This window comes from Zingiber officinale, chromosome 7B (assembly GCF_018446385.1).
Source record: "Zingiber officinale cultivar Zhangliang chromosome 7B, Zo_v1.1, whole genome shotgun sequence".
NCBI lineage: Eukaryota > Viridiplantae > Streptophyta > Magnoliopsida > Zingiberales > Zingiberaceae > Zingiber > Zingiber officinale.
This window is the reverse complement of record NC_055999.1, coordinates 61,296,760-61,368,848: the sequence shown is the minus strand read 5'-3', so window position 1 is coordinate 61,368,848 and position 72,089 is coordinate 61,296,760. Positions and strand designations below refer to the sequence as shown.

The following is a 72,089-nucleotide window of genomic DNA, read 5'->3' as shown; positions in this document are numbered from 1 at the left end:
ACAAAAACGAACTTTATCAATGTACTAGTCCACCTCCGCCTGAAACACTAACTGAAACCGAAACTGGTAGCTCTGAAACTGATTCTGAAGTCCCTGAAAATGCTATTTTTGCATTCCATACTTTTTTTGCTTTTCTGTCCTGGGGATGCTTGAAAGTTTCTTTGTTGCTGACCATTGCTACACATCCATATCGTTGTTGTAGGACTTTTAAAATTCTCAGTCGTGATGGCCCTATTCAGTATATGATTTTCTTCCGGAGTTTCAAATGCTACTGTAGCATGCCCATTTTTTTCCTTTTGCCTGGTGAATCTATTCTCCTTTGTTGTTGATCGTCACCTTGTGCCTTAGCTCCATATTTCCTTCGTTCATCACCTCTGTGTACCTTGAGTGATTTATCTCCTCTCATTGTGTTGTCCGTTCTGTTGGAACAACTTGTCAGATAGTGACCTAGTTGCCGACAGGATTTACACAACTTCAGTATTGATTCAAATCTGATTCTCAGGTCTCTCTTGACCGTCAATAAGGGTTTATACCAATAGTTGTTGCCAATTACTTCGTGATATCAATCTCTACTAAAACTCTCTCAACGTTAACCCTTTCTCTTGCTTTGGTATATCTATCTGTGGACCAAGGTGTACCAACCTGGGAGGTAATTAACTTTACTTAGCCCTGACCAAGGTGGATCTCAGAGTTAAACTGATTCTTCACCCAACTCCCCTGTTACTACAGTGGGAACAGGGTAGCAACAGAGGTAAAATGACGAGCGGAATTCCTCCTCGTTGAAGTGACTCTAAGGCACCTCCTTCTAGCTACAATCTACTACAGACTGGAGGATTCTTCTGTGCTAATTTGGCCGTGTAATGTTCCATGCACTGTGATTGGCATGGAAATTGTTTCCATTCCAGTTTGCCTTTGCAGATCTACTAGCAAGGTTTGTAACTTTGTTTCTAAGTTACGGTTGCGTCCACCCAAGTCAGAGCTTCATTCCCTTTGGTGTCTTTCTCCGGCGTGTTCTTCTCAGCCCTCACTGTCAACTTGGCACTGATTGCAGGTGAATTCTGTCACCTTCTCCAGTGAGAAGGTGGAGCTATACTCCCTGAACTGCCTTCGGCTAGATCAGTCCAGTAGCTCTTTGGGAATTGGGACCGAGATGAACGCTGGTAGGCCAGAAACACCTCTGACGAAACTCTATCACAGCTGATCAAGTTGCACTATTCCGACACTCCAAACCCTAACACTTAGTCCCGACTCCCGAGTTTCTATGACCGCGTGAGAGCACGATCAAACTGACTAAGCATCTTCAATCATTTGGGAACACGCATGGGCTTGTAGGGAACCGAGTGTCTTCAATTGCATGAGTACACGTTTGAACTCGATGTAGGGGCCGAAGTGATATAACAGTGTATATTGTGCAATGCAAGATGGTCGTTTGTTGATGAAGGAAAAGAGATATACAAAGTAAAGTAAATACTTGCGTAAAAATAGAAAATGATGGGTACTCAGGGGCCCTTGACACGATAAGGTTATTGAAGCGCAGCCGACCATGGTTGGCCAACTTCTTTGTTGGCTAAATCCTCCAAATAGAATGCCCTTGAGCTTAACTTATGAGTGACTCTATAGGGTCCTCTCTATTGAAGTTCTAACTTCCCCATATCGTCGACTAACTTGATTCTCTTCCATACAAAGTCATTGATTTGAAAGGTACAAGGAATGACCCACTTATTGTAAGTTTGATACTTTCATTATTGGTAGTTTTCGAGTCATGCTGTTGCCTTTTCCTGAGTTTCAGTGATTGTCAGAATCGTATGCTAGTACTCGATAGATTCCACACTAATCTCAATAGGGATGAGCGCCTCTCCTCCATAGATTAGATGGAAATGAGTCATCCTCGTACTTTCTTGAGAAGTAGTTCTTTAAGTCCAAAGGATATTTGACAACTCTTCCACCCAGCTACCACCGACATGATCAAGCTTGGTCTTGAGGCTTTGGATGATCTCTCAATTGGTTACCTTTGCTTGCCATTTACTTTCAGGTTAAGAAATAGGGGTGAAGGCCTACTGAATATCATAGCATGCACACCACTCCCTGAGCTTGTGCCCTTGGAATTGTCGGCTATTGTCTGACACTAATTTATGAGGGAGGCTATACTGACAGATGATATTCTTCTATTGGAATTTTAGTATGGCTTCTTCCGTTATCCAAGCTAAGGGCTTAGCTTCCACCCACTTAGAGAAATAGTCAACCACCACCAAGAGGAATATTTTTTACTAGGTCCCATTAGGAAGGGGGCAACTATGTTCATCTCCCAATGATCAAAGAGGAAGAACGTACTGAAAGCCTTTAATAATTTAGCATCAGGAGATGTTTTGATGTTTTTAACAATTAACATAGGTGCGAACTAGCTAAGTTGTGTCTGCTTGTAAAGTTTGTCAGAAGTTGTAGGATTGTAAAGGCGCACGCGGGGGTTGAATAACATTCTTCGCTTTTTCAAAAATCAAGAATACATACCAGAAAAGAATAGAGAAAATACAAGCGCTAACACAAGTAGTTTTACTTGGTTCGGAGCCTTCGATGACTCATACACCAAGGCCCGGACTTGCTGAGCACCTTCATTGGGCAATCACTATAATCATGAATGATGAATACAAATATTAGGTACAATTGCAGGAAATAAAAGTATACTGACAATACAAAAATGGAATATTCGAGCTTCACTTGTCTGAGCAGCTTTTCGGTATCCAGGAAACCTTTTCGAAGTAGTGCACGAGTACGAAAGTCATAGAAATGGGTGATCTAAAGTTGTTGGTCGAAGCTGCTTATATAGGCTATTTCGGGCGCCTGGAGCTCCTCTCCGGGTACCTGGAGTGTGCTGACGTGGTTGCACCTCATTGAAAGTTTATCCGCAAACTTTATCCACCTCCGGATGCCCGAATTGCTAACGTGAGTTGGTCAACCAGTGAGGTCCACCTCAAGCCATCGTTCGGGGCGCCTGGACACGCTCTAGGTGCCCAGAGCCCTATTTCCAGCTTTATTTTCCTGCATCAAAGTGTTAGTAAAAATACCCTGCAACACAAAGTTAGAATAATATAGTATAAATAGAATGATTATTAATTAGATCCTGTCTTCCCGAGACCAAGATCTAGTCATGGTCTCATCTTAGACTTCCAACATGGCTCTAAGCTAGATCGGCGCTTATAGCCCCTAACTAGGACTCGCCCTCATTGGAACGGTCTCCTCTAGTGCTTACCTCACTTACCATTGCAGACCTACTTGACTCTTCGACCCACCAAATCTTTCTACCAGATGCCTCATCTACACTCCAACTAGGTCTAGCATCCCTTGACCTACATGGACTTCGTGCCAGTTATCTGGTCCTCTAGACCTAACTGGGCTTCAACCTGGTGTCAGGTCTCTATCTTTCAGTGCTACATACTTGGTAAAAAGGTTAGACAAATAACACATTAACTTTAACCTATTTGTCATACATTAAAACCTGATTATTAGTGTAATATGTACCAACAATTTTCTCCTTTTTGATGTAATGATAACGTAGGTTAAAGTTAGAAAAAAATATGCAAATAAGCATTAAATATGTAATGCAAATTAAGTTTATATTTCTCAATTTGAGTAAAATGAGTAGATTTTTCTAACCTAACCCACTATCCTCTTCCTTTGGCATACATAAAAAAATGATGCAACACATTAAACACAAGTAAATGCAATCATTTGCATAATAGAACAATTAATATATTTTAAGAATATAGAATGCAAGTAGTTGTTCTATTTATCAATTGTTTAAAATATATTTTTCAAACAAAAAATGTCCAAGTAGAATTTTTACAAAACAATTTTCAAAATATTTTTGAATAAGTTTTCAAATTTCAACTATTCCAAACAAGTTTCTCAAAAATAAGTTAAATTTTTTAAGTTGATTTTGCAAACCAAGTTTCTTAAACAACTCTTCAAATAATTTTTTTAAGTATAGTTTGAAATAAATTTTTAAGTAAATTTTCAAGTAATGTTTTGAAACAAGTTTTTGAAAACAAACACCATGTGTTAAACACTTTTGGAAACATATTTTCAACCTATTTTTGAAAATAGATAAATTTTTTCAAATGAGTTTTGAACACTTTTCGAAACAAAATTTTTGAAAACAATACTTTTCAAACAAAATTTGTCAAAAAAATTTGCAAGTATTTTTTAAAAAACATTTTTCAAAAAAAGTAATTTTTTTAGAACAATAATTTTCAAAAGGAAAAAGTCTTCAAATATTGTCAAAGTAATTTTCAAGAATATTTTGAAAAAAAATCAAAGTAATTTTAATTAGTTTTTACAAAGGATCCTCCCCTTAAGTTGACACTCCCCTTTAACACTTCTAGTTTAATTAATAAGTAGGTTAATATTTAATGTTTGGTTACAGTTTGAATTAAGGTTGTAACCAAGTTAAGTTAAATCTTTAGTTAAATTAAGATTTTAATTAAGTTAAATTAAAGTTTTAAGGTTAAGCTTAAGGTTAAGTTTTAATTAACTTTAAATATAAAGTCAAGTTTAATTTAAAGTGAGTTAGAGTAAAGTAAAACTTTTAACTAAGTTAAATTAATTTAAAATAATGATTTTCAAAAGGGAAAAGTCTATCAAAGTATTTTTTAAAAAATTCTTCAAAGCAATTTTAATTATTTTTTACAAAGGATCCCTCTTAAGTTGACACTCCCCTTAACCTGACACTATTGGTTTAATTAATAAGTAGGTTAATATTTAATGTTTGGTTAAAGTTTGAATTAAGGTTGTAGCCAAGTTAAGTTAAATCTTTAGTTAAATTAAAGTTTTAATTAAATTTAATTTAAAGTGAGTTAGAGTAAAGTAAAAGTTTTAATTAGGTTAAATTAAATTAAGGTATTAATTAAATTAAGTTTTCAATTAAGGTTATCCTAAATTATCAATTAAGGTTAGACTATTAATTAAAGTTAATTTTATGTTAAATTTTAATTAAATTGAGTTGAATTTAGTTTAATATTTTAATTAAATTGAGTTTTTAGTTAAGTTAGATTAAGTTAAATCTTTAGTTAAATTAAAGCTTTAATTAAATTTAATTTAAAGTGAGTTAGAGTAAAGTAAAAATTTTAATTAGGTTAAATTAAATTAAGGTATTAATTAAATTAAGTTTTCAATTAAGGTTATCCTAAATTATCAATTAAGGTTAGACTATTAATTAAAGTTAATTTTATGTTAAATTTTAATTAAATTGAGTTGAGTTTAGTTTAATATTTTAATTAAATTGAGTTTTTAGTTAAGTTAGATTAATGTTTTGAGTTTAATTCAATTAAGTTTAAGTTTAAGTTAATTAAATTTTAAGTTTAATTATTATTTTTAATTTTAATTATTAATTATTAAACTAATTTAATTTTAATTTAATTAATTTAACTGAACATTAATTAATTTTATTTAATTAATGTAAGTTTAATTTTAGTTTAATCAATTTAGGATTTCATTAAGATTTTTACAGTTTCTAGTTAAATTTTTTTAATTTTAAATTTAATTTAAGTTTAAGTTTAAGTTTTTATTTTAAGTTAGATTTCATTAATGTTTTAATTTAAATATAAGTTCTAATTAAGCTTTTAAGTTTTATCTAAGTATTTAAATTTTAACTAATTTTTTAATATAATAATTTTTTAAAAATATTTTTTTAAAAAAATAATTTAAAAATATTTTTTGAAAAATAATTTAAAAATATTTTTTAAAAAATAATTTTAAAAATAAATTTAAAATATTTTTTAAATATTTTTTAAAATGATTTTTAAAGATTTTTAAAAGATTTTTGAAAGAACTTTACAAAGAATGTTTTAAAAGAATTTTTTAAAATAAATTTAAAAATAATTTTTAAAAGAATTTTAAAAAGAATTTTTTAAATAATTTTTAAAAGAATTTTAAAAAGAATTTTTTAAAAAATAATTTATAAAATAATTTTTAAAAGGATTTTAAAAGATTTTTTTAAAATAATTTTTTTAAAATAATTTTTTTAAAAAATATTTTAATGTAATGCGTTAATTAGCTTTACATTTGATTCAATTTTAATTTTAAATTTTGATTTAATTTTGAATGTTTAATTAAATTAATTTTAAAGTTTTATTTAATTAATATTTAAAGTGTAATTAAATTAATGTTTAATTAATATTTATAATTGAATTAGTATTGATTTAATTAGAGAATTAAGTTAGTCCCAATTTATGTTTTGACCAAGGCTTTCCTATAATTTTGTGAGATGATTAGTTTCAAAATTTTATTTTGAAGATAGTTTGACCTTTGAGTTAGATTTAAGTTTAACTATTAGTCAATTAAATATACATTTCAAAAATTAGCTTCCACGTTGTGGCGAGGCACAGGAGCCTTCTTGGATATCGAAGCAACGACCAATTCTAGACAAAGCCTTTTTAAGAAATTGAACATTTAATTTTTCTATGGATAAATCTTGGTCTAACTAGTATAGGATGAGGCGAGGTAGCTTTAGTTAGTTCCACTTAGTTAAGTAGACCAAGTAGGGTACGTCTTACCCTACTTGACTTCCTAGACTAAGCTTCTCTAACGTATTATCATCTCACCCCACTCTAGTACAAGGTGACAAAAGTCAAGTTATCTTTATGATCTAGACCTAATTATTGGGGCGGGTAAACTATTATTTTGGAAGTGCCAACTAGTTTAATGTTTCCTCCTGAATTATTAGATTTGGGTTTAAGTTTTAGGTTTATGTCAATTTATTTTATAACTGTAGTAGAATTGAGAATAGTTTCAGTTTAAATTTGATTTGTTATAATTAAGTTTATAGTTTATGTTCGAGTTTGATTTATTAGTTTTAAATTTAGAGTTTAGATTTGGATTTGAGTTATTAGGTTTATTTCATTTTGTTTTGAGGTAGTGGATTCTATGTTTAGGTATATAATATTGGTTGGGTCCTACTTGCTTGGTTAGACAAGCTTTTGAAATCTAAGATTTGGTTTGTTTCTTATTTTGGGTTACCAGTGATATAAATATATTATTTGTTGAGTTGAACTTATATCCAAGTTCGAATTTATTATACACAGCTCGTTGTGATCCAAATATCATATTTAGATATTTGGATCTTGTTATAATATTTTTTATAAAAGTTCTTTTAGTTCAACAACTTCACTTTTCAATTTGGAATTTTCCTCCTTAAGTTTTACAACTTGAGTTGGGGTTTCAAGTTGACTTGGTTCAAGGTTTGATTTAAGTTGTTTACTTAGCTCCTCATTTTATTTACTAAGTATGTTTACTTGATTTTCAACAATAGTTAATTTTCTATCTAGACATGCAATAATTTTAAAAAAATTTAGTGCCGAGAGTAGTATGTACCTCAGTGGAACCTTCGAAAATGAGTATAGACTCGTGACTCGACTCATATTCTGACTCTTTTTCTTGTTCCGATTCACTTTCTGATTCTAGCCTGGTTGCCATCAATGCAAGATAGTTGTGTTGCTTTGATTCGTCGTTGTCCAATTCTCCCGAAGATGACTCGCCCCAAGTCATTTTGAGTGCCTTCTTTTTCTTGAGGTTCTTGGTTTTATCTTCCTTAATGCTTAGACACTCGTGCTTGTAGTGCCTCTTTTTGTTGCATCTGAAGCAAGTGATGCTTGACTTGCTGATGTTGGGCTTGATCATCTTTGAAGGTCCTTTATGCTGAAGTCCTTCTACTTCTTGGTAAACATTCTCCTTACCATGTTCACCGGTTGCTTTTCTGCATCTGAGTCTAAGTCAGATTCAGATTTTTTCCTTTTGCTTGGTATTGTTCTTTGTCTATTTTATAGAACATGTAAGAAAGCTACACCTTTCTCAGTCCTTTGGGTGTTAGTATGTTCATGCAATTCTAGTTCACAAAATCATTTATCTAATTTAAGTTTATTTAAATTCCTTGAAACTTTATAGACATCTACTATAGATGCCCATAGTGCATTTTGGGGAAACGAATTTAGAGCATACCTTATAACGTCTCAATTTTGAAGTTCGTGGCTTATAAGGTGTAGACCTTTGAGGATGTCTTTGATCCTCGCATGGAATTGCATCGTCGTTTCTCCATCCTACAATTAAATATTGAATAATGAATTTAATAAAAGATCTCTTTTTGTTACCTTCGCATCACTGGTGCTCTCGTACAATTCGATTAGCTTGTCCCAGATCTCCTTTGAATTTTTAAATAGGTCGATCTGGTTGAGTTCCTCCTTGGTCAATCTACACTGGATGGTGTTTAGTGCTTTGGAGTCAATCTAGCCTTTCTTCTTCATGTTCGGGTTCCAATTCTTTGGATCAATAGGTACTTTGGTTGCTTTGTCAATCGGTGCTTGGTACCCGCATCAGATCGAAAACCACTGGTCGATGCCCATCTTTAGGTACACTTCCATTTGCTTCTTCCAATATGGGAAGTCATCCTTATTAAAGAGAGGGGGCGAGTAAAATAATACACCAATTTTGAGAAAAGTCTTGAGTGGTGTTGCACCAATTTTGAGGAAAAAATAATAAAATAATAATAATAAATATATATGGCGGATCTATCAAGCCGGTCATCTTTGCTTCCTCGGCGGTTAGTCCGACGGAGAGCGGCCTTGCTCTGATACCACTTGTTGGAGATCGGTAGCCGGCTTGAAGGGGGGTTGGATAGACGGCGCCCCCAAATACTCGCTTCTTTCTACAACGTTAGTGCGCAAGCGGAAATGCAAACAAAACAAGTAGAAAGCTAAATACTAAAGGAAAGAATTCAAACCAAGCTACACGATCATTTACGTGGTTCGGAGATAAAGCTCCTACTCCACGGCGTGTCCGTAAGGTGGACGATCCCGATCCTTCGGTGGATTACTCCCCGGAAAACTTCCGGCTAGCTCAAACCTCCTTGTGGGTGGAGAAACCTCACCACAACCCTCACAAGAGCTCTTTTGACGCTAGGGCACAAGTAGACTACTAATAGAGATTAGCCACCTCTATTTCGTCAACTCAAACCAAGCTCCCAAGCTTTGGTTTTATAGGCCACGGTTGAAAACCCCCATTTACTAGTCGATGCCCTCTGTGGAAATTCGGCCGTTACATCCCAACGGCTCGATTCCACACATTCTGCTCGATGCCGATCGCCCGATCGGCCGATCGCTAAAACATGCGATCGGCGCTGATAACGCTACAAGATCGCTACAAGAAACCCTAAAACTAGGATTTTACTCCGAGTACAATCTCGTGCACTCGTACCTTCACCCTTATGACTCACTTGATTCTTCCTTTGCAGCTTTGACCTTTTGCCTTCAAGCCTACTTCCTTTGGCTCTCGTCCCTCGGATGCATTCAAGCCCGCGGCTCGTCCCCAATGCCATCCTTCGCGTATGCCTCGAAGTCGCTTCCCTTGGCTCTTGTCCTCGCTGTCTTGTCCACGGTCCCTCGGATGCTCCATCCTTCACCGGACCCGAAGCCATCAACCTGAGTCACATGTGTATCCTGCAAACCTGCACAACTCAAATACACATATCAAATACAAGGGTGAACCTAACTTAAACCCTTTGCCCAAACACCAAAACACATGGTCCCGTGGACCATCGGGATTGCTCCAACAATCTCCCCCTTTTTGGTGTTTGGCAATACGTTTAAGTTAGGGAAAACAAATAGCAAATAAACATGCTAATACAATGGACTTACGATGCCAAGGCTACACACTTGGACTTACTCCGCCGAATGGACTTACGTTGCCAAGGCTACACACTTGGCAACCACCGAATGGACTTACGTTGCCAAGGCTACACACTTGGCAACCGCCGAAACAATGCACAGGGCTTTTTAAGAACCTATCCCAAGGCTCCCCCTACACCTAAGCTCCCATTGAGCTAGGATTTTCCACATAAGGCCATTGAGCTAGGATTTTTACAACGGGCTTTTTAAGAACCTATCCCAAGGCTCCCCCTACACAAAGGTACTTTCAGGTTTTCCTAACTAAACCTTACTTCTCCCCCTTTGCCTAACATCCAAAAAGTTCTCCAACAATATTCCAATTATTGAAAACTTGTCATCCAAATGACCCTAAACTCATGTATGTATCACCCATGGATCCCATACATCTATATGAGCTGACCCGGTCAAAATCTAGTGCTGAAAACACTTTCAGACTGGTATCAGTCGACTGCAAGAAGTACCAGTCGACTGCCCCCATGAAAACGAGCTTACAGAGACATTCTGTGCTCGTGAACAGTGTTACCAGTCGACTGGTAACTGTACCAGTCGACTGGTACACTATTCATGAAAAAATCAGCCTTTTCTGGCCAACTACGCCAGAAATTCCACAGACCTCCAAAAATCCCCAAATTTTGTGGAGAGGTCTATTATATCAATATCTACTTGGGAAAAATATATATAAAAATATATCTATCACCAATCCCAAGATTGACACAAAACACAAAACTAGCTAAAAAGTTCAATTGAACCTTGACCTAAAGTCCTAGTTTTGGCTTCCTCTTGATGTATTTGCCCATACCAACCCACAATGCATCCCTAGCATTGGTTTATATGGCATCTATACTTCCAAAACCAATTATCATGCAATATGACCCCAATTGTCATATTTCTTGCATGAAATATAAACCATGTGTGCCAATTTCATAGGTTTGAGACTCAAGTCCGTCTCTAAACCACTTGGCACACTCCATGGCTCCTCTAGACCCCCAAGTAGAACCCACCTGAGATCCATTGGCCATGGGTCCCAAATTGACTCTTTGAGCTCCCCCTAGAGCTCTTAGCCTTAGCCACCTCCCTAGGTGACTCTTCCACAATGGCTAGGCCACATCGATCCACCCCCGGTGACACTTGGCCTACAAACGTAACTTTCTTAACCTTGGACACCTTGTCCTTGGTTAATTTCTTCTTACCATTAAATGACTTTTCCTTGCCATTTATTGACTTCTCCTTGCTATAGTCATATGCAACCCTAGCATAAGACTTTCCCTTAGCTTTGGAGACATTAGATCGGTATCCCAAACCCGATCTATCATTGTTGGGTCTTTGGCTACCCAACACCATACCTAAACCCTTAGATCCAACATTGAATCTTTCTAGGGTTTTCTCCAACTTATCAAGCTTTACCTTCAAAGCTTGATTTTCCCTTTCTAGGTTCCTAAACCTAGAATCAACATGTCCACCATGGACATTCCAAGACCTACCCATTTTTCTAGGCATATGTCTCCCCTTCTTGTGATTAATGCCTTGGGTCTCCTTAGGTCTACCATTTCTAGATTTTTCATGAATGGGTCTCCTAGGGTTTTGATCTACATTAACCCTATTCCTATCATGATATTTAAATCCAAAATTTTGCATGGGTAAATAATAACAATTATTCCTAGCATGCATGGAGGAATTTAAATTTGATTTCGAATTTAAATTTGGGTTTACCTTACCCTTTACCTTTGGAGCTCCCCCTTGACATGAGCCCCTCTTCTTCTTCTCCCACTTCTTTAGATGCTCCAACTTCTTGAACTCTCCCTTCCTTGAGCATCTTGTGTGGTAGTGTCCAAGTTCTCCACATGTGAAGCATCTAATGTGCTTCTTCTCCTTCTTCTTCCTACAACTCAAATTAGATTCTAAAGGAATTGAATTGAGTTTAGGAGATACCTTCTTCTTACTCATTGGACACCTACTCTTGTAGTGTCCCTTCTCATTACATCCGAAGCAAATTATGTTGTTCTTTGACTTCACTTCGATGGAGGTGCTTGCTATGTTTACTTCCAAGACTTCATCTTCTTCACTTGTCTTGGAATTTTCTTCAATTCTTGAGGATGTAGATGATACCTCATCTTCCTTCTCCTCCTCGGATATTGAGTGTGACTCAACTTCCGTTTGCTCCACCTCCTCTTCTTGAGCTACTAAACCCAACTCCTTGGGCTCCACATCCGATTGGTCCTTCTTCTCCTCTTGGACCACTTCATCACTTTCTTCGGATTTTTCTTCTTCTTCTTGTGTAGGCAAAAATTCCTCCCATGGAAATTTCTTCACTTTACTCCACAATTCATAGGTGTTCTCATATTTACCTACACCACTTATCACATTAGGAGGCAATAAATCAATTAAAATTGCTATTACCTTTGAGTTTGCCTCCGATCGTGAGGTTTGCTCCTCCGTCCAATATCGTGTTCGGAGCTTCTTCCCTTTCTTGTCTTTAGGGACTTCAAATGGCTCTTCCACCACCATCATTGTGTCCCAATCCGTCTCGAAGAAGTTCTTCATCTTCACCATCCAAAAGGTGATATCCCATAAGCTTCCTCCTTCAAACTTTGGCGGATCTATCAAGCCGGTCATCTTTGCTTCCTCGGCGGTTAGTCCGACGGAGAGCGGCCTTGCTCTGATACCACTTGTTGGAGATCGGTGGCCGGCTTGAAGGGGGGTTGGATAGACGGCGCCCCCAAATACTCGCTTCTTTCTACAACGTTAGTGCGCAAGCGGAAATGCAAACAAAACAAGTAGAAAGCTAAATACTAAAGGAAAGAATTCAAACCAAGCTACACGATCATTTACGTGGTTCGGAGATAAAGCTCCTACTCCACGGCGTGTCCGTAAGGTGGACGATCCCGATCCTTCGGTGGATTACTCCCCGGAAAACTTCCGGCTAGCTCAAACCTCCTTGTGGGTGGAGAAACCTCACCACAACCCTCACAAGAGCTCTTTTGACGCTAGGGCACAAGTAGACTACTAATAGAGATTAACCACCTCTATTTCGTCAACTCAAACCAAGCTCCCAAGCTTTGGTTTTATAGGCCACGGGTTGGAAAACCCCGCCTACCAGTCGACTGCCCTCTGTGGAAATTCGAAATCCACACTCGACTAACGAACAGAACCATTCTGATCGCACCGATCGACTGCGCGATCGACTGCACCAATCGACTGCTAAAACATGCAGTCGACTACTACAGTAGCGCTACAGTACTGCTACAGTATCGCTACGATAAAACCCTAAAACTAGGATTTTACTCCGAGTACAATCTCTCGTGCACTCGTACCCTCACCCTTATGACTCACTTGATTCTTCCTTTGCAGCTTTGACCTTTTGCCTTCAAGCCTACTTCCTTTGGCTCTCGTCCCTCGGATGCATTCAAGCCCGCGGCTCGTCCCCAATGCCATCCTTCGCGTATGCCTCGAAGTCGCTTCCCTTGGCTCTTGTCCTCGCTGTCTTGTCCACGGTCCCTCGGATGCTCCATCCTTCACCGGACCCGAAGCCATCAACCTGAGTCACATGTGTATCCTGCAAACCTGCACAACTCAAATACACATATCAAATACAAGGGTGAACCTAACTTAAACCCTTTACCCAAACACCAAAACACATGGTCCCGTGGACCATCGGGATTGCTCCAACACAATATAACATAAATAGAATAATTATTAATTATATCCTATCTTTCCAAAACTAGGATCTAGTCATGGTCTCAACTTAGACTTCCAAAATGACTCTAAGCTAGACTGGCGCCTATAACCCCTAACTGAGATTTGTCCTCATTAGAACTCTCTCATCCAGTGCTTGCCTCACTTACCAATGCAAACCTACTTGACTCTTTGACACACTAGGTCTTCCTTCTAGATGCCCCATCTAGACTTCAACTAGTTGTGAGCGAATGACATGAGCCACTTTTTTAATAAAATAAGAGAATGCAGAGGAAAATAGAAAGAGAAAACCACATGCTAACACAAGTGTTTTATTGGTTTAGAGCCTTCGACGACTCTACTCTACGACCTGCTATCATTGAGTGTTTTCATTAGACAATCACTATAAGCTCCAATAATTATATAGATTTTAATTACAAAGCAAAAAGTAAAATATACCGACAACAAGAAGAGTAATAGCTTGAGCGTTGGTTGTCGGAGCAACTTTTCGGTGTCATAGAGATCTTCTTGGAACAACATGTGAGTAAGAAAGTTGGAGCAAGTGTTGTATTTAAGCTGCTGGTCGAAGCTACTTTTATAGGCTTTTCCAAGCACCTGGACCACCCCTGGGCCCCTGGACTGAGGCCTATCTGATCTATTTTTTTTTGATAAAAGGTAAATATGTATATGAATGAAAGGGGCATACAACAACCTATGGCACATGACATTCACCCGTCATGTCTAGACAAATGCTAGATCAGAGCAAACCATCCATAGAGCCACCTAATGATATAGTGCCACACATGAGGATTGGCACTTAACATATAGTGTAAAATACAATGTCCAAATAATAATTAAATAATAAGGTTATTTGACAAATAATCTTATTGGAATTTTTAAAATTTTTTTGAGATTTAATCGGAGCTCGTATGACGTATTTTGAGGGGATACATTTATAGGTTTGAGAAAAAGCCTGTTTGAGATACCCAGAGGTGAGAGTTGATTGAGAAATTGATCTAGGGTTTAATTGAAAAATCCTTAAGTTATAAAAAAAAAAGTTGTCCCGTGCCCTAGCTCCCACACCGCCGACCCCTTTCTTCTCGCGAGTTCCCGCACCCCGTCGACCTCTCCTCCTCACGCGAGCACCTCGCGACGCTGCCTCCTCCCCCTTCGCCGAACCCTTTTCTCCCCAAATCCACCGCTGACTGCCTTCTTCCCTCTCCCTCTCGGCGCTCCCTCACGCGAGCACCCGAAACGCCGCACCACCGCGTGATACCACCTTCTTCCCCATCACTTTCCCCTCCTTTGCCCAGCACCGGCAATGCCACCTAATGCCACGCTGCCAGCGGACACTGCCGACACCGTGTCGCTCGACGGACGCCAAGCCACAGGGTCATCGATTCCAATAGCTTCGCCATTGACGGGAGGGGAGGAGCTATCACCTCCTCTGGCGTTTCATGTGTGCAATCGTCGGTGATTCGGCATCTAGGGCACTACAGTGATTGCTTAGGTGTGATTTGTGTGGAAATATTGTGGATTCTTGGATTCTGTCTCCTTGGTTTCCGATGTAAGGTTTTCTACGATCAGGACTAAGGTGAGGCATCCAAACCATGTGCTGATGGAACCTCGTTGAGAAGATCGCTGACCTTCTTTGGTGCATCTGCCATTAGAGATCCGAGTTGGAGAAGAAATGGCCAACTAGGGATTGGTTTACACAGAGCAATTCTTAGCTGAAGCATAGGCGTTTGATTTCTGTCTGCATATTAGGGTGAGTGTGCTTTAGTGATTCTCCTCTGGATTTTTCTACTTCTGATCTGTTATTGATTTGCTCTGTTAGGATTGCTAATGGTTATTAGATTATGTCTAGTTTTAGATCACATAGAAGCATGTGGAAGGATTATGAAAAGGGGATGTGTTTGGAATTGGTATTTTAGTGGATTAAACTGTGCTTAGTTGTAGATCATGTATTGATTTGAATATTGTAGTTGGTTGTTCATGTGTGGTTAATGGAGTTTGATTTCACATTTCTTGTGGTGGTTGGGTGGTTAATTTAATTTTATTGTGAGATAGGATTGATTCATTTATGTGTTTGGAGATTAGTGTGCATTTTGTTGATGATTTGGTTGTTATTTGATTATGGTGCTAGGTTTGGTTATATATGGGTTACTTAATATGAATGTGAGTTGGAAGATGAAATACTCGGTTTTGATTGAGGATTATTGGATTTTGTTGGATGATATGATTAAACTTAAATTAATCAAATGGACGAATTAAGTATGTTGGATTTATGTTGAATTGATTTATTAGTAAATGGATTGCTATATAAATCAATTAAAGAGTTGATAAGGTTGGGTTAAATCTAATTTAACCAATGGAATTGGGTGAATCGAGATTCAAAGTTGGATTAGGGGTTTTCCCTAATTAAACTGGATTTGGATTTAGCAAGTTGTTGATTATGAAATTAGCTAAATTGTACAGTATATGATTTGCAGGACGTTGTTTTGAGACGAGCGCTTCGATGCGGGGGATTATTTAGCTCGATCTACATTTAAGGCGGGTACTTCTTACTTTAACTCTCTTTAGTTCTTTGGAACTTGGTGCATGAGCTATTTTCGGATAAGGACTACTTTACCTTGACTCCACTCGTAATATTTCCTGTGCTTGATACTTCCACTCAAACCTTTAAGATATTCATTTCTATATTCATACAGTCTCTTGTTGTCATCTATGATATTTAGCAGATATTAGATACCAACCTTGTATGCTTTGATTGTTGTTTATTTATGTACCGTATTGAGCATGCTGACTTCATGTAGCATACCTGATTCTTGTTTATATGCATATGATGACTGTTGTATTTTGCGCTTCATATCATTACATACATGTCAACGATGAATTCTCTCTTGCGGTCGAGAGAGTCGTTGACCAGGGCCGCACGCTCGACCACTCGAGAGAGTGGTAGCTGGAACATATGTCGTTTGTCTTGTCGTGCCCTCACTCACTCAATCATGAGTAGAGGAAGCTGGAGTTGTAAGCAGCAGGGACCCCCGTCGTAGATGTAGCTAGTTAGCTACTATGCAACTGTCCATTCGTCCACTCAAGAGAGTGGTAGCTGGAGTGTTGTACAGTTTGTCACTAACCCGGCCTCTTGACCATATAGGGGTCATGGAGCAGAGGGGTGAGCGGGAGTGACCATTAGTGCATACATTTTTATTACTATTATACCTGCCTATGTTGTTGCTTTCTTATGTTTAAGTTGTTTGTTTTGCCATGTGATACATTTATACTTGTTGAGCTATATATGTATTGATCACATGTTGTTCGGCTCCGGTTTACTTATTGATAGAATGTCTTTACCTCACATGATACCTTCGTAGTGATAAATAGTTCAGTAGTCGATCGATATTACTCTTGATCTTATAGTACCTAGCCTAGGATATGGTTTCAGGTATGAGCATATATTACGATTTTATTTTAGTATCTGTTATTTCTCTTATGAGACTGTATACTGTTAGCTCACTCTATATTTGTATATTATGTTCATGCGCTATCTTTCCTTTACCCGCTGAGTCGCAGGACTCACCACCCACACAAACTGGTTTTTCTTTCGCCATGTAGCAGGTAGATGAATCAAGGATGTTTGGAGAGTTCTAGTTGCCAGTCCCACTACACATTCGAGGACGGTTTTCTTTTCGGTCTTATTACTATTTGGGTGGTATATTGATTTCACGTATTTGCTTTCTAATAAGTTGATATGAGTTTGGAGTCTAGTCTGGTGGTTGCAGGCATTTTGGTTAATGACTTTGTTGGTCGTACATTTGTATTTTTTTATGATTTCCACTGTGTTTACTTCCAGCGTGTGGGTTGTTTATAAACTGCGTGGTTGTGCTTATATCCAGCCGTGTGGGCTGTTGATTATGTTTATATGTTGAGTGTGTACGTATATTGACTCCAATTTGTCACTGTTACAGGAGAGGTGTTGTCCGATTTTTGAGTGGACACCCTTACCCTCGGGGTGTGACATATAGAGCACTAGGTTGGTGTATGCAAACACCAACTTTCATTACAGTCACACCTAATCTCGGGTACATACACAATCAACAACCACACTAACATGCATCCCTGTCATTGATGAATGTCGCCATCATTGCCTTGGTTGTGTCCTCCTTGTAGGAGGATCGGTGGCCGGCTTGAAGAGGGGTTGGATAGTTAGGCCACCCCCAAATACTTGCTTCTTTCTACAATGTTAGTGCGCAAGTGGAAATACAAACAAACAAGTAGAAAGACTAAGACTAAGAAAGGAAACGCAAACCGCTAACACGTTCATTTACGTGGTTCGAAGATAACTTGCTCCTACTCCACGGTTGTCTGTAAGGTGGGCGATCCCTCAATCCTTCGGTGGATTAGTCCCCGGAAACTCTGGCTTGCACAATCCTCCTTGTCGGTTGAGAAACCTCGCCATAACTCGATCAAAAACACTTGGATTGCTAGAGCACTAGATGACTACTAATTAGGCTTTAACTGTAAAATATCGAAAATAGGAGAATATTAATAAGGGAATTTTCAGGAATTTTTGAAAAATTTTCGGGAATTTTTCGGAGCTCGTATGGACGAGTTAACGGGGATAAAAATAGGGCCCGGGAAAAGCCTATTTGGGCTACCCATTTAAGCGAGGAAATGTTTATTTCTTAAATTCCTTTTTCTTTTTATTTTATTTTCTCTTTTCCTTAATTCCTCCGCTTCTCTCCCTCGCGCACCCGAGCCGCTCCCTTCTTTCCCCGCGCGCCGACGACTTCCCCTAACCGCTGTCGCCTGCGGCGGTTCTTTCTCCCCCTCGCGACAAAAAACCCTCGACCACTTCCTCTTCTCGTCTTCTTCCTCGCCGAACCAATTTCCCCTCTCCTTCTCATCTGGCCGACGCGACTCCGACGTCGATCCTTGGCCACAGGAGTTTCAGCGCCGGCAGCCGGTGCCCTTGCAAGCGGTTGGCGTCGCCCGGAGCAGTATCGCTCCTCCTTGTGCTACCTCATATGTGCCTCTGTGCCCTAGCGTTGGCCCTCCGCCGAGCCTTGGTCGCCTCACAGCCACTCTTCGCCGCCACGCACATTCCGTTGGCCGCCATTGAGTCCTGCCGAAGCCGCTACCCTCACCGGACAGTAGCAGCACTGTCGCCTCTGCCCTAGCACTGTCGTGGGCCATCAAATTCGACCCAACATCGTTGTCGATACCCTGGTTCACCCCTACACAGTGGGTTTCTTCCATCTCCGGTCAAAGGTAAGCTACTAGCGTGAATTTGGGATCTGATTCTATACATTTTGTTAGGTTTTTGATCACCGCAGTGGAGGGTTTCCAGTAGCACTCCTTGTTCCAGAAATCAACAAGGCTGAGGAATAAGGTAAGGAGTTAAGCATTTTATACATGCTATGGATCATGGGTTGATTCAATTATGTTAGATAGTTGTTCATGTGTAGATGGATTTAGGTTTATGTGTTGATTAGGGTTTTCGCTCTAATTTAGGGTTGGAGAGTTTGTTTAACTAATTATAAGAATTTAGTTAAGTAAAAGTATGTCTATTGGTATTACAAGACTTTGACACGAGACGAGCATCTCGACGTCGTAATTTGGACCAGATTGGACTATCCTATTGGAGGCGGGTACTTTGACTTATGTCTTTTAATATGCAAAATAATGTGTTTAACATATAGCATGATTGTGTTTTCCATTTGTTTCGGTTGGTCACTACATGATCTGTTACATGTTTGCTTGTTTACTTTTTATGCACTGCATGTTATTATTTACCTGATCATACATGCTTTAGGTAGTGACCCAACCATATGATATATATTATGTTCAGAACCTAGGGTTTATTTGATACCCTATATGTTGGTGTACCTTCTATTTGATTCGTTATCTTGTAGTACACATCTTATACTTATGTATAGAGCATGCTATGCTATTTGTGATATTGCCATGTTTAGTGTCATGCATCATCTTGCATGATTGCATGCTGTGCGATTGTCTGCTCCATTATTGTGAGCACATCGCCAGTTACATGTATCTGTACACACAACCACTCATGGGTTAGTGGTATATCAGACAGGTGTGTGGCAATTCTAATGTTTGGCTCCGTTGGTCTGGTGACTCAGCGTGGTAGCCGGCAGACAGTTCCGCTCTGTTTGGCTCCGTTGGTTTATTCATCCGCGTAGTAGCCGGCAGGCAGTTGGACTTTGTTTGGCTCCGTTGGTCCGCTCATGGGTAGTGTGACTCAGCGTGGTAGCCGCCAGAGAGTCCTCCCCGTCATCGTGTACCGGGAGATGAGAGCATTGCGCTCCCCCATTTATTATTTCGGGGTAGGAGTATGTGTGTACTCCGACAGCATCCCGTCCACTCGGTCACTCATCAGGGGTAGTGATGTCAGAGTGCACGGTTGTCACAACCCTACCCACTCGGACTCACCATTGTGTGTGAGATGGCTGACTGGAGTCAGGGGTGACCATGTCATTGACATCATATGCATTATGCATTTATTGTTTGTGTTTGCTGCATTTACTTGCTGCATTTATTTGGATGCATATGATTGACATGCATACAGGATTATGGCACTCTCGGTCTGATGACCCAGTTACCTTTATACCTTGATCCTGGTTAGTACAGTTTTCTCCTGTTTTTGTTCCAGTTGCATTTATCCTTCTCGTATTCAGGAAACTGTACGCATGATTAGTGTTGTCTGTTATTTATTTTATTTTGCATATCAGTTGTACCTGCTGAGTGTTGGACTCACCCCGCCTCCATTGTTGTTATATTTTCAGGTTGAGGCTGTCCGGAGCAGTTCCAATCGCTAGTCCCCATCTACACGTAGTGCTAGTCCTTTGCTAGTCTTGAGTTGTTATTTATTCTTAGTTTCTCTATCAGACTTTGTTTTTTTTTGTCTTGTATTGTTTTACTTATGGATATTGTATGGATTCTTATCGTTTGATGGATTTTTAGTATGATTTGGATTTATTCTACTACATGCCTGCCTGGACGGCAGAAGAGGTGAGTTCATCGGATTTGAGCTTTACGAGTGTAGTTGAGTAGGGTTGATTTTGAGTCATGGTATTACTGCTTTGGTTTGCTTATATTTATATAAACTGCGTGGTGATGTTTTATTTACATGTTATTATTCCAGCCGCATGTGGCTGAGGTATATGAGGATGTAGAAAAGTTTCAGATTGTCCGCCGTACAGGGGAGATGCTGCCGAAATTTTTCTCGGACAGGGACTCCTCCGGGGCGTGACAATTTAGTGGTATCAGAGCTTAAGTTTTACGATCGTTGTTTTCATGTTTTGGATATTTGAGATAACCTGATACCTATTGATATGGTATCAGAGCGCCAAAGTTTGGCGATACTTGTTTGGTTTCCATGTGTTGGATTTTTAAGATTTATCTGATACCAATTTATTTGGTATCAGAGCAGGGTGTGATACCTGCTTTTAGTATTCTGGATATATTGTGCTAGCCCAAGTTTGCGAGTCAAACTGGGTAGTTATTTTTGGTTGCACGGATTTTCCATTACGTATATGTTTTGGACTTTCGTTTTGGATTTTATTATGGATTTTCGATGATTTTCTCGTATAGAATTCCGAGGTCAATTTGGGAACTGGACAGCGATGGAACATCTCCAGACAGCAATTAGGTATAAAATTATTTTAGTAATTGTTGATACTTGTAGTAATATCTGTGATATAATTTAACAGATATGAGGCGATCTACTAGTATTGCTGCGAGACGTGGTGCTGGACGACCACGTACGAGGACCGCGGGATCTCTGGATACGCCAGAGACGCCTTCTGTTGATGAGCCTGTCAGCCAGGGACATACTCAGCATGCTGCGGACGCGTCGGGCTCTCAGACCCCGATGGCTCCTTTAGAGGTAGGTACCTCAGCTGCACCGACAGTATCTACTCCTACTGTATTTCCGGTACCACCAGGGGTACCATTGGCATACCCGACACCTGCTCCAGTGCAGCCTACGGTGTATCTGGCACCACCGCCACCTGGACCCACCGTGTATCCGGCACCAGCAGCCCCTGTGCCCCCAGTACATACAGTGTACCCAGCAGCAACTGCATTAGGGATACCGACTACTCCATATCCGGTATCATTGCCTACCGTACATCCAGCCGTGGCCACCTATGTTCACCCTACAGTGCCACCGACGGCATATGCTCCAGTTTACTCAGCAGCACATGGAGTACCTCCTCCGGTTTATGCACAGGTACCACCTGTAGCACCAGCTCCAGTGTTTCCGCCAGTCCCGACAGCCGTTCCGACACATCTCACTGACATTTTTACGGCACGAGCCAGGATTCCAGTGTTGGCAGAGTCGATGAAGAGTCGATTCACACTCTTCCGAGGAGACCGTGATCCGAGTGTGGCCCTGTCTTGGATTGAGACTATAGAGCGGACTTTCTTTTATATGGCTTGCTCCGAGTGGGAGAAAGCAGAGCTGGCTGCTTTTCATTTACGGGACACAGCCGACACCTGGTGGATTACTCAGCGTTCTATCATCGGTGAGCAGAACATCACTTGGGCCAGATTCAGAGAGGCTTTTGAGAGTCGTTTCTTTCCACGAGCTTATCAAATGGCTCACCGGCAGGATTCTGAGTTTGCGACAGAACAATCGATCGGTGACAGAGTATAGTACAGAGTTTGACAGATTGGCCAGATTTTGTCCAGAGCTAGTTGCTGAGGACAGTTCACGTATGCAGCAGTTTATTCAGGGGCTGGATGGACATTTGCAATTAAGAGTTGTCAGTCTTGGTATCACATCTTATATGGAGATGTTGGACAGAGTCTTCATTATTGAGTCAGCTCAGTAGAGAATTTTTCCAGACAGAAAAAGGAAACAATCGGGACAGACATCTGGGCAGATCCAGCAGCCTCAGGCTACACCACAGTAGAGCAGGCGCAGTCGGTCAGATCAGGGTACTTCTGGGGTATCACGTAGGCCTCAGAAATCAGGGCAATCTTCTTCAGGACGTTTCCGGTCTCCACAGCAGAACCGGAAACAACCCGCCAGCGACATTCGCTGTTTCAGATGTGGGTCCAGAGATCACATCACCTCAGCGTGCTCTGGGGCGATCGGTTTGCTTCCATTGCAAGCGCACAGGCACCAGTCGAGATTGTCGCGAAGACTCGGCATATGACTTGAGGGTCGATCATGGAGGCGATCCGATCGATCCGGAACTTATCGAGGAGGGCGGCGACGAGCCCAACCTTCGCATGGCCAGCCGCAGGGCTTCAGCGGCGGCATTTGGCATGCTTGGGCGGAGTACTCGGTGCTTCCATAGCACCTCGAGTTACATTCGGGACTTTATTATCCGAGGCGATGCTCGATCGTCGGCCTTTAGGCGATGCGGTCGGTCCCAACCAGGTATGACGATCGCCGTCCTCTCGGTCTTCTACGGTACATTATCCACCGCCTCGGTGGCGGCTTTGGCGTTACCCCTCCTCCTCCGCCAGACCGGTCGTATACATGCGATTACCAGAGAGGATGACGGATCCGTTTTCCGCGGTACAATTTTCATTTATGCATTTTCCGCTGATATATTGATTGATACTGGTAGTTCGCACTCTTTTATATCCCGTACCTTTATGCGGGAGATTGGTAGATTACCTACTTTTAGACTGCAGTGATTGACCGTCTCCCTACCGTCCGGTGATACTTTAGACGTCACCCAGGAAGTCAGAGGTTGCCCGTTAGACTTTGGCAACATGATACTTACGGTAGGTCTTCTAGTATTGGAGATGGTCGAGTTTGATATCATTCTTGGCATGGATTGGCTGTCAGTATATCATGCTACCGTTGATTGCCAGACGGTGGTCACTTTCCGACCTCGAACCAACCCTCGTGGATTTCAGCATCGAGATGACGGCATATCGATCATTTCGATTCGGGCTCGTGTTGTCACATGGTATCGGGGTTTTGTTATCTTTGATCGATCGAGGACAATAGTAGTTCGCGACTCTCAGAGGTTCACGTGGTCCAGGAGTACGGACGTATTTCCAGAGGAGCTGCCAGGTTTGCCTCCCAGAAGGCAAGTCGAGTTCGCTATTGAGCTGATTCCCGGGACCGCACCGGCATCGAAAGCTCCTTATCGTATGGAACCAAAAGAGTTGAACGAGCTGAAGGTTCAACTCCAGGAGCTTTTGGATAGGGGATTTATTCGCCCTAGTGTTTCTCCATGGGGTTCTCCGATATTATTTGTCAAGAAAAAAGACGGCACCATGAGGTTATGTATTGACTACAGACAGTTGAATGCAGTTACCGTCAGAAATAAATATCCTTTACCACGGATCGAGGATTTGTTTGATCAGCTCAGAGGTACATCAGTGTATTCTAAGATTGATCTGCGATCCAGATATCATCAGATGAGGGTCAGAGACTCAGATATCCAGAAGACAGCTTTCCGTACGAGATACGGTCATTATGAGTTTTTGGTAATGCCATTTGGGCTTACCAATGCTCCAGCGGTGTTTATGGACTTGATGAACCGCATCTTTCTGGAGTATTTGGATCAGTTTGTTATCATCTTCATTGATGACATATTGGTCTACTCTCGTTCCGAGGAGGAGCACGCAAAGCATCTTCGCATAGTTTTGGAGATTCTTCGACGACATCAGCTGTACGCGAAGTTCAGCAAATGTGCATTCTGGCTATCCTCAGTCGGTTTTCTAGGACATGTGGTCTCGAGCAGAGGTATTTTAGTTGATCCTCAGAAGATCGAGGCTGTCACCAGTTGGGAACAACCGAAGTCAGTTCAGGAGATCCGCAGTTTTCTGGGATTAGCAGGATATTACCGAAGTTTTGTCGAGGGTTTTTCGCGTATTGCTATGACGCTGACACGTCTTACCAGGAAAGACGTGAAGTTCACATGGTCCGAGGATTGCGAGAACAGCTTTCAGGAGCTGAAGCGGAGATTAGTGTCGGCTCCAGTTTTGGTTTTACCTTCTGGAGAGGACGGATTTGTACTCTACACCGACGCGTCACTTCAGGGTTTGGGCGCTGTTCTGATGCAGCACAGCAGAGTGGTCTCTTATGCTTCTCGTCAGCTGAAGGAGCATGAGAAGAACTACCCAATTCATGACCTGGAGTTAGCCGCCATCATATATGCTTTGAAAATTTGGCGTCATCATCTGTACGACATTACATTTGAGATTCTCACTGATCATAAGAGTCTCAAATACATTTTTACCCAGAAGGAGCTTAATCTCCGACAGAGGAGATGGATGGAGTTCCTGAAGGACTACGATTGTACCATTAGCTACCACCCAGGGAAAGCTAATGTGGTTGCCGATGCACTCAGCAGGAAGTCCAGAGGGACTTTGGCTTGCCACCGGACTTCAGTCACGGACTTGATTCAGATTTTTTCTGAGTTAGACCTAGAGGAGCAGGGATCTACAGAGCAGGGTATTCTAGTTACTATGGTTGCTCAGTCGTCGATCAGGACGAAGATCCGAGAGGCACAGGCTGGTGATCAGCATTTGCAGTTCATTAGCAGTCAGATAGCTTCCGGGCAGCAGACCGAGTTTACACGAGACGAGGAGGGTATTATATACTTCCGAGGCAGATTATGCGTACCTCAGTCTCATCCGGTCTTACAGGAGCTACTCCAGGAGGCACACAGCTCTCGATTTGCGATCCATCCAGGCGGGACCCGTATGTATCGAGACTTGAGGCGTTCCTATTGGTGGAACGGCATGAAGAAAGACATCGCGAATTTCGTAGCTAGATGTCTTGTTTGTCAGCAGGTGAAGGCTGAGCACCAGAGACCTGCAGGGTTACTTCAGCGGATTCCTATTCCTGAGTGGAAGTGGGATCACATTACCATGGACTTTGTGGTAGGGTTGTCGAGGACACGACGAGGCCATGACACGATTTGGGTAATCGTTGATCGATTAACCAAATCCGCGCACTTCTTAGCAATCCGGAGGACTGATCCTTTGGATCGATTGGAAGATCTGTATTGTCGGGAGATTATCAGATTACATGGTGTTCCGTTGAGTATCATTTCGGATAGAGATCCACGATTTACATCTCGTTTCTGGCAGAGTCTGCAGCAGGCCTTGGGCACACAGCTCCGTTTCAGTACAGCCTTCCATCCACAGACAGATGGACAGTTAGAACGGACCATTCAGACTTTAGAGGACTTGCTGAGATCATGTGTTATGGATTTCGGAGGCAGTTGGGAGGACCATCTGCCGTTAGTAGAGTTTGCTTACAACAACAGCTTTCATTCGGCTATTCAGATGGCACCGTTTGAGGTGTTGTATGGTAGACCTTGTCGGACACCCGTCCTCTGGGATGAGGTTGGAGAGGCCCAGTTGTTGGGACCTCATAGAGTTCAGCAGGATGCAGAGTTGGTCCGTACTATCAGACGGAGGATGTCAGAGGCGCAGGACCGCCAGAAGAGTTACGTTGATCGGAGACGCAGACCACTAGAGTTCTCTGTTGGCGATCATGTATTTCTGCGAGTTTCACCCATGAAAGGGGTGAAGAGATTTGGCCTCAGAGGTAAGCAAGCTCCGCGGTACATTGGCCCTTTCGAGATCTTGGAGAGGATCGGAGCGGTAGCTTACCGACTAGCACTACCACCGTCCCTGGCAGGTGTCCACGATGTATTCCACGTATCTATGCTGCGGAGATACGTACCTGACCCGACGCATGTGCTAACAGATATTCCAGTTCCAGTTCAGCCTGACATTACTTCTGAGGAGGTTCCGGTACGGATTTTGGACCGGAAAGAGCGTCAGTTACGGAACAAGACTATCCGGCTGGTTAAAGTCGGATGGCAGCATCATTCGGACGAGGAGGCTACTTGGGAGCTTGAGGATACGATCCGAGCTCAATACCCCCATCTTTTCACTTGAGGTATGTGATATAATTTACTGTTCAACATTTATACTTTATATCTGTGTAAGTATTTGCTGATGGTAGATAACGAAATTTGGGGACCAAATTTTTATTTGTGGGGGAGAATATAAAATACCGAAAATAGGCGAATATTAATAAGGGAATTTTCAGGAATTTTTCGGGAATTTTTCGGAGCTCGTATGGACGAGTTAACGGGGATAAAAATAAGGCCCGGGAAAAGCCTATTTGGGCTACCCATTTAAGCGAGTAAATGTTTATTTCTTAAATTCCTTTTTTCTTTTTATTTTATTTTCTCTTTTCCTTAATTCCTCCGCTTCTCTCCCTCGCGCACCCGAGCCGCTCCCTTCTTTCCCCGCGCGCCGACGGCTTGCCCTAACCGCTGTCGCCTGCGGCGGTTCTTCCTCCCCCTCGCGACAAAAACCCCTCGACCACTTCCTCTTCTCGTCTTCTTCCTCGCCGAACTGATTTCCCCTCTCCTTCTCATCTGGCCGACGCGACTCCGACGTCGATCCTTGGCCACAGGAGTTTCAGCGCCGGCAGCCGGTGCCCTTGCAAGCGGTTGGCGTCGCCCGGAGCAGTGCCGCTCCTCCCTGTGCTGCCTCATATGTGTCTCTATGCCCTAGCGTTGGCCCGCCGCCGAGCCTTGGTCGCCTCACAGCCACTCTTCGCCGCCACGCACAATCCGTTGGCCGCCATTGAGTCCTGCCGAAGCCGCTACCCTCACCGGACAGGAGCAGCACTGTCGCCTCTGCCCTAGCACTGTCGTGGGCCATCAGATTCGACCCAACGTCGTTGTCGATACCCTGGTTCACCCCTTCACAGTGGGTTTCTTCCATCTCCGGTCATGGGTAAGCTACTAGCGTGAATTTGGGATCTGATTCTATACATTTTGTTAGGTTTTTATCACCGCAGTGGAGGGTTTCCAGCAGCACCCCTTGTTCCAGAAATCAACAAGGCTGAGGAATAAGGTAAGGAGTTAAGCATTTTATACATGCTATGGATCATGGGTTGATTCAATTATGTTAGATAGTTGTTCATGTGTAGATGGATTTAGGTTTATGTGTTGATTAGGGTTTTCACTCTAATTTAGGGTTGCAGAGTTTGTTTAACTAATTATAAGAATTTAGTTAAGTGAAAGTATGTCTATTGGTATTACAGGACTTTGACGCGAGACGAGCATCTCGACGTCGTAATTTGGACCAGATTGGACTATCCTATTGGAGGCGGGTACTTTGACTTATGTCTTTTGATATGCAAAATAATGTGTTTAACATATAGCATGATTGTGTTTTCCATTTGTTTCGGTTGGTCACTACATGATCTGTTACATGTTTGCTTGTTTACTTTTTATGCACTGCATGTTATTATTTACCTGATCATATATGCTTTAGGTAATGACCCAACCATATGATATATATTATGTTCAGAACCTAGGGTTTATTAGATACCCTATCTGTTAGTGTACCTTCTATTTGATTCGTTATCTTGTAGTACACATCTTATACTTATGTATAGAGCAAGCTATGCTATTTGTGATATTGTCTTGTTTAGTGTCATGCATCATCTTGCATGATTGCATGCTGTGCAATTGTCTGCTCCATTATTGTGAGCACATCGCCAGTTACATGTATCTGTACACACCACCACTCATGGGTTAGTGGTATATCAGACAGGTGTGTGGCAGTTCTGCTGTTTAGCTCCGTTGGTCTGGTGACTCAGCGTGGTAGCCGGCAGACAGTTCCGCTCTGTTTGGCTCCGCTGGTTTATTCATCCGCGTAGTAGCCGGCAGGCAGTTGGACTTTGTTTGGCTCCGTTGGTCCGCTCATGGGTAGTGTGACTCAGCGTGGTAGCCGTCAGAGAGTCCTCCCCGTTATCGTGTACCGGGAGATGAGAGCATTGCGCTCCCCCATTTATTATTTTGGGGTAGGAGTATGTGTGTACTCCGACAGCATCCCGTCCATTCGGTCACACATAGGGCTGTAAACGAGCCGAGCCGAGCCGAGCTTTGAGGTGTTCAAGCTTGTTTGATAAGATAACCGAGCCGAGCCGAGCCGAGCTTAAAATGAACCAAGCTTTTGAAATGAGTGTTCAAGCTTGGCTTGGTTTATTTTTTATGAGCTTGAGCTTGTTTGAAGCTTGGCTTGAGCTTGGTTCGTTTAGATGTTATCAAGCTCTCAATTCAAGCTTGGCTTGAGCTTGGCTCGGGCTTGGTTCGAGCTTGGCTTGAGCTTGGTTCGTTTAGATATTATCAAGCTCTCAATTCAAGCTTGTTTGATTGTTTAAAACTTTTAATTGTTTGATTAGTTATTAAGATTGATAATTTAAATTTATTTATTTTATTATTTATTTAGCATATTGAAAGAGTTTTATTAATAAATATGGTTTGTGAACATTGTTCACGAACGTTAACGAGCTGAACACATATGTGTTCAAGCTTGTTTGTTTAGCTTAACGAGCTGTTCAAGCTTGTTTGTTTAATTAATCTTATGTATATTGAACGAACATAAACAAGCTCTTATCAAGCCGAACACCAAGCTTGTTCACGAACGCTTGGTTCATTTACAGCCCTAGTCACACATCAGGGGTAGTGATGTCAGAGTGCACGGTTGTCACAGCCCTACCCACTCGGACTCACCATTGTGTGTGAGATGGCTGACTGGCGTCAGGGGTGACCATGTCATTGACATCATATGCATGATGCATTTATTGTTTGTGTTTGCTGCATTTACTTGCTGCATTTATTTGGATGCATATGATTGACATGTATACAGGATTATGGCACTCTCGGTCTGATGACCCAGTTACCTTTATACCTTGATCCTGGTTAGTACAGTTTTCTCCTATTTTTGTTCCAGTTGCATTTATCCTTCTCGTATTCAGGAAACTATACGCATGATTAGTGTTGTCTGTTATTTACTTTATTTTGCATATCAGTTGTACCTGCTGAGTGTTGGACTCACCCTACCTCCATTGTTGTTATATTTTCAGGTTGAGGCTGTTCGGAGAAGTTCCAATCGCTAGTCCCCATCTACACGTAGTGCTAGTCCTTTGCTAATCTTGAGTTGTTATTTATTCTTAGTTTCTCTATCAGACTTTATTTTTTTTTGTCTTGTATTGTTTTACTTATGGATATTGTATGGATTCTTATCGTTTGATGGATTTTAGTATGATTTGGATTTATTCTACTACATGCCTGCCTGGACGGCAGAAGAGGTGAGTTCATCGGATTTGAGCTTTACGAGTGTAGTTGAGTAGGGTTGATTTTGAGTCATGGTATTACTGCTTTGGTTTGCTTATATTTATATAAACTGCATGGTGATGTTTTATTTACATGTTATTATTCCAGCCGCATGTGGCTGAGGTATATGAGGATGTAGAAAAGTTTCAGATTGTCCGCCGTACAGGGGAGATACTGCCGAAATTTTTCTCGGACAGGGACTCCTCCGGGGCGTTACATTAACCAAGTCTAATTTCGTCACCTTGGCCGGCCATCCCAAGCTCCTTCTTATAGAGCTTAGAAGAAATCAGCAAGCTGATTTGCCCGTTACCAGTCGACTGGTCCTTGCACCAGGCGACTGGTGCCAGCCTAACGGTACTCCAACGGCTCTCTACCAGTCGACTGCTACAGTGCACCAGTCGACTGCTACAGTACACCATTCGACTGCTATAATGTCGTTGGCTGCTGCAGTACCCGTTGCCTGCTACAGTGCCCCCGTTGACTGTTGCAGTACCCATCGGAATTTTTCCCCGAGTATAATCTCTCATGCACTCATACTCTCATGACTCACTTGACTCTTCTTTGCAGCCTTGACCTCTTGTCTTCAAGCCTACTTCCTTTGGCTTTCGTCCCTCGGATATATCCAAGCCCGCAGCTCATCCCTTGATGTTATCCTTCGCGTATGCCTCGAAGTTGCTTCCCTCGGCCCTTGTCCTTGCTGCCTTGTCTACGGTCCCTCGGATGCTCTATCCTTCACCGGACTCGAAGCCATCAAGCTGAGTCATATGTGTATCATGCAAACCTGCACACTCACATACACATATCAAATAACAAGGGTAAACCTAACTTAAACCCTTTTCCCAAATACCAAAACACATGGTCACATGGATTATTGGGATTGCTCCAACAATCTCCCCCTTTTTGATGTTTGGCAATACGTTTAAGTTAGGGAAAACATATAGCAAATAAGCATGCTAAAAAGAAACAATGGACTTACGTTGTCAAGGCTATACACTTGGACTTACACCGCCGAATGGACTTACGTTGCCAAGGCTACACACTTGGACTTACGTTGCCAAGGGTACACACTTGGACTTACACTGTCGAAACAAAATGCAACATGCATTGGAGCCTATCCCAAGGCTCCTCCTATACCTGAGCTCCCCAATGAGCTAGGATTTTCCCACAGGGATTTTTAAGAACCTATCACAAGGCTCCCCCTACGCAAAGACACTTAAGGTTTTCCCAACTAAACCTTACTTCTCCCCCTTTGCCTAACATCCAAAAGGTTCTCCAATAATATCCCAATTGTTGAAAATTTGTCATCCAAACTGACCCTAAACTCATATATTTATCCCCCATGGATCCCATACATCTAAACGAGTTGACATGGTCAAGAACAGCACTAAAAAACAATATCAGGCTGGTATCAGTCGACTGCCCCTTGGCACCAGTCGACTGCCCCTATTGAAATCAACACACAGAAGCATTCTGTGTTCGAAATCTACTGTTACCAGTCGGCTAGTATCAGCACCAGTCGACTGGTATCGAAAAAATGAGCTTACAAAGACATTCTGTGCTCAAAAATACTATTACCAGTCGACTGGTATCTGTACCAGTCGACTGGTACCCTATTTCTAAAAAAATCAACCTTTTCAGGCCAACTTCAGAAATGCACCAGAAATTTCATAAACCTCAAAAAATTCTCAAATTTTGTGGAGAGGTCTATTGTACCCTTGTCTACTTGGAAAAATACATTACAAAATGTATCTATCACCAATCCCAAGATTGATATAAAATCCAAAACTAGCTAAATGGTTCAATTGAACCTTGACCTAAAGTCTTAGTTTTGGCTTCCTCTTGATGTATTTGCCCATACCAACACATAATACATCCCTAGCATTGGTTTATATGGCATCTATATATCCAAAACCAATTATCATGGTATATGACCCCAATGTCATATTTCTAAGCATGAAACACAACCCAATTGTGCCAATTTCCTGAGGTTGAGACTCAAATTCATCTCCAAATCTTTTGGCACATTTCATGACTCATCTAAAATCCCAAGTAGTACCCACTTGAGATCCATTGGTCATGAGTCTCAAATTGACTCTTTGAGCTCCACCTAGAGCTCTTAACCTTAGTCACCTCCCTAGGTAACTCATCCACAATCCCTAGGCCACATCGGTGCACCTCCGGTGACACTTGGCCTACAAACCTAACCTTCTTAACCTTGGACACCTTGTCCTTGGTTAATTTCTTCTTACCATTAAATGACTTTCCCTTTCCATTTATTGACTTCTCCTTGCTATAGTCATATGCAACCCTAGCATAAGACTTTCCCTTAGCATTGGAGACACTAGATCGGTATCCCAAACCCGATCTATCATTGTTGGGTCTTTGACTACCCAACACCATACCTAAACCCTTAGATCAAAAATTGAATCTTTCTAGGGTTTTCTCCAACTTATCAAGCTTTGCCTTCAAAGCTTGATTTTTCCTTTTTAGGTTCCTAAACGTAGAGTCAATATGTCCATATTGGACATTCCTAGACCTACCCATTTTTCTAGGCATATGTCTTCCTTTCTTGGGATTAATGCCTTGGGTCTCCTTGGGTCTACCATTTTTAGAGTTATCATAAATTGGTCTCCTAGGGTTATGATCTATAATTACCGTATTCCTATCATGATATTTAAATCCAAAGTTATGCATGGGTAAATAATAGCAATTATTCCTAGCATGCATGGAGGGATTTAAATTTGACTTCAAATTTAAATTAGGGTTTACCTTACCCTTTACCTTTGGAGCTCCCCCTTGATATGAGCCTCCGTTCTTCCTCTACTTCTTCTCCTCCTTCTTCAAATGCGCCAACTTTTTGATTTCTTTCTTCCTTGGGCATTTGGTGTGGTAGTGCCCCATTTCACCACACGTGAAGCATCTAATATGTTTCTTCTCCTTCTTCTTCCTACAACTCAAATTAGATTCTAGAGAAATTGAATTGAGTTTAGGATATACCTCTTTCTTACCCAATGGACATCTACTCTTGTAGTGTCCCTTCTCATTGCACCCGAAGCAAGTGATATGGTCCTTTGACTTCGCTTCGGTGGAGGTGCTTGCTAGGTTGACAACTTCCAAGACCTCTTCTTCATCCTCTTCACTTGTATTGGATTCTTCTTCAATTCTTGAGGATGTTTCCTCATCCACACTTGTGGATGGAATTTCTTCATTCTTCTCCTCTTTGTATGTTGAGCATGACTCAACTTCCCTTTGCTCCACCTCCTCTTCTTGAGCTATTAAACTCATCTCCTTGGGCTCTTCTTTCTCTTGTGTAGGCATAGGTTCTTCCCATTGAACCTTCTTTATCTTGCTCCACAAATCATGGGTGTTCTTGTATATTCCTACACGACTCATCATGTCATTAGGCAAAATATAATCAAAATAGATATTACCTTATCATTTGCCTTTGATCGTGAGATTTGCTCCTCCGTCCAATGACGCGGTCGGAGTTTCTTCCCTTTCTTGTCTTTCGGGACTTCAAACAGCTCTTTGACCACCATCATGGTGTCCCAATCCATATTGAAGAAGACCTCCATCTTCATCATCCAATATGTGATGTCCCATAAGCCTCCGCCTTCAAACTTTGGCGGTTCAATCAAGCCGGTCATCTTTGCTTCCTCGGCGGTTAGTCCGATGGAGAGCGACCTTGCTCTGATACCAACTGTAGGAGGATCGGTGGCCGGCTTGAAGGGGAGTTGGATAGCTAGGCCACCTCCAAATACTCACTTCTTTCTACAATGTTAGTGCGCAAGCGGAAATACAAACAAACAAGTAGAAAGACTAAGACTAAGAAAGGAAACGCAAACCGCTAACACGTTCGTTTACGTGGTTTAGAGATAACTTGCTCCTACTCCATGGTTGTCCGTAAGGTGGACGATCCCTCAATCCTTCGGTGGATTAGTCCCCGAAAACTCCGGCAAGCACAATCCTCCTTGTCGGTGGAGAAACCTCGCCACAACTCGATCAAGAACACTTGGATTGCTAGAGCACTAGATGACTACTAATTAGGCTTTAACCAAGTCTAATTTCGTCACCTTGGCCGACCATCCCAAGCTCCTTCTTATAGAGCTTGGAAGAAATCAGCAAACTAATTTGCCCGTTACCAGTCGACTAGTCCTTGCACCAGTCGACTAGTGTCAGCCTAACGGTACTCCAACGGCACTCTACTAGTCGACTGCTACAATGCACCAGTCGACTACTATAGTGCACCAGTCGACTGCTATAGTGCACCAGTCGACTGCTACAGTACATCAGTCGACTTCTACAATGCACCAGTCGATTGCTACAATGTCGTTGGTTGCTACAGTGCCGTTGACTGCTATAGTGCCCCACTGGCTGCTACAGTACCCATCGAGATTTTTCCCCGAGTACAATCTCTCATGCACTCGTACCCTCGCGACTCACTTGACTCTTCTTTGCAGCCTTGACCTCTTGCCTTCAAGCCTACTTCCTTTGGCTTTTGTCCCTCGGATGCATCCAAGCCCGCAGCTCGTCCCTTGATGTCATCCTTCGCGTATGCCTCGAAGTCGCTTCCCTCGACCCTTGTCCTTGCTACCTTGTCTACGGTCCCTCGGATGCTCCATCCTTCACTTGACCCGAAGCCATCAAGCTGAGGCATATGTGTATCCTGCAAACCTGCACACTCACATACACATATGAAATAATAAGGGTAAACCTAACTTAAACTCTTTGCCCAAACACCAAAACACATGGTCACATGGACCATTGGGATTGCTCCAACACTCCTTGGCTCTCCATTTCTAAAACCTAGGAGACACAAATGAATCTAGCAGTCCCTTAAAGTGGCCTCTCAGTGATGAGGAGGTTAGCAATCCTCTGCCCAAAACAAACCCGAACCGCATTGCACAGGAAAACAATAAAGCTCTGTCCACTCTCCAGAGCTCTGGCCACCGATAGACAAATTGTCAATTGTGCTCACCCAGCCCCTAGACACGGCGTCATCTCTGGCCTTCTCCCTTCCACTTTAGCCTTCACCTAATGGAACAGTTGGCCCCTGACTGGGGAGTCCTATTTGATCTTGCTTCAATGTTGATTTATCCACCTCCAAGCACCTGGGACCACCCTTGGACACCTAGACTGCTAATGTGGTTGATGTGTAGCAAATTCATAACTGTATAGAGATATCATCAAATAATAAAAGATATCGATCCTATAAGGACTATGAATCAAGTACTAATCAGAATTATAAAATAAGTTATCTAGATAATCAAGGATTTATGTGTATGCCACTAGAATAAGAGAGAAAACTAGAGTTGAGAGAGCATGGGGGAGAGAGAGAGTAAGAGAGAGAGCGAGAGAAGTGAGGGGGAGGCAAAGAGATCACAGAAGTGGTAGTGAGATCATAGAGAGAAAGCAGCGGGATCTCAAGGATCATGGTAAGAAGCAGTGGGTGAAGGCAATTCCAGAACTTTGGTTTCACCCAAATAATTGTAAACACCTAATCTATATTTGGTTTCCTATCCTCAATGAGTATTTATGTAGGTAGACTATCCTATGGTATCCGATGTAAACTTTGCTTCTACAACAGCATATCAGCCCTAATTATTGTCTACAATGAATTAGGTTTGATCCATTAAGCTCTATGATGGCCTAGGGCTTCTCAAGACATACCAGGTTACACTTTCATATCTGACTCTCTACATCTCAGTTTTCTATAGGTCAGAGGGTTGAATTCTCCTTTCAATTCATCCCCAAACCCTTGTGGGATATGAATCTCGTACTTTTGGCATCGAGTTGTATTAATACGATAGATCCAGACCAAAAACACATATTTTATCAAACAAAAAATATGCAAACATATATATTAATAAAAAAATGTTCACATATCAAAAGGGCTACTTCCTACATCCTAGAATCAAGAGAACTATTCCATTATAAGAAAATTACAAACCAAAGATACTAATAAAAGTATTTATATATATCAAAACAGAGAATAGAGGAGAAATGTCTAGGGAGAAGATTCCTGATGTCTTTGGTGTGGTTCCCTTGTGCTAGAGGTGGTGGGATCGCCGGAGTTAATGAAGATTATGCCTTTAGGGTTTCCTCAAGAGGGGGAAACCCACTCCCTAGGAGGGGGACTAAGTCCCCTCGTTTAAGCCCCCCAATCCCGATCCAGAGTTTTCCTTAAATAGTGTTGGAAATTGGACGCTCGACACGGGTCGTGCCACTGGGCACGGGCTCTTGTGTCAAGCTCGACAATTCTAGATGTGAAGCGGCACTACTCGTGACTTGGGGCACAGGTGGATGTGGCGAGGCTGTAGAGCTGGGCACAACCCGTGTCGCTCGGCACGAGCAGCCTGTGTCGCAATCGCTGAAGCTAGCACGACCCGTGCCACTAGGCACGAGTCACCATGGTGGGGTTGTCGATCCGGGCACGACCCATGTCAAATAGGGGGTGCTCTTTATTTCTTCCAATTTCACTTTGATTGGCATCCTTGTCAATTAAAATGAGCAAAGAGCAGTTCTTTGAACTAAAAGTAATAAAAAGAAGCACACAAAGATGAATGCATAAAATATATACATATAAAATGGAATAGAATATGTGTCCAAGTATGATAAAAACTTATATAAAATGCACACATCAATGGTTACACCTCGACGAAGCTCTATCTACGAAGTTCTATCCAACTTCGGGTGCCTAGATCGGTGCATGTACCTAAACCCTAATGTGTGTCGGCCAATCGAAGCGTGCCAACTCAAATGTGTGTGTGGCTCAATTCGATCCCATCTAGGCGCCTGGACCCACTAGGGGTACCCGGACCTTCGGGCGCTTGGACCTACTCGGGGCGCCTGGACCCTTCCAGGACACCTGGAGACCCTTTTTTCAACCAACTTTCAACTTTAATGTCCTACACCAAAGAGTTAGTAAAATAAACAAAAATATAAAAAAATAAGTATTATGTTTGACATTGTTTGGACTGTCCGGTTCTGACTTTGGATCTCGTTAAAATCTTAGGTCAGACCGACGTCTACTATTTCCTCAATGGAGAACGCGTCCTGCACACTTGGTAAATGAATTAGAATATAATATCTAACTTTAACCTTTTTATCATACACCAAAACCTGAGTTTGATCATCAACGCTAACTACACCAACACTTTCTAAGCATCTACCATAGATGCCACAAAGTGTTTAAGGTGTACCCTATTGTGTCTCAGTTCTTCACTTTCTGATCGATCGTGTGAAGCCCGTTGAGAAGAACTAGGATTCGGGTGTGGAGCTAGCTTGCTGATTCTTATGTTATATGATTTATTTAAAATTAAATCTCTTTTACTTACTTTTGTATTGGAGGTGCATTTGTGTAGCTCAATCAGTTTCTCCCAAAGGTCCTTGGCACTGCTGAAGGGATCGACTTGATTCAGTTCTTCTTTGGTTAGGTAGCATTGGAGAGTCTGAATTGTCTTTAGCTCAAAATTTTTCATCATGTGTGGGTTCAAGTTTTTGCATATCATTGATACTCCAGTGTCTCGAGCGGTAGTGCAAACCCTGTTTGGATCATCATCCATACTTCCACTAATGTCTTCAAGTGGTACTCCATTCGGCTCTTCCAGTAGTTGAAGTTCTCGTGAGAGAAAAGAGGTGGACAAACTGTGTTGTAGCCTTCTTGATGAGTCATTTTGTATAATCGATCTCGCAAAATAAAAATAAAAGGAAAATGTACCAAGAGTTGATCTTGTATTAGTAGAGCGGAAGAAAAGAATAACGTACTTGAAATGAAATATTGTTCGAGTGGTGGTGTACCAACTTTGAAAAAATTCAAAGAAATGAGAAATTTGTCAAAAGAGGTGATTACGTCAATTCTGACTTATGATGAAATTTGAAAATGAATAACCAAAAAAAGGCTCTGATGATGGTTGCACCAATTTAGAGCGCCCTCGCTCTGATACCAATTGAAAGATTGAAGAATGCACAAGAGAGGAGATGAATAACGCTAGTGGTTTTTTCACATTTTTCGTACAAACTAGAGAAAATACAGTGAAAATAGAATTAAGAGAAGGACAAAGAAATCACTAACATAAGTTAGCTTTTCTTGATTCGAAACTTTCGACAACTCCTACTCAAAGACTTACACTCGTTGAATGTTTACGTTAGACAATTCATTAATAGCTCGAAGAATTACAAAAGGAATCTGAATTACAAAGTAAATGTAAATATAAAATTTACTGACAACTTTAAATGAGTAGTAACTTTGGTGTTGGTTGTCGGATCAATGTTCAAACTTCATAGAGAGATTTTTGGAGCAACTGCAAGTAAAAAGTCATAGAGAATTGTAATTTGAAGCTGCTAGTTGAAGCCCTTTTTATAACCTTTTATAGGCACTTGAACTAGTCTTGGGCTCCTGGATCGGTCCCAGGTGCCTGGATCGAAGCCTATTTGATCATGTTTCGTCAGGCATTTATCCAACTCCAGACACTTGGACCACCCCTGGGCACTTGGACGGCTGACATAGATTCACCTTAGCGAAGCTCTATCTGCATAGGTTTTATCCATCTCCGGACCCCTCTACTTGTCCGGGTGCCTGGACTTTGACATGTGCTGGCTAATTTGAGCACACCACCTCATCTATACTCGTGGCTAGGTTCGACCCAATCCAGGCACTTAGACCCACTCTAGGCGCTTAGACATCCGGGCGCCTGGAAGTCCCTTTTCTGGCCAACTTTCAGCTTCGAATTTCTACACCACAAAGTTAGCATAAAAGGCAAAATATAGCATTTTAATTCATCTTAATAGTCTCAGGACTGTCCGATTCTGACTTTCAAATTTTTCATAAAACCCTAGGTCAAACCGACGTCTATTATTCCCTCAACCGAGAAAGCATCTTCACCTACTCCTCTCATCAGAATTACCTTTTTTCAAACACCTGTTTGAACTTTTGCTTAGCGTATGACCTTAACACTCGAGACTTCTTCTAGTCTAATCATCGACCCGCCTAGACTTCTGCCTGGTGTTCGTGATCCCCAGGACTTCCGTCCGATGCCCTTGATCTGCCAAGACTTCTGTCTAGTCTACTTGACCAGGATTTTATGCTCAATTCTTTGACCAGGACTTCATGCCCAGTCCCTTGACCATGACTTCATTGCCTAGCCTCAACTAGGTCTTTCCTGCACACTCAAGTAGGCTTGTTAGATCATAACGTAGTTTAACTTTGAACTCTTTACCACTAACAAAATTAAGTTCAATTAGCTAGTACTCCTAACACCAACAGAAGGTCTCGTCTGAGGTGACGAAGCTAACATTTTCTTGGCCTTTGACTGCCAAGGGAATCTGATGGTAGCCCTTATATGTATCTATTATGGATATGACCTCGCAACCCAAGGTCAAGTCTACCAATTAGTTGATGTAAGGTAGAGAATAGCAGTCCTTCGGGCATGCTTTGTTAAGATCCCAAAAGTCCACGTAGACCCTCCATTTATCACCAGGCTTGGAGACCACCAACACATTGGTTAACCATATCGATAAATGAACCTCCTGATTATGGCTAGCCTCCATCAACTTGGTGACATCGTCTTTGCTTATTTTGTTCTGTTTAGGCCCAAAGTGTCCATGGCTCGGAACAAACTCAAGGGGGGACGACCTAGAATGACATTGTAGGCGAACGATACATCAACCACTATGAAGAAAACGGTCCGAGTACGCTTTGAAGGTTCTTCTCGCATGGATAATAGGAGGTTGATCAATCCGAGCGGCTCAACCTCATGTCTAGTAAAATCAAACAACACCATAGAAATTGATCGCAATTCATGAAGATCTGTCTGCATCTAGTTGAGTGTCTGCTTGAACAACACATTCACCAAGCTCTTGGTATTGACGAAGACTCTAGCCACGTTGTAATTAACTATGAGAGCCTATATCACCAGTGCATCCTCATGGGGGATAGCTACCACTTCTGGATGTAGAGAACTGAAATTAATCGGGGAACTCGTCTTTGCCTACAATTTGGTGTCGATTTTATAGCTTTCAAGTCTTCAGCCATGAATGTTCCGGGCTCGATTTGAGTCTCCATTAATCAATTCTCCATAGATCATGTGAATGCCTCCCCAGAGTGGGGACTTTCCCTTAATGTTCTCTGGATGAGTCCATTGTCGTCTATGATCGGGCTCTCGAGATTGATACTGAGATCTCCTTCTTGGGGAGGTGTCCCTTCCAAGATTTGTTCAATGCTTCAAATTCTCACCATAAGCGTGTTAGGCAGACAAGCATTAAGCTAACCTCAGAGTTGATCTCCTAGTAGATAGGCACTCCTTAGTCGCTTGATAAAACTCTCTAGCATATTGCCAACACTCATGGATAAATTACCCACAAGAGAGATAAAAAGAGCAATATTGCTATGATGCTTCACCATTCGACCTATGGGACTTAAGGTCGGATGTCGGGATTGTTTCCATGGTTTGCACCATTCTCGTACCTGGCCGGAATGGAGTATAATGGTGATTGGTGAACGGTTCTTTTGTGTCACAAAGGTGGTGGAGGCGCTTTGCCCTCAGGTCATGCCAACACAAGCACCGATGCACTGATTTCTCCCTTTCTTGCCAACTAAGCCTCTTTGACATTAATATACTTTGCCAATTGACCTAGGAGATGATCGAAATTTGTTGAGAACTTCTTCACTAGAGACCGAAAGAATGCACTTATGAGTACCTCAGAGGTGGCCGAAGGTACATCTAGAGTAATCTGATTGAATCATTATATGTATTGCCTCAGGGTTTCCTTGACTGTTGCTTTAAGAAAAATAAGTTGAGGGATGTCTTGTAATACCACTTACTATTGGCGAAGTGGTGCAAGAATACGATTTTGAAGTCGATGAAGGTTTGGATAGAAGAGGCTCGTAATTATTTAAACCACCATTGGGCGAAGCCGGAAAGAGTCGTTAGAAAGACAATGTAATTAACACCATCTAAATATTGATGCAGCAAAGCAATATTCTCCAACTGAACCAAGTGATCCTCAGGGTCGACGGACCTGGTGTGTTCTCCAAGATGAGGCATCCAAAAGTTGCGTGGCATCTCATCTTCTAGAACAATTTCACAAAAGGTGTACTACTCGCATCTTTCTCTTCGGTGGGCAGAGGCTTCTTTTCTTTGTTCAAATTCCGCGGAGGTGTCTCTCCTGCTTCAGATTCAAGTGAGTGCTCCTTGGGTCAGACTACCGGTTGAGTCTGGAGCCAAAAACATAGTAGGGGGAGAACTTGTCGAATCCATCGATAAATGGTGGGGAATGGGAGGCAGCTCTGTCGAAGCAGCATGTATTTCTTCAGGCGTCGAGCTTACCGATGGGAGTCTTTGAAGAATCCTCTGCACTACCTGATCGACTAGCCTTTGGAAGTCTTCTCTGGGCATGGTGACAGTTTCCCCACGAATCATGTCACTTATGGAGATAGGATCCTCGACTGTTCTCTCGAGTTCCACGGTCTCAATATCTCAATTCAAGTGATGTACTCATAGACAACACCTTTGTTCATGTTTGAGATTGTGGTAGCAGGGGACACACTACGAGGAGGACCTACGAGCTTCCTACAGACACTTAGCAAAAGATTAGAATGGGTACCGAGTGTGGACTCGACACGATCACTCTAACACTCAAGTTAGCACAGGGCTTAAGGAAGAGCAAGGAACTGAAGTAGTCGAAAAGTGTAGATGATTGTGTGCGCATACCTACGGCCGCGAGAGTGGATGACCTTTTATAGAGCTGTAACTATATCTTCACGTTCTCCACATGTTCCATGATGGACCCTTACGTTACTCATGTCCTCCAGGATAGATGGTTGCGTTACCCATGCCCTACGAAGAATAACGGATACGTTGTCCGTATTTGTCGGAGGCAATTGAGCAACCAATCACACGGGATGCGAGCCCCGCTCAAGGGAGTCATGAGACTTAACTGAGGGCATATTGGGGGTACTAAGTTGAGGGAAGATCGAGGGACCGAGCTGTAGGAGTTGGGCCCATGGGCTGTTGGAGTCGGGAGACTGAGCCGAGGGTGTATCAAGGGACTGAGCTGTGGTTGTCGGGCCCTTGAGCTATTGAAGTTGGGAGACTGAACTGAGGGAGTATCGAGAGACTGAACTGTAGAAGTCTAGAGATTGAGCTGAGGGAGTCGGGCCCATGGGTTGTTGGAGTCGACGGTTACTTTGACCTCCACCTCTACTTGACTATTGATTGAGACCTTTGATCTAGGCCTATCACATGCGGCTCCGATATTCCCATATCACCTTATGTTTCCTAAGCCCTACAACGCCTTAGGCCCAAGTACCGAACCCAATAATTTCCTTCAATCCTTTTCGTTCAGGCATGATCCACCCTGACCCGTCGACTTCTTGGCATGTCCCAACTCTTTTAATTGCAATTATCGTGCGACATCAAAAAAATTTTTACTATAAATTTTTTAATAAGAAATGTTAAATATACTATAGAAACAAATATGTTGTCTGCTGGGAGTTCAAATCCTCTGTCCCCAAATTTCTCTGTCTCCGTGTCCCCTTGCCGATCGGACGGACCAGATTACATCTCAAGGATGTCTTGCACATCACGAGGATACTGCACACATCTTAAGGATGCCATGATGCTTTGAGATATAATCTGGTCCATCCGATCGATAGGGGAAACGAGGACAGAGAAATTTGGGGACAAAAGATTTGAACTGGTCCGCTGGATGATTAGATATTATCTAAGATCATGGTAACGACATGGTTAAGGCCCATTACAGCCCAGATTACGGCCCAGAACAATCCAATATTACATGTATATAGAGAGATTATATTGGTATTTTTGGAGGTAAAGGATCAAACACAGCTTTTGGTGTCTTCTACTGCTCTTTGCGTGGCCAACTCCTGTTCCTTCTCCGAGCTCTTGTACCTGTACCACCTAGCGCAGACCACGAAGAACACGAAGTTGAGTGCTCCCATGCCGGCGATCAAATAATAGTACAAATCGAGCCTCCCCTGATCAAGATCTCCGGCCAACCAGTTCGCCCTTCCACGCCCACCAGTCGTTCGATGGATGACCATAATGAGTAAGCTGCTGAGGTAATTCGAGCAGGCGAGGCCCAGGAAGAGCGTGCCGCCGGCGAGGCTCCTCATGTTCTCCGGGAACTGCTTGTAGCAGAACTCCACTTGGCCGATTAGCGCCATCGCCTCTCCCAGCCCCATGAGCACCAGCTGGGGGATTAACCAGAAGCTCGACATGTGCGAGGCTGAGCTGCGTCTCCGCTCTTCCACCAGGCCGGCGACCACCATAGCCGCGGTCGCTAGGGGGAACCCGATCCCCATCCTCTGCAGTAATGTGATGCCGCCCTCTTTGCCCGTGAGCCGCCGGAGCCAGGGGACGACGAGGCGGTCGTAGATGGGGATCCAGATGGTGATGGTGGCCATGGTGAAAACGGAAAAGGTAGCGGCGGGGATTTGGAAGTTGGTGCCGTTCAGGCGGCGGTCTGATTGCAGGGCTTGGAACACTGTGTAGGTACTTTGCTGCACTAGGGCGATCTCGAAGACGATGATGGTCGACCAAACCGGAATGATCCTGGCGATGCACTTCACCTGTTCGACCTGCTGCACACTGCAGAGTCGCCACCCGTTTGCGGCGGGGAGATTTTGGTGAATCGCATCCGACGGCGTTAAGATCGCAGCTTTGTCGAGAAATCTGCGAGATTTGGGGTCGATATCAGTCGATTGACGTCATCAATCGAATGAATTGTGAGAAATTACCGGAATTGATCGGTGTGAGGGAGCTTGGCGACGAGGGAGCTGAGATGTGGAGGGTCGTACAGGGCATCCGCCGCCGCAGGCAGCGGCAGGGCCCGCTTCCTGAAGGCGGCAACGAGGACCTGGGCGATGCCAGTGAGGGGGCTGCCCTCGGGGAGGATCTTGACGTAGATGCGGGAGCCGAGGAAGAAGCAGGCGCAGGAGAAGGCCATGAGCAGAGTGGGGATGGCGAGGCCGAGCGCCCAGCTCACGTTGCTCTGCACGTAGATGATGACGGTGGAGGAGATCATCATGGCTGTCGTGTAGGTGAAGTAGTACCAGTTGAAGAAGCTGTTGATGCCGCGCCGACCAGCGTCCGTCCCGGGGTCGAACTGGTCGGCGCCGAAGGCCAGGTTGCAGGGCCGGATGCCGCCGGCGCCCACCACCAAGAACAGAAAGCTCGCCAAGAGAACCGCTAGCTGGCCCGCCGTCGGCCCTTCGCAGACCTTGCCGCCTCCATGACAGCGAGCAGGGTGCAGCTCGGAGACAGCGGCGGTGAGCGTCAGAATGAGCATGCCCTGCTCAAAATTAAACCTTTGTGTTCCTTCAGATCAAAGAAACAGTTTTCTACGGTGGATTAACGACGGCACCTACAGTGAAAGAAGAGACGGAGGCGAATCCCAAGGTGACGTAGCGGCCGAAGTAGGTGTCGGAGAGGAAGGCCCCGAGGAGCGGCGAAAGATTGGTGGTGCCCGTGAAGACAGTGACGAGGGTGGCCGCCGCGATGCTGTTCATGTGGAAGACGGTGGTGAGGTACACCAGCAGGTTCGCCGACGTTCCGATCGTTCCCAGCTTCTCAAACGTCTCGTTTCCTGCACAATTCGTCAGCCGATTCAATTCCAACTAAACCTCTCTCTGGTTTTGGCGATTGATTAAGGTTTGAGTCGACAAGATTACCTATCACGTAAGGCATGGCTTTCCAGCCTCTGTAGTTGTTCTTCTTGGTTTCCGCCAGAGCCGCATTCTCCTTGTCGTCTGCCATTATTGATCTCTCTCTCTCTCTCTCTCTCTCTCTCTCTCTCTGCGGATCGCTCGTTGCAGATGCTGCAAGTTTGTCGTATTTAACGCTGGAGATGAGTGAAGAAGACGCACACGTGACTGAATTTATTATTATTATCGTTAATTTAGCTTTGACTGTCATTATTTTAATTACACAGTTCTGTTCTTGTACATTTGCTAGTAAATAAAGACGGATAAAAATCAAAATAGCGTTTTTTTATTGGAATAGTAAAAAAAAATATTTATCATCAAAATAGTATTTCATTCGTGTATATTTTTATTTTCGAATAGGTATGTTTAGTATTGTGATAGCGATTACTACAATATATGAATATTCCATTCTCATATTAATAATACTCTATTTTACTAGTTAGAGTTCGTAATTATTATAATACGAAGACTTCATATCTATTCAACGTCATAATTGTTATAATAATAACAATGATGTTTAAACAATTTAAATAACAATGTATAATAATAGTTTAGATTATTCCACATTGAGACTAATGATATGAGCCATAATTCAGATAACAACAATTTAAATTTTCATCTCTATTTAAAATATACCTTTCAAAAAAGTCATAAATTCAAATCCAATGAATATTTTTAAAATATATATATATAAATTATAGTTGACTATTTGAGTTAGGACGAAAAAGGGCGGTGGCTGCATCCTCTCAATTTTTTTTTTTATGTAAAAGATATAGAGATATGAAAATTGAAAGAGACGAATAAGGGCGAATGAAGGACGTCCATAATATGACGGTCCCTCTCAATATAAACACACATCCCGTCCATATTTTGAGCTAATATGACTCCGTTAGAATGCAAATAAAAATCGATTCAAAGTATCTTATAATATGAAACAAAGACAAATACATCACGACATATCCTTTATGGATTCCTTAAGCCATTTTGCTAAGAAACACATGACCTATCCCCTTCAATCATTGCCTCGTGTTCTTACTCGACAAGTCAAAAAGAAATTCTCATTTTCCTTATCGAAATCAGGGATCTGTCTTCGCAATCCAACGAGAGACGAAATAACCCCCAAATTATTGCAGTCAGGAACTTATCTTTGACTACCAAATGAAATTTGTATGGACATCCGTAAATATTTGACTAATAACATTTTCCCATATAAGGATAATGACATGCATGGAATATTAATATATTTTTTTTTAATCTATCCCACTCTTGTAATTGTCTTGATCTTATAAAAAAATTTTATCTATCAAAATAAATTTAAAAAGTATAGATGAAATAGAAGATCTAGTATCACGAGCAAGGACGTAACCAAGATTTTAGATCAGGAGAGAGTGATTTTTTAAAATTTTAAATATTAGTGTAGATCAATTTTAACCATCTAAAAGTTTAAATTTTGAATTTAAGGAGTTAAAAATGAACTTAAATTTGAAAATTTTGATTTTAACTTTTGGTTCTAGTTGAAATAATGATCTATCAATCTTTAGAGCTTATCTATGACTCAAAATCGAAGAATCATTTGTGATTTTATTTCCTCGTAATATTTAGCATTCCTACATATGAGATCTTTGTTTCGATCTAAACAACCATCTTAACTAGAAACCTAATAAAATAAAGTTTACAATTGTAACGTATATATATATATAATTATAATTACACTTACAATCATAACATACTCTCAATTTAACTAAATTACTTAAATAGTTCTTAAAACAAATAACTAGTAGTAACATTTAGTACTGGTCATATAATCCCATAACTTATTCTACAAAAGGAAATATTTAGCTAATATGGAAACTAGACTGGAAATTCTTGGGATTTTACTATCATTGTCCCAAGCTGGTTCACTGTTCATTGTCTCCTGCCTCATTCATCTCATTACTTGAAATAGTTAAAATATGTGAGTCGAGAGACTCAGTATATTCAAAACCATGTTATGCAATGGTTAGCACATATAATCTATTGGTGTAATTTGCACTAATGGTCTAACTCAGGTTTTGGTGAATGACAAATGAGTTAAATTAAGTGTATTTGTGTACTAAGTATTTTATTAAGTGTGCAAGAATTGACAGGTCTGAAGGACCTGACACTAGGTGGAAACCTAGCTAGGTCCGAGAGACCAGATAGCTAATGTGAAGTCCAGATAGGTTAACGAGATGACCTGATATCTGGCAGAAAGTCCAGTTGGGTCTGCGGGACCTGACAGCCGGTAGAAATTTAGTTGGGTCTGCGGACCTGACAACTAGCATGAAGACCTGGTGAGTCAAGATGCTAGTCAACCGATCGTAAGTTGGTAAGTAAAGGTAAATCACTGGAGGAGAATGACTTTGTGAGGATGTGTTCCGGTTAAGGGACAGTAGGCATCGACCCAATTTAGGTCTATTTTGGATCCCTAAACTGAAATCTTGAGTAGATCCTAGTCTCTAGGAGATAGAATCTAATTACTACTCAGTATGATTATGCTAACACTTGTCTTACATGTTATTATTTAATTTATTGGACTAACACACTTTGTAGGGCAAGAAGAGCGCAAAAAGCCTCAAGTGAATAGTCCCCGAGGCGCATTTCAGGGAATGAAAGGTGTCTTCTCCAGAATAAAGTTTAAACCTCATCGCGAATAAGGGCCAGCTTGTTCAGGATGAGAATTTCTGCATTAGAGGCGCCTTCAAGGCTTCTAAAGGCGCCTTCCATGGACCTTATAAGGAATTCTCGACCTAAGCTTCAAGAACAACTTCTCTACGAGCTTCTACGCGTCCATTTGAGGCTCCAACTGCTCAGACTTCCTGTTGTGACTCTACTATGACGTTGTTGCGCCCAACTACTATCGAGGAGCCAACCAACACCGAGCCTAAACCGTTATACTTGTACACTTTCTCGATATTATAGTTGTTGCCCACCGAAAGCGATCAACGATCGCGGGCCTTGGAGTAGGAGTCGCCCTAGGCTCCGAACCAAGTAAACTCTCGGTGTCTCTCTGTGTAACGACCCACCTTCTACTGGCTAAGCTGTAAGGCCGAACCGTCACATTATGCTGTGCTAAACCAGTTTTAAGGTGCGGAAAAGATGAACTAATTCAAAATTTTACTAACTACTACTATTTCTTCTACTAATTGCTATTAGATCTGAAATTCATGTTTAAACTGCATCTTGAATGCTGTTCCTATGCTAAAGGAAGTAATCTAGACTTCACATATGAACAAGGACTGAAATAAGGGGTTTCCAGCTGTTATCAGGCCTCCCAATCGATCGGTGGATCGATTGGAGTGGTTTGATCGATCCACTGATCGATTCAGCTTGCTACTGTACACGGGGTCAATTCTGGATTGATCGGTTGATCGATCCAAACTTGTCAATCGATCCAAGGATCGATTCCAGAGCTCTCTGTTTGCGACAGAACACAACCGGATCGATTAGCTGATCGATCCAGGAGCTTACTGTTTGCGAGGAAAACTCCCCAATCGATCAGCTGATCGATTGAGGGACTCCAATCGATCGGTGGATCGATTGGGGTTTTTGATTTCGCAGCTAAGCACTGATTTCAGCACTGTTTCGTGCCAAGATCGCATACATAAGTTCTAAAGTAACTGGAAAACATTCTAATAGCAAACAACTAGTGTTCTAATCATGCCCACTAACCATCTAAGCATATCTTGCATAATTCGGACACTTAAATATCTAGAAATGCAGAAAAGTAATACTATAAGAAAATGCTAAGTTCTACAGGTTGCTAGTTTCTCCAAGGATCTTCATTCTAAGTTCCTGCCCACACACATCTTTGTAGCATTGTCCTCCAGCCTCCGCTAGTCCATCTTTCCTTTACCTTTATCTGCAGTATAAGGAAAAGAAGTATCTGTAAGCTTACGCTTAGTAAGAAACCATCTACCTGACAAAACATGCATACGATGCAATTTATGCTTTTAAAACATGCTATTTGAAATATATGCTGAACATTGCTAACCATGGATTCTAAAACATGGCATAATCACATACAATACATGACATTCAAAACTAAGCAGAGAACTATCATGTGAATCCATAAGAAAACTAAACTGAAATGAAAGCTGAGCTGAACTGATATCAAACTAATGCTAAAGCTGCACTACATTCACATAACTAATTCGTGAAGTTTGAAAACTATTTATCATAAATAGATGAAAATACATAATCATGCTGCTGATGGGCCCGTCAACTGTACTTGCTGTGCGCGCATCCTTAACTAAACCCGGGGTTGTAAATTCAGAATCTAGTAGGGTTTACTAGGTTATCTAAACCTATGGACGACTATGGGAGCCCAACCCAATGGACATCTAGTCCAGTACAGTGCCACTGCTGAAAATAAAATACTGGTTATAGCTGAATTCTTCTTATCTTGCTATTTCTATGTTATCTGAGCCTAGAGCTAGGTTGTCTGAACCTAGAGGCGACTGTGGGAGCCCACCCATTGGACCGTAGTCCCATATAAGCTGTAATAAAACTGAACATGCTGTAAAAATGCTTCTATTGCATTTACTGAGCTATTATAATGCCTATGGTGGCATTTAACTGAGTTATACATTTTTTTTAAACATATGGTGTGCACTATTCACACCCTACATGCTAAAACTCTGCATACAACTAAACTAATGCGTAAAACCTCGAAAAGAGCTACTTATACTGCAGGTGAGGGGTTTCTTACCTCCTGCTAGAAGTTTCTTACAAATCCAAACGCTAGGTTTCCGGTGGAGAAGATCCCTTCGTTGATCTCCTCGCGTCTACGTGCCCTTCTCGCGGAGGGGAACGTTCTCGTGCTGAAGTCGTCGCCGGAAGGTACTCCTATGACCCTTGAAACGGAACCCTAAGTCCCTAGGTCTTGGGCGCCGAGAGGGTGGAGAGGAAGAGGGGCGGCGTGTGAGGGTTTTAGAAAGAGGAGAGTTACGTTAAAAACAATTCCCCACTTAATAGTTTTCCTATTTATATTAAGTGGTTTATTCGGCCAACTTAAATTTAAATATAATTGGTTCCCTCTTCTTTCAGCACGGCCCTGCTGGGTTCACTGGGTTACTAGAGTCCTCTATAATGCATAGGGCCCATAGGTCTCGGGTTCAATTCCCGCCTAGACCATTCTACGTTTCTATTTGTTTTTGCTACTTCCGCTACTCTAAAAATTCCATAAAAATATCCTAAAATTCCAGAAAAATCATAGAATATTTTAAAATTGATTTGAGAATTTTTGGGCGTTACAATCCCCCATACCTTATAAAAAGTTCATCCTCGAATTTAGAATAACTCTGGGTACTTCTGTCTCATATTGACTTCTGTCTCCTAAGTTGCCTCTTCTGCTGTGTGACTTTGCCAAATAACTTTTACTAAGGGTACTTCCTTGTTCCGCAATTTCTTAACTGCTCGGTCTATTATCTGAATAAGCCGACTATCATAGCTGAGGTCTTCGCGGACTTGTACCGACTGGGGCTCAATCACCTGGGTGACATCTGGGATATGCTTTTTCAGCATAGAGACATGAAATACATTGTGGATAGTTGATATTTCCTGAGGTAGCTCTAGCTCATACGCTACCTTGCCAACTCTTCTGATCATAAGGTATGGTCCCACATATCTGGGACTTAGTTTGCCCTTCTTCCCAAAACGCATTACTCCCTTCATGGGAGCTACTCTGAGGAACACTGTATCCCCAACTGAAAACTCTAGGGGTCTGTGCCGTGTATCAACATAGCTTTTCTGGCGGCTCTGAGCTGTCTCTATCCTCTGGCGGATCTGCTGTACAGCTACTGTGGTATCTGCTGTTAGGACCTTCGAATAGCGGCTAGAGAGGGGGGTGTGAATAGCCGACCTCAAATTATCGTTTCTTCCTACAATTTATGTTAGCGCAGCGGAAATAAAGAGTAGAAACGAAAATGGAGAAGATCAAACCTCAAACACGATGATGTAACGAGGTTCAGAGATGATACTCCTACTCCTCGGCGTGTCCGTAAGGTGGACGAAGCCTATCAATCAGTCGGTGGATGAGACCCTGGAAAATCGGCTAATAGAAACTCCTTCTGGGTGGAGAAAGCTCGCCACAAACTTCTTGCAACAGCAAGATAGGAGTACAAAGATACAGTACAATACAAAGGCAGTAAGAATGTAAAAACACAGCTTGCCTTCTCGTCGACTGGATGAAGCAGCAACTTCACGAAACACCTACAACAGCAGGAACTAGCCGAAGGAAGCTTCCACGAAGCTTCAGGAGAATGAGAGCTCAGTAAAGCTCTGATTGCAGTAAGATCAGAAAGAAAAGAGTGCTAGCTCCTGTAGCCCTCGACCTGTTATATAACCTGCGAAGAAGAAGACACATAAACTAGCCGTTGTGTCACAACGGCTAGGGCCTGGACCGATCAGGCTCCACCCTGATCAGTCCAGACCTTCTCTGATCGGTCTTGGGACCGATCAGGACCTATGTCGGTCCCAGTGATCGGCCGCTTCGAGGTTGCCCAACTCTGCGATCGGTCGTGGACCGTCGGGACTCAGTGGATCGGTCCACGGACCGATCCCCTCTTCTTCTCGATCTTCTTCCCTTACGTATGATTACCGATGGTCACCGGACCGATTAGGTAGTCCGCAAACACCTGTTTTGATCGATCGGTCACGGGCCGTCGATCGACCAACCAACAGTATCTGGATCGGTCACGGACCGATCCGGGTTTAAACTCGACCCTAAACCCTACGGTCACGAGCGAGCTCAAGCCCTCTCGGCCTAGTCGAGCAGTGCGAGGCCCTCTTCGACTTCGTCCGGTCCAGAGAACGAGCTACCGAGTCCTCTCTGACCTAGTCCGGAGAACGAGCTGTCGAGCCCTCTCCGACTTCGTCCGGTCCAGAGAACGAGCTACCGAGCCCTCTATGACTTAGTCCGGAGAATGAGCTACCGATCCCTCTCCGACTTCATCCGGTCCAGAGAACGAGCTCCCTAGCCCTCTCTGACCTAGTCCGGAGAACGAGCTACCGAGCCCTCTCCGACTTCCACGTCCGGTCCAGAGAACGAGCTCCCGAGCCCTCTCTGACCTAGTCCGGAGAACGAGCTACCAAGCCCTCTCCGACTTCCCATGCCAAGTCTCCATACTTGGACTTTTCCCGTGCCAAGCTCCCTGCTTGGACTTTTCCGTGCCAAGTCTCCATCATTGGACTTTTTCGTGCCAAGTCTCCATACTTGGACTTTTCCCATGCCAAGCTCCCTGCTTGGACTTTTCCGTGCCAAGTCTCCATACTTGGACTTTTCTCATGCCAAGTCTCCATACTTGGACTTTTCTCATGTCAAGTCTCCATACTTGGACTTTTCTCGTGCAAGCTCCCTGCTTGGACTTTTCACCAGATGTCTGGTCAACCTTGACCTATCTGGATTTCCTCGGCTTCACTCACGAGAACTTTCCAACTCCTGGCTTCACTCACGGGACTTTCCTGCCCGGCTTCACTCACGGGACTTTCACTGGCTTCACTCACCGGATTTTCTGATCAGTCGACTCACCTTGGGTCAACTAGGTCAACCTTGACTAAAGATTGCACCCACAATCTCCCAAGTTTGTATTCTGTCAAACATCATAATACAACTTTTCTACTCTCGTCAAACATCATAATAGAACTTTTCTATTCTCGTCAAACATCAAAATACAACTCGAGTCATGTCAACTCGAGTCAGGTCAACCAGGTCAACCTTGACCTAAGGTTGCACCAACAATCTCCCCCTTTTTGATGTTTGACAAAAACCATAATCAAGTTAGGTTAACCCGATAACCTAACTTAGGTTTTCCAATGTTTTTCCTTGAACATTCTCCCCAAACTCTAATGTTCTTCCTTGAACATTCTTTGGACATTCTCCCATTCTCCCCCTTTTTGACACACATCAAAAAGAGTGAATCAAGGTCAAGAGTTTCTTCCTAATGAAAGTCTCATACCTTTCATTGAAACCCTTAAATTCCCCCTTGATACTAAAGTCAACAATCAACTTAGTGATAATCCCATATCACTCAAGTCTTTAGAGTAAAAACTCCCCCTAAAAGTCAACTCCCCCTTGACTAATAGGTAAAACTCCCCCTAAAGGTCAACTCCCCCTTGACCATTGCACCAACAATGTCTTGGAGAGTTTCAAACCTTTAGAAATCTAAAATACCAACTTCCAGCTGAAATTTCAGAAATTTCAGACAGAATTTGGCACGCCTGATCGGTCACCAGACCGATCAGGATCTCCCTGGATCGGTCCAGTGACCGATCCAGCATCCCCTGGACCGATCAGGGAACCTCCTGATCGGTCACACATGTCTGATTTCTGATTTCTGAATTTCTTCCTCCCGAAATTCAGAAACCCCTACAAAATTACAGAAAATTCCAAAAATTATAAAATTTTGAGGATACATTCCTCATAACATATACTATCATGGAAAAATAGTTTTCTATGAAAATAACTTCCATTTTCAAATCTTGATACAAAGTTTAAAAACTTTGAAATAGTTCAAGTTTACCTCAACTTTGTATCAACTTGCTCAATGATGAATGCTATCACTAGAAAAGCTTCATCAAGGTTTTTCAAATCAATTTTAAAATGATTTTAAACCATTCAATTTAGAACCATAATCTTAGGGCTAAATGTACATGACTTGTACACAAGCTTTCCCTATGATCCTCCATTTTGAATTAGGCTCATCTAGGTACAAGAACTATACACCTTGATCCTAACTCATGATCTTAATATCTCACACACATCTAAGGTGTATCAAACACATCCAAGTCAATTTTGATGTGAGATATGGTTTAGGTCATCTTAATCTAAGTTCTCATGCATTTTCTAAACAACAATTTGATTTCCATATCAAATTGTGCTTTTGTCCTTAAATTAAATTAATTGATTATAAATGCAAAAGATGATGACATGGCATAAAATAATATCATAAGTGAAAACATGTGCCAATGTCATGATGTCATGTCATAAAGTAATGAAACTTAAATAAGGCATGACATATAACTAACCTAAGAATTATCATGACATTTCAAATGATAGTAAATTAGATATGATGTCATGACATAGCATATGGCAAACAATATATGGCAAATAACATATAAAGGTATAGAAAATACCTAATTCTAGCTTTAGTTGCCATTTTTGATAATTTTGATCATTTTGCCATAAATTCTATATTCCTAAGTGTAATAGATCTAAAATCATATGCTAAAGATTTTTAGATCACTATGTGTCAATTAGATTGACCCTAGAAAATTCCTCAAATGTGGTTGGTACATCCTAATCACCTTAGGAATAATTTTTAATTTCATTTTCAAGGCTTGATTACACCTTGAATATTTTTAAAATGCCACCTTTTGCCATGAGTAGGTTAACTACCTATCCAATTAAGGTTGGCACACCCTAAACCATCTAGCGTGAAGGAATCACGCTCCTAGGAACCCAATACCTATTTGAGCTCATTGGGTTCACTAAATATTCACTAGGGATGATTTCCCTAACAACCCTCCTAATGACCCTCCTAGGCTTTAAAGCCTTGGTCATTTGGGACTCATCAAGATTAACTCTAGGGGTGACTCCCCTTGTGACCTTGGTGATGGTCTTCCTAGCCCTAGGTCTTGTTCCATAATCGAATGGAACATTATGGTAAGTGGGCTTGACCACTTGAGACTTAGGTTTGTGACTCAAACCTCTCATGTCCTTGGGCTTTTGCTTTTGACCCTTAGACCCTAGAGTTGACTTCTCCAAATTCTTAAGGGTCTTTCTAAGGTGTCAAGTCTTGACCTCAAGACTTGATTTTCCTTTTCTAATACCTCAAGTTTTAATTTGTCATTTTTCTTTGAGGTATACCTAGGCATATGTCTAGTTGTTTTGGGATTCCTACCTAGGTTTTCCTTAACCTTAGATGAGTTAATTCTAGGGTTGGTTTTCCTAGTATTGTCCTTATCTAGGCTAACATGTTTGGCACCTAAGCACGTGTATCGGTTACTATAGTTATCATGCTTATTATTATTGACAATAGCAATAAGGCTACTAGCATGCATCCTACTAGAATTGCAAGAGTGTACCTTAGAGATTACCTTAGGGTTTGCCTTAGCTCCCCTTATAGACGTGCTCGGTCTCTTGTCCTTGTGAGATTGCCTCCCCCTCGGACATTGGCTCCTATAGTGTCCCCTTCGCTTGCATTGGAAGCACACCACGTGCTCCTTACCCTTGCGTATCAGGACTCCGACTTTCTTGACCTTTGGCGCCGGTGGAGTCTTCCTAATCCTCCTTGGACACTTACTCTTGTAATGTCCATATTCCCTACACTCAAAGCACATTATATGTAATTTACAAGAAATTAAATTGCTTGAGTTACCTAGTGTTGAGGGTGGATATGAGCTTTCTCCTTCATCCCTTCCGGAGGTAGAGGCTTCTTCTTCTTGCTCCAATCTTGAAGAAGAACTCTTCTCCTCTTCTTCCTTAGATGTTGAGTAGCCCTCAACTTCTAATTCCTTACCTCCATGAAGTGAGCTACTTGACTCACTTGACTCCTCTTCATGACTTGAATTGGAACTTCTCTCATGGAACTTGGCCAAGTTGTTCCACAATTCCTTAGCATTGTTGTAACCACCTACCTTACACAAGATATCGTTAGGTAATGAGAATTCAAAAATTTTCATTACCTCGTCGTTGATTACGGATTGGTGGATTTGTTCCTTCGTCCACCTCTTCTTTTCAAGAATTTCTCCTTCTTCATCCCTTGGAGGGACAAAACCTACTTGTACACAATTCCAATTAACTAAGTTAGTCATAAGAAAGTACTTCATTCTTACCTTCCAAAACGCGAAGTCGTCGCGATCATAGAAGGGTGGAATCGTGACGTCTTCTCCAAGTTGATCCATTCTCTAGCTCGTGCTCCCCCGGGTGTTAATCCGACGAAGAGCGACCTCGCTCTGATACCACTTGTTAGGACCTTCGAATAGCGGCTAGAGAGGGGGGTGTGAATAGCCGACCTCAAATTATCGTTTCTTCCTACAATTTAGGTTAGCGCAGCGGAAATAAAGAGTACAAACGAAAATGGAGAAGATCAAACCTCAAACACGATGATGTAACGAGGTTCAGAGATGATACTCCTACTCCTCGGCGTGTCCGTAAGGTGGACGAAGCCTATCAATCCGTCGGTGGATGAGACCCCGGAAAACCGGCTAATAGAAACTCCTTATGGGTGGAGAAACCTCGCCACAAACTTCTTGCAACAGCAAGATAGGAGTACAAACATACAGCACAATACAAAGGCAGTAAGAATGTAAAAACACAGCTTGCCTTCTCGTCGACTGGATGAAGCAGCAACTTCACGAAACACCTACAACAGCAGGAACCAGCCGAAGGAAGCTTCCACGAAGCTTCAGGAGAATGAGAGCTCAGCAAAGCTCTGATTGCAGTAAGATCAGAAAGAAAAGAGTGCTAGCTCCTGTAGCCCTCGACCTGTTATATAACCTGCGAAGAAGAAGACACATAAACTAGCCGTTGTGTCGCAACGGCTAGGGCCTGGATCGATCAGGCTCCACCCTGATCGGTCCAGACCTTCTCTGATCGGTCTTGGGACCAATCAGGACCTATGCTGATCGGTCCCCAGACCGATCAGCACGCTTCACAGAGAGTTGCCCAACTCTCTAATCGGTCTGTGGACCGATCAGGACTCAGGTGGATCGGTCCATAGACCGATCCCCCTCTTTCTTCTCCTGATCTTCTTCGCTTCTGTATGATTACTGATCGGTCACCAGACCGATCAGTCAACGAGCGTATCACTGGATCGGTCACTAGACCGATCCGTGCTTAGAACTCCCCTAAACCCTACGGTCACCGAGAATGAGCTACCGAGGCCTCTCCGGCCTAGTCCCGAGAGAGCAGTGTCGAGCCCTCTCCGACTTCGTCCGGTCCAGAGAACGAGCTACCGAGCCCTCTCGACCTCGTCGGAGCTCCGAGTCCTCCCTACCTGGTCCTCAGAACGAGCTACCGAGCCCTCTCGACCTAGTCAGGAGAACGCCGAGCCCTCTCGACCGTCCGGTCGGAGAACGAGCTACAGGCCCTCTGAATTAGTCAGGAGGCGAGCTGCCGAGCCCTCTCCGACTTCATCCGGTCCAGAGAACGAGCTCCCGAGCCCTCTCTGACCTAGTCCGGAGAACGAGCTACCGAGCCCTCTCCGACTTCCCCGTCTGGTCCAGAGAACGAGCTCCCGAGCCCTCTTTGACCTAGTCCGGAGAACGAACTACCAAGCCCTCTCCGACTTCCCATGCCAAGTCTCCATACTTGGACTTTTCCCGTGCCAAGCTCCCTGCTTGGACTTTTCCGTGCCAAGTCTCCATACTTGGACTTTTCCCGTGCCAAGCTCCCTGCTTGGACTTTTCCGTGCCAAGTCTCCATACTTGGACTTTTCTCGTGCCAAGTCTCCATACTTGGACTTTTCCTGTGCCAAGCTCCCTGCTTGGACTTTTCAGTGCCAAGTCTCCATACTTGGACTTTTCTCATGCCAAGCTCCCTGCTTGGACTTTTCACCAGATGTCTGGTCAACCTTGACCTATCTGGATTTCCCTCGCCTGGCTTCACTCACCAGAACTTTCCAACTGCCTGGCTTCACTCACCAGGACTTTCCCTTGCCTGGCTTCACTCACCAGGACTTTCACCTGGCTTCACTCACCAGGATTTCCCGAATCAGGTCGACTCACCTTGGGTCAACTAGGTCAACCTTGACCAAAGATTGCACCCACAATCTCCCAAGTTTGTATTCTGTCAAACATCATAATACAACTTTTCTACTCTCGTCAAACATCATAATAGAACTTTTCTATTCTCGTCAAACATCAAAATACAACTCGAGTCAGGTCAACCAGTTCAACCTTGACCTAAGGTTGCACCAACATCTGCTACTAGATCTGTCTGAAGTTCTAGTTCTTTCTGTTCACCACTCTCATACCAGCAGATTGGAGATCTACACCTCCGCCCATAGAGAGCATCGTAGGGTGCCATACCGATAGTGGCTTGATAGCTGTTGTTGTATGCAAATTCTGCTAAACTCAGATATTTGCACCAACTTCCCTTGAAGTCTAGGGCACATGCTCGGAGCATATCTTCGAGTACCTGATTTACTCGCTCCGTCTGACCATCTGTCTGAGGATGGAAAGCTGTGCTAAATTTTAACTTAGTGCCCAATGCTGACTGTACACACTCCCAAAAGTGTGATGTGAATCTACTGTCTCTGTCGGAAATAATGGTCCGTGGGACTCCATGCAGTCTAACGATCTCCTTGAGATACAACTGAGCTAGCTGTTCCATGGAGTAGGATATCCTGATAGCTAAGAAGTGGACTGATTTAGTTAACCTGTCAACTATTACCCAGATGGTATCAAAACCATTCGTGGTTCTGGGTAGTCCCACTATGAAATCTATAGAAATGTCTTCCCACTTCCATTCTGGGATCTGGATAGGCTGCAGAACTCCTCCTGGTCTCTGGTGTTCTGCCTTGACCCTCTGGCAGGTCAGACAGGTGCTAACATATCTAGCGATATCTCTTTCCATCCCAGGCCACCAAAAATGTTTCTTTAGGTCCTGGTACATCTTGGTGGAACCGGGATGCATCGCATAAGGAGTTCCATGAGCCTCGTCTAAGATCTTCCTCCGTAGTTCCTCTTAATCTGGAACACAAAGTCTATCACCAAAATATAATGCCCCACTATTTGATACTCTGAACTCTCAACTTTCTGATCCTGCTAGTCCTTGCTTGATTTTCTGAATTTCAGGATCCTATCCCTGAGCTGTCTGGATATCACCAAGCAAGGTGGATTCTAATGTCATAGTAGAGAGTTGTCCCACTATAAGTTCGAGGCTGAAATCTGTGATCTCCTTCTGTAGGGGCGGTGACATGGCTGCTAGTGATAGTAAGGTGGCGCTGGACTTCCTGCTAAGTGCGTGTGCCACCTTATTGGCTTTTCCTGGATGGTAGAGGATGTCTACATCATAATCTTTGACCAGTTCGAGCCATCTACGCTGTCGCATATTCAGATCCTTCTGAGTAAAGAAGTACTTCAGACTCTGATGATCTGTATACACTCTACACTGAGCTCCATACAGGTAATGTCTCCAAATTTTGAGAGCGAACACGACTGCTGCAAGCTCGAGGTCATGAGTAGGGTAGTTCCTCTCATAATCCTCGAGTTGCCTGGAGGCATAGGCGATCACCTTACCTTCTTGCATCAGTACTGCTCCTAGTCCCAATTTAGAGGCATCACTATAAATGTCAAAACTGTCTGTGTTTTCTGGTAGAGTCAGAATAGGAGCACTGGTCAATCTCCTCTTTAGCTCGCTGAAACTATTCTCACAGTCCTCTGTTCACTAAAATTTTCTGTTCTTTCTGGTAAGAGCTGTCAGTAGGGAGGCTATCCTGGAGAAGTCCTCTATGAATTTTCTGTAATAGCCTGCTAGTCCCAAAAAGCTTCTGATCTCACTGGCGTTCTTGGGTCATTTCCAGTTACTCACAGCTTCTATTTTACTGGGGTCTACCATAATACCATCCTTGGAGATGATGTGACCTAAGAAAGACACCTGATCTAGCCAGAATTCACATTTCGTGAACTTGGCATATAGCTGATTTTCCTGAAGAGTCTGCAATACTGTTTTCAGGTGCTCTGCATGTTCCTCCTGAACCCATAGCATTCCTAGCAAAACAGTATGCTCAACATCTTCAACAACTGAACCGAACAACTCAAAACTTTTGTTGATTCCAACATTGATCTAAATCAAGGAATACACAAAAACCCACTAGATAACACCCACTGCAACGATAGAACGATCAAGAGAACAAAACAGTGAGAATTCACAAAAAATCTGTGAACAACACAATAACCAACGTATCTCCTTACCTCTGCTTCTTCTATCGCCAGAGATGATCACAACTCCAGTGGAGGAATCAATCCAATCAAGCTGTGGTGGCCAGAATCACCACACAACCTCTGTTCTCAGAAACAAAACCACTCGAATCAATACCAGAAGAAGGATCGGAACCCAAATTTAAGACAGAAACCTACCCCTTACCTCCAATATCCCGATTAGGGCTCGGTCTTGTTCTTGCTAACGAACAGAGAAGAGATCGGAAACCCTAATTCACAACCAAAACCTACCCGAATCAAAATCAGAAATAAGATCAGAGGATCGATTTCAAGACCAAAACCAAAACGCTTACCTCCAAGAATCACGGCTAGGGCACGATCGGTGCTTGCCGACGAACAGGGGAAGGAGACAGTGGTCGTTATCTCACCAATTCGTCGACGCCTGCTAGATCCAATGCCGATACCCTCGATTCCCTTCCAACAGCCGACGAAATCCACAGATCAAGGATCCGTCGCCGCTGTTTGCCGAAATCAGAGAAGGGAGAAAAGGATCGGAAAGAAGCAGACTATCCCCTCCCTCTCAATGCTCCAAGATCGCTCCTCACCAGCGCCACCGAGATATGACGAAGAGAATCACCGATCGTCCAGGACGTCGTCTGCTTCAGGCGTTCGCGCGAGAGAGAGAGAGAGGAGAAGGAAGAGAGGGGCTCGAGTCGGGTTCTAGGGTTCGGGTGAGAATCAAACTCTATTAATAGAATTCACTTAGGGTTAAGGGAATTAAACCCTAGATAACTCCTCAATCAAACCCAATAATACATATCAATTTACACCGGTTTCTTCCCGCTCGATATGCTCATCCCCTTAAACGGCTCATACGAGTTCCCTTTAATCCCGAAAAAATTTCTAAAAAATTTCTAAAAATTTCGTAAGGTTATTTCTTGATAACCCCATAATAAATTCACATGTCTTACATTCTCCCTCACTAATAAAAATTTGGTCCCCAAATTTACCACTATCTCCTAGAAACAAGAAGTAGTAGATAAACTAGTTCTAATTACTGAAATAAACTTTACTCACCTCCAGTAAACAGGTGGGGGTAACTAGTCCGCATCTGATCTTCCAACTCCCAGGCGGCTTCTTCATCTGAGTGATGCCGCCATCTGACCTTGACCAGTCGAGTTGTCTTGTTCCGCAACCGGCGCTCTTTGCGGTCCAAAATCTGAACTGAAATCTCCTTATAAGATATATCTGGCTGAAGTACAACTGATACACTTGTGAGAACATGCGATGGGTGCGGTACGTATTTCCTCAGCATAGATACATGGAAAACATCATGCACCCCGGAAAGTGATGGTGGTAGCGCTAGCCGATACGCTACCACACCTATCCTCTTGAGAATCTGGAAGGGTCCAATATAGCGAGGTGCCAACTTACCCTTCAATCCAAACCTTTTTACTCCTTTCGTAAGGGATACCCGTAAGAATACATGATCACCAACAGCAAACTCTAACGGTCTCCGTCTACGATCCGCATAACTCTTCTGTCGATCCTGAGCCTCTGACAATTTGCGCCTGATAGTACGAACCATCTCTGCATCACGCTGAAGGCTCTGTGGCCCCAAAATCTGGGATTCCCCAACTTCTACCCATAAGGTGGGAGATCTACATGCTCTGCCATACAACGCCTCATAAGGTGTCATTTGTATCGCTGAATTATAACTGTTGTTGTAGGCAAATTCTACTAAATGTAAATGATCCTCCCAACTACCTCCGAAATCTATGACACATGATCTCAGTAGGTCCTCCAGCGTCTGTATGGTACGCTCCGACTGACCATCTGCTGGGGATGGAAAGCAGTACTGAATCGTAACTCTGTAGCCATAGCCTGCTGTAAACTCTGCCAGAATCGCGAAGTAAACTACGGATCTCTATCTGAACTAATGCTGAGAGGTACACCGTGAAGCCTGATAATCTCTCTACAATACAACTCCGCTAGTCGATCCAATGACTCCGTCCTACGTATCGGTAGAAAATGAGCAGATTTGGTTAACCGATCAACGATTACCCAAATCGTATCATGTGCTCGTCGGGTTCTGGGCAATCCCACGACGAAATCCATCGTGATGTGCTTCCATTTCCATTCAGGTATCTGAACCTTCTGAAGCAAACCGGCGGGTCTCTGATGTTCAGCCTTCACTTGCTGACATACAAGGCATTGTGCAACGAAATCCGCAATGTCCTTCTTCATGCCAGTCCACCAATATGAACATCTCAGATCTCTATACATGCGTGTACCACCAGGATGTATCGCAAATCTGGACCGATGTGCCTCCTGGAGTAGGCATTCCCTCAAAGGAGGTGATTCAGGAACACACAACCTTCTCCGGAAGTATAGAATTCCATTTTCATAGCAAGAAAACCCTGTCCGCTGTCCTGGGATGATTTTGCTACACAAAAACTGCAGATGCTGATCTGTAGCCTGAGCTTCTTTAATCCTCTCTACAATGGGTGACTGGGCAACCATAGATAACAGAATACCCCGCTCAGTCTAACCCTGCTCTACCAATCCCAACTCAGAAAATTTCTGTACTAATTCCGTAACCATCACACGATGACAAGCTAGAACTCCCCGGGATTTTCTACTCAACGCATCAGCTACCACATTGGCTTTCCCTGGGTGGTAGTTGATCGTACAGTCATAGTCCTTCAAGAATTACATCCATCTTCTCTGTCTTAAGTTCAATTCTTTCTGGGTAGCTAGATACTTAAGACTCTTATGATCTGTGAATATCTCGAAGGTAATCCCATATAGATGATGTCTCCAGATTTTTAGCGTATATATAATAGCTGCTAACTCCAGGTCATGCACCGGATAGTTCTTCTCATGCTCTTTCAACTGACGTGAGGCATAAGAAACCACCCGTCCATGCTGCATAAGTACTGCGCCTAACCCCTGCAATGATGCATCCGTATAAAGCACGAAGCCATCATCTCCAGAAGGAAGTACCAGTATAGGTGCAGAAATGAGTCTTCGCTTAAGTTCCTGAAAACTCGTCTCGCAAGACTCTGTCCAACAAAACTTCACCCCTTTCCTGGTCAACTGAGTCAACGGCAGAGCTATGCTAGAGAAGCCCTCAACAAATCTGCGGTAATACCCTGCCAGACCAAGAAAGCTACGAATCTCCTGTACAGACTTTGGCTGCTCCCAACTGGTAACAGCCTCTATCTTTTGTGGGTCCACGGATATACCACTGCTGGAAACAATATGTCCCAGAAAACCCACAGAAGATAACCAGAATGCACATTTGCTGAATTTTGCATAGAGACGTTCTCGCCGGAGCGTCTCTAATACTATACGAAGATGTCGCTCATGCTCTTCTTCAGATCGAGAATATATCAAAATGTCATCGATGAACATAATCACGAACTGATCCAAGAACTCAAGAAATACCCTATTCATCAGATCCATGAAGACTGCTGGAGCATTGGTAATCCCAAATGGCATTACCAAGAACTTATAGTGTCCATATCGAGTACGGAAGGTTGTCTTCTGTATATCTGAATCTCTCACACTGAACTGATGATAGCCAGAGCGCAAATCAATCTTAGAATACACACAAGTATTCTTGAGCTGATCAAACTGATCCTCTATACATGACAGTGGATATTTGTTCTTAATAGTCACTGCATTCAACTGCCGATAGTCGATGCACAATCTCATTGATCCGTCCTTTTTCTTCACAAAAAGTACTAGAGCTCCCCACGGAGACACACTAGGACGGATAAACCCTCTATCCAGCAGCTCCTGTAACTGTACTTTTAGCTCCTCCAATTCTTTAGGTGTCATACGATACTGGGCTTTGGACACTGGTGTTGTCCCCGGAATCAACTCAATCGTGAACTCCACCTGCCTTTTCGGGGGCAAGCCGGGTAATTCTTCTGGAAATACGTCAGGGTACTCCTAAACTATAGGAATGTCAGAAAGCTATGTGGTAGTATCCTGATCAATCTTAATCATAGATAACAAATACCCCCGACATCCTTGAGACAATAATCTCTGAGCTTGCATTGCTGAGATGACAGAAATCCCCTCATCCTTGGTACCCATGAATACCCAGGATGGTAGACCCGGAGGTCTAAATGTAACCACCCTAGCGCTGCAGTCGACGGTAGCATAATATCTGGCTAACCAGTCCATACCCAAAATGATATCAAATTCTAGCATATCCAGAACCTGCAAGTCCACCATAAGGGTCTGACTTTTGAAATCCAGCGGACATTCTTTAATCTCTTGACTGATATCGAGTATCTCTCCCGAGGCTAAAGATATCGCCAATGAGTGAGTCCGACGAACGGGTAGTCTACAAATCTTACCCAGAAATGCCCGGGAAATAAAAGAGTGGGAACTACCAGTATCAATCAACAATTCAGCCGGAAATGAATAAACAGAAATCATACCCCGAAAGACCGATCCCTCGGCCTGCTGTGCCTCCTCGCGAGTAATAGCATACACTCGTCCTACATCAGGGCATGATGGCGATACTCCAGTAGTAGTCTGAAACGGTGCCGGTGGAGTAGTAGTAAACTGCTGAGGCTGGTGAGGGGTAGCATACTGCTGAGGCTGATGAGTGGTAGCATACTGTTGAGGCTGTACTACTGGACAAGAGCTAGGCGGCGTCATAAGGGTCTGCAGTGCCGGATATGTCTGATGCAAAGAAACCGTAGAGGCATACTGTATAGCAACTGGTACCGCTGAGTGCTCATGTCCCTGAATGTGATATACCTGTGCCTGAGAAGGTGGCATACGCTGCTGATACGGAGTACTCTGTGTCCTCTGTGAGCTCTTCGACTGTCGCGCCTGAGTAGTACGACTCCCCTGTGGAGTACTCTTAGCTGTCTCCATCTGTGCCTTCAGTGTGCAATCTCGACTCACATGACCCGGAAGCTTACAGTAGTAGCATACGTCCTGGTCCATTGGACAATTTGGTTTAATATGTCCCTCTGTACCACACCTGTAACATCTATAATCACTAGAAGAATCCTTCTGAGAAGATTTAGATGAACCAGCAGATGATCGTCCTATCTTTGCTGATCGGTAAGACTCCCCCGAAGCAGTCTGGGATCCCTACCATTTCTTCCGCTTTTTCTGACCCTTGTTATGTTGCTTCTGATTTGGAGTTGTACCCTGAGCCTTTTGTTTATCCTTTCCCCGCTCCTGAGAGACTTGCTACTGTGTCATCTCAATCATCAATGCTCTGTCCAATGCCTCTCGGTAAGTGCTGGGAGTAAAACCCGACATCCTGATACGAATATACGCCGCAAGGCCCTGGGTAAACTGGTCTAACCGATCGCTATCCTGAGCAACAAGCTGCGGGCAGTACTCAGCTAATCGGTTAAACTCTGCCTCATACTCCATCACCGATCTATCCCCCTGCTTAAGACTTAAGAATTCCTATCGACGGGCTATACGGTAAGGAGCTGGAAAATACTGTCTCTCGAAGGCATCTCTGAATAAAGCCCAGGTAATACTCTGATCCCCAAAGAGGAACTTCTGCATCTTCCACCAAGTAACAGCCTGATCTCGGAGGTGATATGCAGCTAGTTCGGCTTTTTCTTCCTCGGTACATGACAAATACTCGAACGTATCCTCCACATTTCCCAACCAAGAACGAGCAACACTAGGGTCGGGAACTCCGTAGAATAAGGTAAAACGATCTTTTACCGATCGGGCCAGTAACGGAATCCGAGCCCTGTCCTTCGTCCAAGAAGTAGCAGTAGGAATAGGGGCTACCGGTGGTAAGGTGGGAGGAACCAACTGGGGCTGAAAACCCGGATCTCTCGTGGGAATCTGAGGAGTCTGTGCACGGCTGTCAATCTCAACCTCTGTAGGATCCCTAACAGAATCCTCCTCGTACTCCACTGGCTCAGCCTCTACAAACTCAATATGTGGTTTTCGGGGTCGCCCTGGACCACGACGCGGACGAGGGGTCGTATCTCCGTGCTTCATTCCTGATATAAACAACAAGGTAAGACTACAACAACATAATACAACAGTAATTTAACTTACATCCTATAGCTTGGAGATATCCTGCCGCTGCCTGGTCCCAGTATCCGAACCGTCACATCGGAAAAATACGAATCCCGAGTGTAAAACCTCGTAAACTTCATAGTCCTCGTAAAACTCGTAAATCTCACAATCCTCGGAAAACCAAGACCCGAGAAATAGACGTCGTAACCTCAAAATCCGAAACACGTAAAATAGACCTCACAAGCCTTAAAATCCAAAACACTTTTACGTCTCATAAACCCCAAAATCCAAAACATGCAAAATAGGTCTCGTAAAACCATGCTCTGATACCACTAAATTGGTATAAGATAAATCTCGAAAATCCAAAACGCATAGCAAGTATCGTAAACCTACTCTGACACCACTAAATTGGTATCAGATAAATCTCGAAAATCCAAAACGCATAGCAAGTATCGTAAACCTGCTCTGATACCACTAAATTGTCACGCCCCGGGGAAGTACCTCCCGAAAATTTCGGCAGCACCTCCCCTGTACCGGTGACAATCTGAAACTCTCATACATGCAAAAATACGTCAGCCACATGCGGCTGGGATATATATGCATAAAAATAACCACAACCACGCAATTGAATATGTAGCCCACACGGCTATATCAAAAGCACAGCGGAAAATGAATATGAAACCCACAAAATCGAAAGTCCACAAAAACACACCACAGGTATAAGTCCACAATACACGTATCAAGACATAGTATGATATGACAACACCAAATCCATGAAACATAAAATGCTAATAGTAAAAGACTAAAAACCGATAAGAATCCTCGGATGTAACGTGGGAAGTGGGACCGGCTGGCAGCATACTCCAAGTAACTCCATGTCATCTACCTACTACCTGAAAAGCATAACAGTATAGACGGGGTGGTGAGTACAAAGAACTCAGCGGGTAAAAATAGAATAAAGCATGGTAGGTACAACAACATAAGAAACAAGGGATACAGTCTCCATAATAAGAATAGAATCATGCTATCGAAACATAACACAACTAGCCATATCTAATACAATGACTATACATAAACATACCTGACACAGTAGATGCATATGCTCGACTAGAATCAATACCATGATACCAAAATTAGGGAACTCACCGGACTAGCAACAGATCAACTCGAGACACCTGTGCAAATATAGATACGGCTGCATATACATGTAAAATAGATGACATGTATGCAGTATGACACCCAAATGAAACATACATAGCGCAAACAAATGCAACAACACACAATCACATGCAACTAATATCTACTAGGCATGTATGCGAAAATATCTCCCCAGATGCACCGTGCATCCTATGCAAAAGTGCATGCATGCTCCATGGTGACCCCCGCCACCTCTCTAGACACCACGACCCCTGTATGGCCGAGGCTTGGGTCTGTGACAAACCGTACTAGCATCCAGTACAAGCACCGCTATAGGCGACCGAAGCGGACGGTCAGCTAAGTAGTTATATAACTACACAGCTAAGGGTCCCTGACCACTCACAACTCAAGCCCTCTGACTACTATACCCTCAAGACCCACTACTCCAGAGTGGTCGAGGCTGACAGAGTATAATCACTGAACGGCTGAGCAAGCGCGACAGGACTAGCTCCACTCCTATCTACCACTCTCCAAAAGTGGCTGAATGGACAGCTATAAACAACTGACGACCCTCTCACCACAAGGGAGACGTTAGTCGTCGGTATGCAGTAAATGATGACATGATGTGAATAGTCACAATATAAATACCATCATCCATCGTGTACCCCAACACCCCCAATAACCACCACAAATGCATAGACATACTCCAACACACAACATGATCAACCAACTATACAACCCCAACACCACATACCCGTCACATGTACACTCTACATCATAATGAATGATAAACACGCTAATCGTACCAACCAGATATCTCTATGACACAAACTCAACATATGCCCATACACAGAATTCCGATATCAAGGGTGAGACTGTATCGAGGTAACAAGATCATATCAAAGCTCAAAAAGAAAGAGACAAGCAGGAATAAAACAAATATACAGATTTAAGGTAATGCAACCTAAGCATCCGAAAATAACCATGCTTTATAGTTCAAAGAACTAAATAGGAGATAAGGAAGAAATACCCGCCTCGATATAACCCGAAATCAACAGAACCACCACGTCACGCAACTCGTCCAGATCAAGGTCCTGTGTCACATATACAGTTTATGTAATATACATTTACATATACTACACATAAATGAATCACCTATAAATAAATAGCCAATTCTAGAGTAATAGCTAACCATGATTACTACTCCTTCCCATTATCATCCAATAAGAAACTAACCTCAACATCATGATCCTGACTTTAGATTTAGGTTAATCTAGATTTACCACCTTTAATTTCCCAACATAGTAACACTTACCACTGTTAACCAATCCCGATCAACAAGCCATAGCATTCCTAGCAAAATAGTATGCTCAACATCTTCAACAACTGAACCGAACAACTCACAACTTTTGTTGATTCCAACATTGATCTAAATCAAGGAATACACAAAAACCCACTAGATAACACTCACTGCAACCATAGACCGATCAAGAGAACAGAACAGTGAGAATTCACAAAAAATCTGTGAACAACACAATAACCAACGTATCGCCTTACCTCTGCTTCTTCTATCACCGGAGATGATCACAACTCCAGTGGAGGAATCAATCCAATCAAGCTGTGGTGGCCGGAATCACCACACAACCTCTGTTCTCAGAAACAAAACCACTCGAATCAATACCAGAAGAAGGATCGGAACCCAAATTTAAGACAGAAACCTACCCCTTACCTCCAATATCCCGATTAGGGCTCGGTCTTGTTCTTGCTAACGAACAGAGAAGAGATCGAAAACCCTAATTCACAACCAAAACCTACCCGAATCAAAATCAAAAATAAGATCAGAGGATCGATTTCAAGACCAAAACCAAAACGCTTACCTCCAAGAATCACGGCTAGGGCACGATCGGTGCTTGCCGACGAACAGGGGAAGGAGACAGTGGTCGTTATCTCACCAATTCGTCGACGCCTGCCAGATCCAATGCCGATACCCTCGATTCCCTTCCAACAGCCGGCGAAATCCATAGATCAAGGATCCGTCACCGCTGTTCCCCGAAATCAGAGAAGGGAGAAAAGGATCGGAAAGAAGCAGACTATCCCCTCCCTCTCAATGCTCCAAGATCGCTCCTCACCGGCGCCACCGAGATATGACGAAGCGAATCGCCGATCGTCGAGGACGTCGTCTGCTTCGGGTGTTCGCGCGAGAGAGAGAGAGAGAGAGAGGAGAAGGAAGAGAGGGGCTCGAGTCGGGTTCTAGGATTCGGGTGAGAATCGGACTCTATTAATAGAATTCACTTAGGGTTAAGGGAATTAAACTCTAGATAACTCCTCAATCAAACCCAATAATACATATCAATTTACACCGGTCTCTTCCAGCTCGATATGCTCATCCCCTTAAACGGCTCATACGAGCTCCCTTTAATCCCGAAAAAATTTCTAAAAATTTCCTAAAAATTTCCTAAAAATTTCGTAAGGTTATTTCTTGATAACCCCATAATAAATTCACATATCTTACATGTCAAGCAGCTCCTGTAGTTGCTCTTGAAGTTCCTTCAGTTCTACTGGAGCCATGCGGTAGGGTGCTTTGGAGATGGGATTTGTACCGGGAATAAGTTCTATCTCAAATTCTATCTCCTAGTCTGGTGCTAGGCCTGGTAACTCCTCAGGAAAGACTGCTGGGTAGTCACATACGACTCGGACCTCCTCTAGCTTTCGGTCCTTGTCCTGGCTACTACTGACTACATGCGCTAAAAATCCGTACATCCTGAATCTAGCAATTTCTGTGCTTTCAGAGTTGAGAGAAACTTCTTGGCCTTTCTCTTTGGTTCTCCAACGAACCCAAACTGCACTCTTGCTTCGGGTTGGAATACAATTCTCTGTTTATGACACTCTATAGAGGCATCGTACTTCATCAGAAAGTCCATTCCAAAAATGACATCGTAATCAGTCATATCTAGCACTATCAGATCACAAAAGAGTTCTCTGTCTGCTATAATGACTGGCACTGCTCTGAGCCAGTGCTTGGATGCCATAATTTCTCCCGAAGGTAGCGTCGTCAAAAATTAACCACTGAATACCTCTGGGGGTACTGCTAACTTTTCGACCAATGCCCTGGATATATAAGAATGGGTTGCCCCAGTATCGAATAAGACAGTTGCACTTTGCTGTAAAATACTAATCTGACCTGTAACAACTGTCGAGGCATTCGCTACATCCTCTCTGGTGAGTGAATAGATCCTTGCGTTCGTCATGGCTGAGGGGGCTTCTAGTCTGCCCTGGCTGATGGATGGACCGTCTAAAACAGCCTGCATCTGGTGTAACTAGGCTGGCTGGCCTCCATGCTGAATCAGCTGTGGTTGAGGAAAACCGGTCTTGTTCGGGCACTGCTTAGCCATATGCCCCTCTTGTCCACATTCGAAGCATCCCCGTGTGCCCTTGCGACAAACTCCTGGATGGAATCTCCCACAAGTAGAACACTTGGGATAACTAGGCTGTTTGTTGGTTGGTCCTCCTTATGGGTAACTCCCTGGTTTGCGTTTGTTGCTGGAGTTCCCTTTCCAATTAGAGCCGTGGGAGCTGTGGCCCTGGTGTTTATGAGTACCTGAGCCTCCCTGACCTTTGGACTCTAAGAGGACTTGCTTCTGCTATTTGATATTGTTCTGGTAGTGCTCGGTGGTCAAAGCACTGTTTACTAGTTCTTCAATGGTTTGCGGCCTGTGGACGCCGCTGGTCACGTTCATTGCTATTTCCGACCTTAGCATCTTGAGCATCAACCGGACTCGTTCTTTTTCAGTGCTGACTAATTCAGGGCATAGACGAGCTAATCTGTTGAATTTCTTCACGGCTTCCTCCACTGAAAGGTTGCCCTGGCGAAATTCAGTGAACTCGTCGTAGTGGCGATTTGTAACCCGCATGTGAAAGAACTCCTCGAAGAATTCCTTCTCGAAGTCAGCCCATGTCATCTGGTTCACTAGGCGCTTCACTTTAATTCTCTCCCACCACATACGTGCATCCCCTGTCAAGCAGAAGGAGGCACACTTCACCTTCTCATGTTCTGGCCAGTCTAGAAGCTCCATCGTACTCTCCAGTGTTTTGAACCAGGCCTGAGCATCCCATGGTTCACTGGTGCCTGAGAAGTTATCTGGCTTAACTCTGTGCCATTGGATCAGATAGGCTTCTCCCCTTGCCCCTACTGCTGGGGCTACTGGTGCTGTAGGTTGGACTGGTGGAACTGCTATTACTGCTGGGGTCGCTAAATTGGGTTCTGCGGTGACAGTGGGAGTGTTCTGCTGATTAGCCCTGAGGGTGGCTATCTCCTGTTGCTGTTCAGCTAGTTGCTTCTGTAACTGAGCCACTACAGCTGTATGGTCTGGGGGAGGCACTGAACTGTCTGCCTCATGCTGGGGCTCAGTAGCTGATGCCCTTCTAGCTGGGCGTCCTCGTGCCATTTCTAGAGACATAGAGGACATACATAACTAAGACAATCATATTTGCATAACTATTGTTATCATGTTAGATACTATCATAAATGAACATACTTTAGTTATCTCTAAACGTGAAAACATGAAACATAAATAAAGTGAGAGATGTTCTTACTTGGAAGCTGCAGGTTCAATGCTGATGTGTGTGTAGGAAGTATGGAACTTTTGCTCTGATACCACTCTGTAACGACCCACCTTCTACTGGCTAAGCTATAAGGCCGGACCGTCACATTATGCTGTGCTAAACCATTTTTAAGGTGCGGAAAAGCTGAACTAATTCAAAATTTTACTAACTACTACTATTTCTTTTGCTAATTGCTATTAGATCTAAAATTCATGTTTAAACTGCATCTTGAATGTTGTTCCTATGCTAAAGGAAGTAATCTAGACTTCACATATGAACAAGGACTGAAATAAGGGGTTTCCAGCTATTATCAGGCCTCCCAATCGATCGGTGGATCGATTGGAGTGGTTTGATCGATCCACTGATCGATTCAACTTGCTACTGTACACGGGGTCAATTCTGGATCGATCGGCTAATCGATCCAAACTACAGAATGCAACCGGATCGATCAGCTGATCGATCCAGGAGCTTACTGTTTGCTAGGAAAACTCCCCAATCGATCAGCTGATCGATTGAGGGACTCCAATCGATCGGTGGATCGATTGAGGGACTCCAATCGATCGGTGGATCGATTGGGGTTTCTGATTTCGCAGCTAAGTACTGATTTCAGCACTATTTCGTACCAAGATCGCATACATAAGTTCTAAAGTAACTGGAAAATATTCTAATAGCAAACAACTAGTGTTCTAAGCATGTCCACTAACCATCTAAGCATATCTTGCATAATTCAGACACTTAAATATCTAGAAATGCAGAAAAGTAATACTATAAGAAAACACTAAGTTCTAAAGGTTGCTAGTTTCTCCAAGGATCTTCATTCCAAGTTCCTGCTCACACACATCTTTGTAGCATTGTCCTCCAGCCTCCGCTAGTCCATCTTTCCTTTACCTTTATCTGCAGTATAAGGAAAAGAAGAATCTGTAAGCTTACGCTTAGTAAGAAACTATCTACCTCACAAAACATGCATACGATGCAATTTATGCTTTTAAAACATGCTATTTGAAATATATGCTGAACATTGCTAACCATAGATTCTAAAACATGGCATAATCACATACAATACATGACATTCAAAACTGAGCAGAGAACTATCATGTGAATCCATAAGAAAACTAAACTGAAATGAAAGCTGAGCTGAACTGATATCAAACTAATGCT

General features: G+C 42.9%; 1 protein-coding gene across 1 annotated transcript; it reads right to left on the bottom strand.

Annotated features, from left to right (window-relative positions):
- Positions 1-42,279: 42,279 nt before the first annotated feature.
- LOC122005840 (protein NRT1/ PTR FAMILY 2.11-like) lies at positions 42,280-44,363 on the bottom strand. Its single transcript, XM_042561063.1, has 4 exons — positions 44,229-44,363; positions 43,926-44,143; positions 43,296-43,849; positions 42,280-43,230 (listed from the first exon to the last, which is right to left on the bottom strand). Exons 1-4 carry the CDS (start codon positions 44,311-44,313, stop codon positions 42,375-42,377), a joined length of 1,713 nt encoding a protein of 570 aa, XP_042416997.1. The 5' UTR covers positions 44,314-44,363; the 3' UTR covers positions 42,280-42,374.
- Between the last annotated feature and the right edge of the window lie 27,726 nt (positions 44,364-72,089).

Excerpts from the sequence above, each read along its gene's own strand:
- LOC122005840 (XM_042561063.1), bottom strand. The coding sequence starts at position 44,313 with ATGGCAGACGACAAGGAGAATGCGGCTCTGGCGGAAACCAAGAAGAAC. Across the intron at positions 43,850-43,925 it reads CCTCCGTCTCTTCTTTCACT|GGCATGCTCATTCTGACGCT; the intron begins GTAGGTGCCGTC and ends AATTTTGAGCAG. Across the intron at positions 43,231-43,295 it reads CCTCACACCGATCAATTCCG|ATTTCTCGACAAAGCTGCGA; the intron begins GTAATTTCTCAC and ends CAAATCTCGCAG.